This window comes from Solanum dulcamara, chromosome 2 (assembly GCF_947179165.1).
Source record: "Solanum dulcamara chromosome 2, daSolDulc1.2, whole genome shotgun sequence".
In the NCBI taxonomy this organism is placed as follows: domain Eukaryota; kingdom Viridiplantae; phylum Streptophyta; class Magnoliopsida; order Solanales; family Solanaceae; genus Solanum; species Solanum dulcamara.
Window position 1 is genome coordinate 17,697,354 of NC_077238.1, and position 72,089 is coordinate 17,769,442.

Below are 72,089 nucleotides of genomic sequence, written 5' to 3' on the forward strand. Positions count from 1 at the left end.
GTCTAGGGTGATACATATATAATTTGGGGCAATTCCCAAATTGCCCCTTCTCAAAAGTTTTGAAAAATAAGCAAAAATGCTCCTGGCGCGATAGTGGCGCGTCGCGCCATTGCAGCGCCAGGCCGATTACGCCTAAAACATGCACACCTCGTAGTGGCGTGCCTCGCCAGAGACCAAACTACTGAGGCATGTTTCTGGCGCGATAGTGGCGCGTCGCGCCCTTACAGCGCCAAGTCCATATTTTCTTGGTTCTGGAAATTGGCTTGAAAAACCCTATACACCTCGTAGTGGCGCGTCGCGCCAAGGACCAAACTACTGAGGCATGTTCTTGGTGCGATAGTGGCGCATCGCGCCCTTACAGCGCCAAGGCCATTTCTCGAGCAGTTGCAACCCAGGCCAAAAAATGAAATTCCTGCCGTGCTAGTTCGTCTTAGGATCGTCATATCGTTTGACTCCAAACTCCAAAATGTATATCCTTGGTGGCATTGGAAAGAAGAATCGATGACCTTTAATTTAATAGGTCATGGGACACCCATATCATTATATTTCAAAAGATAGGGTCGTTAGAAGTCGATCCCTTATACGAACTCATCCTAAAACTTAGCCACGACAGATCCTTTTGGACTTAGCTTGGTCCCAGGGGTCCTCCACGACCCCACATCACCTATAACACTGCTCAATTCCTCAGAAACTCATCTTAACTCACGCAAATGCTCCACAATACTCGAGTTCGACCCTACCCGAATACAACAAGGGTCCAAATCTTAGGAGAAATTTTGAGGGGTGTTACATTATCTCCCCCTTAGGATCATTCGTCCTCGAATGATGAATGACCAAGAATGGACTCAGGGTACAAATCACAATCAAAATTCAACCATTCAATCAATCAAATTCCCAAACAATTATCAATCAAGACTCAAAATGTACAAATGAATTCAAGTCTAGGAAATGGACATTACCTTCAACATTCTCATCGGTATGCACGAATAGATGTGGATATTTAGATTTCATAGATTCCTCCGTTTACCATGTGTCTTCCTCAACAAATTAGTTTCTTCATAGGACCTTGACTGAGGCAACCTCTTTGTTCCTCAATTTGTGGATTTGGCGATCAAGAATTTGGACTAGAACCTCTTCATAGGATAAGCTATCCTTAAGTCCGATACTATCAATGGAGACTACCAACGAGGGATTGCCTAAGCACTTCTTCAACATCAAAATGTGGAATACCGGATGAATAGAGGCTAGCTCTGAAGGTAACTCTAACTCATAGGCAACCCTCCCCATCCGCCTCGAATTCTGGTAAGGACCGATATATCGAGGACTAAGCTTTCCCTTTCTTACAAACCTCATGAAGCCCTTCATGGGTGACACTTTCAAGTATACCCAATCACCCACCTCAAACTCCAAGTCTCTCCTCCTTACATCGGTGTAAGATTTTTGGCGGCTTTGGGCTATCTTTAGCCTATCTTGGATAACTCTCACCTTCTCCATGGCTTGGTGAACAAAGTCAGGCCCAATTAACTCAACCTCACCAATGGAACCCCATGCAGTCTGACGATCTCTCGAATGTACAACTTTGCATAATCCTCTGCGGTGTTAGTAGTCTTAACCGCCAAGAAGTGAGCTGATTTCGTTATCTTATCCATAATTACCCAAATCGAATCGTGTTGCTTTCGGGACTTTAGCAAACCCGTGATAAAGTCCATGTTGATCATCTCCCACTTTCATTCTAGAATTTCTATGTTTTGGGCTAAACCACATGGCCTTTGATGTTCAACCTTCACCTGTTGGCAATTCGGGCACTTGGAAACAAATTCCGCAATATCCCTCTTTATCCCACTCCACCAATAGATTTCCCTCAAGTCATGATACATTTTTGTGGAGCCTGGATGAATAGAGTATCTGGAATTATGCGTTTCATCCATAATCCTCTCTCGAACATCATCGACATCAGGTACACATAATCTACTTTGGTACTTTAACACACCATCTCCCCCTTTGGTAAAAACCATCACCCCTTGTTTGTGAACAACTTCCTTCAATTGAAGGAGGACGGGATCTCGGTCTTGTTTCCCCTTTACCTCTGCCACAAGCGAGGATGTAGACCCATCCTGAACAGTAACTCCACCTTCGTTGTTCTCTTCCAGACGAACTCCCAATCGGGCTAATCTATGTACCTTCTTCGCCAATTCCCTTCGTCCCTCCTTTACATGGGTAGTGCTACCCATAGACAACCTGCTAAGAGCATCAGCGACAACATTAGCTTTATCTGGATGGTAGAGGATGCTCATGTCATAGTCCTTGAGTAGCTCGAGCCATCTCCTTTTCTTCAGGTTAAGTTCCTTCTGGCTGAAAACATATTGTAAGCTCTTGTGATCGGTGAATACATCAACATGCACTCCATACAAGTAGTGGCGCCAAATTTTAAGCGCAAACACCATAGCTGCCAGCTCAAGGTCATGAGTTGGGTAATTCCTCTCATGAATCTTAAGCTGGCTTGAAGCATAGGCTATCACCTTCCCCCTTTGCATCAACACACAACCCAAACCAATCCTGGATGCATCATAATAGACCACAAATCCCTCTGTTCCATCGGGTAAAGTCAAGATAAGAGCAGTGGTTATCTTGGTTTTAATTTCTAGAAACTCTCCTCACAAGCATCGGACCATTGGAACTTAGCCTTCTTTTGGGTCAGCTTAGTCAATGGTGATGATATGGATGAGAATCCCTCTACAAACCTCCGATAGTAGCCAGTCAAACCCAAGAAGCTTCTTATCTCTGTCGGGGATGTAGGTCTGGGCCAATTCTTCACTGCCTCAATCTTCTGAGCATCAACCTGAATACCATCTTCAGATACAATATGGCCTAGGAAAGCCACTGATGTAAGCCAAAATTCACATTTAGAAAACTTTGCATACAATACATGCTGTTTCAAAGTTTGCAAGACGACTCTAAGATGATAGGCATACTCCTCTTCATTTTTAGAGTAGACCAAGATATCATCTATTAATACAATCACAAACATATCAAGATATAATTTGAATACTCGGTTCATGAGATCCATAAAAGCTGTGGGAGCATTAGTCAACCCAAAGGACATGAACAAAAATTCAAAGTGGCCATAAAGAGTCCGAAAAGCGGTCTTTGGAATATCACACTCCCTCACCTTCAACTGGTGATAGCCGGATCATAAGTCTATCTTTGAAAAACAAGTGGCACCCTGAAGTTGATCAAATAAGTCATCTATTTTGGGGAGAGGGTACTTATTCTTTATGGTGACCTTGTTCAGCTGCCTGTAATCAATGCACATCCTAAGGGACCCATCTTTCTTCCGCACAAATAGGACGGGAGCACCCCATGGTTAGACACTCGGCCTAATGAATCCCTTATCTAACAAGTCCTTCAACTGCTATTTCAACTCTTTTAACTCAGCCGGAGCCATTCTATATGGAGGGATTAAGATCGACTGGGTATCAGGAAGAACATCAATCCCAAAGTCGATCTCCCTATCAGGACGAACTCCAGGTAGATCCTCGGGAAAGACTTTAGGAAACGCATTGACAATTGGGACCGACTCAATAGATAGGGGCTCAATATTGTCATCTTTCACTCAGACAATGTGATAGATACACCCCTTTGAGATTAGCTTCCTGGCCCTAAGGTAAGAAATAAACCTACCCTTTGGCACAACAGGACTCCCCTTCCACTCTATGACTGCCTCATTCAGGAATTTAAACTTAATAATTCGAGTCCTACAATCAATAAAGGCATAACAGACATAAAGTCAGTCCATGCCAAGGATCACATCGAAATCGACCATATCCAACTTAATTAAGTCGGCCAAGGTGTCCTTGTGATGGATTGATACAGTGCAATTTCTATAGACTCTCTCAGCTAAGACAGAATCACCAACATGAGTAGCTACACTGAAGGTCTCAAGAAGACATTCAGGAATTTTATCGAATTTACTAGCCACGTAAGGAGTCACAAAGGATAGGGTGGCACCCGGATCCATCAATGCATAACAATCAAGAGAAGAGACTCGAATCATACCTGTCACGATATTTGGAGAGTTCTCTTGATCTTGGCGACTACCCATGGCATATAAATGGTTTATACCTCCGCTGGTGGTGGAAGTAGTGCCCCTCTGATTACCTCTAGCCGGCGGTGCAGTGGCAAAATGTTGGACTCTATTTCCCCCTATTGGGAACTTCCTTTGGAAATGGTCCATTTGGATGCATTTATAACAACCAACCCTTCCTGCTCTGCATTCTCCCAAGTGGATCCTACCACACTTTCCGCATGGTGGCTTCCCCTCGAACCTTGGCTTACACTGGCCTGGGATTGAAAACCCTGGGGTCTGAAATTTTGGCGACTCTGTCCCTGCCGATCATTCCTATTCTGTGGCATAGGTGCACTAGCGGTGGATGAGGCATAGTTGGAAGGCCTCTTCTGGAAGGACCTGTTGCCCTTGTTTTGCCTATGTTCATTCTCATGGCCCGCTGATCTTGCCTTCTTGCTCATATGCTCCTCTCTGTCTTTTCTCTTCTCATCCTTCACCTGTTGAGCATACACCATTAATCTTGAAATATCCATGTCCGAGATCAACAATGCGGCTTTGCATTCTTTCTTCACATGCCTCTCTAATTCGAAGACAAATTTCCTCATCTTTGACCTCATATCTGTGATCATTTCTGAAGCATACCTGGACAGCTGGATGAACTTCAGGCCATACTCCTTAACCTTCATACCCTCCTATTTTAGATTCACAAATTCCTCCACTTTCTCTTCCCTCAACTCTCGGAGGAAGAAGTGGTCAAGAAAGGCTCCCTCAAATTCATCCCACCTAGCAGGTTCAGCATCATCACCTCTACCTTGTTCCCATTGGTTATACCAAATGTTTGCCATATCCTTGAGCTGGTAAGACACCAACTCAACCCCCTCAACCCTCGTAGTATGTATAGCTTTCAAAATTTTCCATATCTCATCGATAAAATTTTGGGGATCTTCATCAACATTAGAACCTGTGAATACCGGCGGATTCATTCTCAGAAAGTCTCTAATTTTAGTGGCAGCAGATGGCTCTTGGTAACTAGAGCTAAGAGTGGGCGAACTCTGGTTACCATTCTGGGCAGCCATTAATTGCGTGAGCATTGTAATCGCCCCACGAAATTCTGCCTCTAATATGGGTGCAGGCGGAGTAGCAGGCACTTGAGGTACCTCCTCATATCTCACAGGTCGGCCTCTAGCCCTTGATGGGCGTGCCTCTGATTGGGGCATCTCGGCATTGTCAACATTTCTGTGGCTAGCCATACGGTTATGAGGCATCATCTGTAACATACAAATGCACGAATTAGAAAAGAGTTTTATAGAGTTTAACTCTATCGCACGAATTCTAGAGTATGAAAGAAGTGAAACAATTCCTAATACCTTATAGCCTCCTGCTTATAAGTGTGGTACACAACACACCTATAAGCAAGAATCTACTAGACACGACTTTATAGACTCTCTAGGACTCTTGAACTCTGGGCTCTGATACCATGTTCGTCACGCCCCGAGAGGGTACCCTAGATGTGACCGACACTTGAAAGCCATTTCTGACCTACAAGCGAACCACCTAACTCAATCATTCTGTCATTCAATCATATACGCTCAAAGGAAGGCTCAATTATAACATGTTATTTACAATATGGGGACCGAAGGCTAAACATGTTTAACTCAACAAAATAAGTATAATAGGACTCCTCAAAATAACAGTCCAACCTCCCCACACTCTAGTCTATGAAGCCTCTATCAAAGTCTGGAAGGTGCCAATGACAAGCCCATGGCTACCAACAATCAAATATAGAGACAAAGTGAAACTATGCAAGGAGCTCAAGATCCTCCGAAAACTAGAAGGACTCACCAACTTGCTGGGAGTGTATGTGGATCTTTAACAGAGCGCCAGTCGATGATCTCTAGTACCTGTCTCTGCATCATGAAATGATACAGGCCAAATGGCGTCAGTACATGGAATGTACGAGTATGTAAAATGGCCGGATAAAACAAACATCAAGAAGACAGCAATATCAACTCAGGACCTTAACTCATATATATATATATATATATATACGTGACAACTCACTCAAATGTCCTAAGTCTAACAAGAATAGTTTAGACGGGACTAACTCATAAACCACTCAACTCAACTGACTCAGAGAACTACTAAGACCTAAATGAGAGTTTCTCTTATCCGACAACCATCACCTATGAGCCAGTGATAGTACAACAATCAGATATTGTTGCCACATCCGTCCATACCTTGCCAGGGCATGAACGCCTCCCTAATCATGGATACCATCGATTAGTCAAATCCTATCATTTCAGGACAATAAAATGGGAAGCATCCGACTTTAATGTTTCGATCCCATGGAAAGCATCCGACTTTAACAGTTACATCCCTACCTACGTTGGCGGCGTAGTTTCTGGGGTTCGAGTACAGACTATACTCTTACCCGCTTTGGTGCTCGATACTCCTCCCATGACTCTATGCTCATAAGACTCCCTCCAATCATTTCAAACAAGCCCTTATGGCTAGTTTCATGTGGAACATTGCCCACTCATCAACTCTATCCTCATTTCAACTCAATTAAGTCATAATGGCAAGTTCCATTTAGGACCTCGTCCACTCATCAATTCTATCCTCCAATTAACTCAATCAAGCCTCATTTAGATAAGCATTTATGTCATCTCCTCAAGACTCATCACAACTCTATGACTTTAGCTCAACAATTCAAGTAGGATAACACTTTTAAGGATATTGACTTAAGCAACATAATCACATGGATAAAGAGATCAATAAAACATAATAACAAGTCATCTCCATCAATTCATACTAACATCAATTAAGTAGGGGACAAACCTCATTCAAACATAAACCATACCAAGAAACTCAATTTTTATGGACATCTAACCTCAAAGCAAGAGTAGGTCACATGGGTGGACTCAACCCATATTTTGGATAGCCTTACATACCTTAGTGAAGACTTGAAGAAAACCTTGGTGTTGGGTCTTCAATGGAGAACTCAAATCTTGAAGCTCTTGGAACTCTTCTTGTTGGAAATGAAGAAGAAGAAGAAGAAGAAGAGAGATAGAGGAACTACTAGGGATTTTTAGAGAGAGAGAGTGGCTGCAAAATATGATCCCAAAATGGTCTAGGGTGATACATATATAATTTGGTATAATTCCCAAATTGCCCCTTCTCAAAAGTTCTGAAAAATAAGCAAAAATGCTCCTGGCGCGACAGTGGCGCGTCGCGCCATTATAGTGCTAGGCCGATTATGCCTAAAACTTGCACACCTCATAGTGGCTCGCCGCGCTAGAGACCAAACTACTGAGGCATGTTTCTGGCACGATAGTGGCGCATCGCGCCCTTACAGCGCCAAGGTCATATTTTCTGGGTTCTGGAAATTAGCTTGAAAAACCCTGCACACCTTGTAGTGGCGCGTCGCGCCAAGGAACAAACTACTGAGGCATATTCTTGGCACGATAGTGGTGCGTCGCGCCCTTACAGCGCCAAGTCCATTTCCCCAGCAGTTGCAACCCAGGCCAAAAAATGAAATTCCTGTCGTGCTAGTTCGTCTTAGGATCGTCATATCTTTTGACTCCAAACTCGAAAATGTACATCTTTGGTGGAGTTGGAAAGAAGACTCGACGCCTTTAATTTAATAGGTCATGGTCCATCCAAATTGTCATATTTCAAAAGATAGGGTCGTTAGAAGTCGACCCTTTATACGAACTCATCCTAAAACTTAGCCACGACGAATCCTTTTGGACTTAGCTTGGTCCCAGTGGTCCTCCACGACCCCACATCACCTCTAACGCTGCTCAATTCCTCAAAAACTCATCTTAACTCACGCAAATGCTCCACAATACCCGAGTTCGACCCTACCCGAATACAAGAAGGGTCCGAATCTTAGGGGAAATTTTGAGGGGTGTTACACTCCTAATAGTATTCGAGTAATGTTGTGACTTCTACCATAGTTTTAATGGTTGTGGTTGAGTGATTGAGATGTGGTTGTAATCGGTCTACAAGTTCAAGACCATAAAATCTATAATCTTGAACTTGCTCTACTAAAAGTGATGCCTTAAATAAAGAAGGCTTGAAGTATTGTAAATGAAGGGAAAGATAGAACGAAGCTAATGAAATGACTAATTGTGAACAACTGCATGCAATGAACCTATTACTTGATTGTTCAAGTATGTGATAATGGTTGTGATTGTGATATTAGATTGGGTATCACATTTCAACATATATATTAGAGCAGATATCACGTTTCGACACGTATATTGGATCAGATATCATATTTCGACACATATATAGGACCGGATATCATATTTCGATACATATATTGTATCGGGTTTCATGTTCCAACACATATATAGCTTGTGTATGGATTCTATGAGAGAACCATTGTGTGGCTATCATTTTTGAATTGATCTTGTCCATCTTGTTTAATAATTGATATGAAAGAACCAAAGGTCCAAGTATTGTCATGTTGACTATTGTAACTGAGATTTACCTTGTGAAACTGTTTATTGCTCTTGAAATGGTAAAATGATACTGTGTTAATGTATATGCATGTTCAGATTATCATATGGGTGCCATATGTATCCACATAGCAGATATGAGGTTTTGGGTAAATAAGTGGGAGTAGTCAATGCCTCTGTTAAGGGAGATTAATGACTTAAAGTCAAGTATTGTAGATGTCTTGTGGGCACATGAGTTAAAAAAGGGATTGGGAGATTATTTGGGGTTTCTGTCTCTAGGCAAATTGCCCTAGCAGAAGGAATCCCGCTGTGGCGAGGCCACCAGAGCGGGATAGGTCCTGCCATGAAAGGCCATTACGGTTATGGGAAGGGCCTTATTTAACCAAATATCTTTGTAACACCCCCTAAACTGTTGTATGTGGTATTTCAATTCTCGACGAAAATGATACTGCTTTTATATTTTGGGCATAACTTTTTATAGGATAGTCCAAATTCAGTGATTCAAATTTTTAAATAACTCCAACGTCATTATCTACAACCTTTGTAGACCATATCTTAAGATTTGGAGGAAACCTAAGTCAAATAAATTAATGTTTACAAGATATGGTGCTGTGATGAAATGGAGTATTTGTAGAAGAAAAATCATATCTCATGGTAGGATGTTCCAAATCAGTTGATTCTTGAACAACATGAACGTAGACTTCTAGAACTACAATTCATATTAGACACCAAATCCTAATTAGGAAGTATCTTGTTCAAATGTAGTTCCGAAAAAAGGTATTCCATTAAAAGAAGGTTCATCTCACCAACCATAGAATGATCTATATCCATTTGACATTGTCATGACATCAATAGTCCTCCATTTAACATCACCCATGACATCACAATCCTCCGTTGAATTTTCAAGATCATTCTTTGTAATTATTTTTATTTATTGTTGGGTTCCTTCTCCACACTTATAAATACCCACCTTATTTCCTCATTTTATTCATCAAGCTTTCTCAAGAAACTCTTCTCTCTATACACTTCTTTACCCATTATAAAATATAATTTTAGTTTTTAGTAGTGTACAAATACTATTCCGGTAATTCTTATTCTCCGGGTAGTACACCAAAATGCTTCGACGAGGAGAAAAGACTAGGGATTCAAGAGTGTTCATTGAGTTTTTCAATTCGGAGTAAAACTTTGGATTTCAGGCATTTAAGGCTATTCATAGCATTGAATTGAGTTCGTCCATACGCCAATATTTAACATCATCGTAATTGAGTTAAAGTTGAGTTTTACCGTAATATTGAATTCTAAATGAATTAATTCTTCTTCTATTGAGATAGATATATTTATACATTGAGATTATTATTATTTTTTATCTCTTATATTATTGGAATTATTGTTCGTGGCTGCTTTCCCATGAACCCTAGTTGATTTGATGTTCATGAATATTTTTATGTGTGTTTTGAGTAAAGATGTTGGCTTTTAATATTCATTGACAAAAAGAGCGATTTGTATTAGAGTTGGCAGCAGACCAACTAGAAGAGATGAGAGTAAGGCTTAAACGAATTTAATGAAGTTATCAAGAATGACAAGAGTTGTGCATAAAGGTTTGGCAGTGTATTTCCTTAAGAGCATATTTTTTTCTTGTTGAATTCTTTATATTATGTGATTGGTATCAGGTTGACCGATGATGCTTACCAGTACGTGTTGTTTGTACTGATTCTACTCTTGTCCATTTGAAATAGTCTGGTTGCAGGGTTAGTGATGTTTCATAGGTGAAGACAAAGATGAGTCTCCAATAGCTTCTACTCTTCAGTCCTTATGGTGGGAGCTGTGTCATATTTTTATTTATACTTTGTATCTTTAGAAGGTCTTGTACCTATTTAGGCTAGTATCCTTGGGGGTGTTAAAGTATTTTTATTGTAATCAAATTTGGAGTCAAAATTTTATTTATGATATTTTCACTACTCTTTTTGGCTTTTTGTCAAACTTCTGCATGTAATTTTGTAAGAATTCTCTTATGTAGATGTTAGAGTAGGTGCCCACACGACCCAGTGGATTAGGTTGTGACACTTTGATTAATCAAGTTGCTATAATGATTTTTTAAATCAAAATGCTATAAAGGCTAGAATAAGATTGACTAGACTTTGTATGCAAGAGGAAAACCATGAATTGAAAGGGGTGTAATGAAACTTGAATTTGATATGCCTTTGTTGACCTCTTGGACCCCCAAAAATTCTGGTAGAAGATATTGGATTGTACTTACTATGAGGTAAGTTAAATATTTTTTCAAAAGTTGATCTTCAAGAGTCATAAAATGATTGATTTTCTTGTTTTTATTCAGTATAGAATGCTAGATCATATGATTTTTGCCTTTGAAAGAATGACTATTGACCCAAGATTCAAATTTGTGATTCCTAAGTTGTTGGAAAGAATTAGTGTTGAACGAAGAGTTGAAGGATCTGAAAAAATTGAAGCTTCATAAAAGGTTGATAAAGCCAGCTAAATCGACCAACTATGTAAAAAGCAAAATAGATATAAACAAAATAGAGTCGAAACTGGACAATTTTGATGATGATATGACTAAGATAAAAATAAATTAGAAGAGATGAAAAAATAAGTTGACTAAGTCCAAAATCTTTATGTTACTCTCTTGTGCATTTGTATTTTAGATATAAATTTTGTATTTGAAAATATATTATACCTAAAAGGAGATTCAAGGAAGTTGCCAGATCTCTTGGTGTATTTGTATTTGCAAAGTTGTAAGGGGTTTCAAGGGAAGATTTTGTAAAAAAGTTGGTGGTGTTGTAATGGACCTTTATTTTATGTAATGAAATATTGAGATTTATGTCTCTTTTTTGTTTGTTTGTTTGTTGAGGAGTAGTTGATTTTGTAAAAAATTAAGGACATAAACTACATATGTCCTATAACTATCTGCTCAACTGTAAAAATAACAAATAATGCTTTAGATTTTGTGCATGATTTATAAATCTAAGTATTGTGTAGTCATTGTTTAAAAATTATTAGTATAGTCACAACTTGTCAATCATATACACAAAATAATTAACCATCAACTAAAAGAGAAATCATTGCTAAATAAAGGGACAATTATAACTGCATTATCATCAACCAAAAGAGAAGTATAATTATATTATAGGTGCCAAAGTTGTTACATAGAATCAATAAACACCAAAAAATTAAAATGCAGTTACTGTCAATTTATTGTCTTAAATATAGTTACAATTGCCTAAGAATAATGTTAAATATAGTCACAGCTGTCAAAAAGTACATATAGCTAATCAACACTAGCAATATATAATATTTACATTGCCGCCACAATTATCAAAAATATATCAAAATAAATTAGATTGTATTAGATGTTGTGTGATTGAGCATTGGAGCTCTCTTGGATCGAATGTGCAACATTAGACCTTGTATCAATTTACTTTTTTACCCTCATTTCTTCAAATTGACTTGAGGTCATAGCTTGTTTTCCCTTCTCTTTTACAACAGTTGTTGATTTATACCCAAAATTTTCAGTGACAAATATTGAATACTTCATATTTTTAAATCTTTCATTGGGCATTCCAAGCTTCTCAAATGAATATAAATAATCTTAGTTAGTGTTAATTTTTTTGTTAATAAAAATAGTAAATGATATTGAAGTATAGAAATATTTACATTAACAATAGTAACACTACTTTATGTGTGCAATATCCCTATTCCAACCATTCTTACTCTGCTAGCAGCACTATCCTAAAAAAGAAATAAAATTAGGTAAAGAAAGTAGTTTATAACTCATATATTAAGTAAGTAAAACTACATCATCTTTTCTATATATTGAAGCCTTTGGTCTACCCCTTCCTCTTCTAGTTGAAGCATTAGGTGTTGATCTTGGGCCAGCATTAGGTGTTAAACTTGATCCCGCAGTAGATGTTGAACTTGATCCTGTAGTAGGTGTTGAACTTGGAGTAGTAAAGCTTGCACTTGTGCCAAAAGTAGGAGCACCAATAGGAGACTTTCTTTTATTGTGACCTTTGTTATGACAAATGCTGCATGACATGTCAATTCCTTTTTTGAATAGTTTTTTATTTTTTTTGTTTTCATCTTTCTCTCTCATCCTATCCTTACTAGGCCTTCCTAGCATCTTCCTAACATGAAGTGATACAACAAAAATCTTTTATGATTCTGATCATATTTTATATTCACAAGTGACTGAATGAAGTAAATGTATGTCTTTATGTAAGTTTTTCTGTTTTACCAATGAGAAATGTAGTCAATTGGGTTTAACTTTTTATGGTGAACAACAACTATTGAATATGACATGGTATGCCTTTCAGAATCTATGCTTTGCAGTTATAAGTTTATCTATGAATATTTGTGATATGTTTGTATGCTTCATAAAGTATCTCGTACAAAATATTAGAATTTCATTCAATTCTGCATTTTAGACTTAGCTGTGTTATCTTGCAGAATAGTTATTTTCATTGGAGAAATATCACATATCCAACTATTACAAAACTCTCTCATCAACCTTTTTTTAATCATTTTCACCATAATTTTTTTCAGCATTGTAATTATAGTCTTGTGCCTTGCTACTAAAAATCATGCATTGAAATATTCAACGATGTTATTGTCTACAATGTCACATTCTGTAGTAAAGTTGAACTAAACCTTGCTCCATCATATTGGATTATGATACAACAAATCATCAACTATCTTATTTCCTAACTTTTTCATATAACTATTGTTATTTCTTAACTCAGCTTCAAAAGTAGATCTTGCACACCTTCAAAAATAATGTTTTTCTCTTAATACATCTCCAATTCTTGAACCAGTTAGCAAGGATGTGTCCACCACACATCCTATGCTCAATATTTGGCAAATGACCAATTATGCTTTCAAGGCCTTGAAAGAAATCAAGAAATATTAGATAAATATATATTTTAAGAACCGAAAGAAATGCAGAAACTAAAAAATATTAGATGAAGTGAAATCAACAATTAATTCTAACCTTTCGTGAATTTGTTATGATTTTTCATGTCTGTCCCATCTCCGAACTGAAGATCTTCCTTTATAAGCTTGACAGATCAACTCCAAGTATACTAATTTTCAATATAAACCACTTCCCATTCTAGTGACAACATCTGATTATTGTCATTTTTACAAACAATAATCAGCAGCAAACCTTTAAATACTCCTTTTAGAAAATTATGACGATCTAAAACAATCACCTAGTTGTAACGTGGTTGTCACGATTCAAAAATCGAGGTCATGATGGTACACACCCCAAATCTCAAAACCTGGTATGTAAGCAAAATAGTATAACTAATACGACACTCCCAAAGGAGAAGTCAGACCACAAAATAAACAAAAAGAAAGACACGAAAAAAATATCCCAGAATTTGGTGTCATAAGTGTAAAGAGAATCTCATACAAAGGTCGAATCTAATATACATCACAAGTCTCTGAATAATAATAAAGACTGAAAATAAAGATAGATCTAGTGGTGATCCGGATCTCAGGATCTCAGGATCTCACCACTAATTTGAATGATATAATATCCGCTAGAAAAATCAGTTGTCGCACAGGATACCTGACTAGGATCTGCATAAAAAAAAAGGCACACGGAAGTAGTGGTGAGTACAATTTGCATGCACTCAGTTAGTTTGACCGACTGAGTATAAAAAATTAATGGAGCTTATGCAATAATCTAAGGGACACTTCCACCTGCAGAAAAGTCTTATTCTGGTATCGGTGCCGCCAATTTATATAAAATGATGCAAATAAAGTAAACACATAGGGAAATTTCAATATCATAAATAATCAGATAAGTCAAGTAGTCCAAATAGCAATGCAATGCAATGAGACAATGCAATGATGTGGTGGTACGGTGAAATTAAGTCTGTACAATCTTTCGTATACATTTGTCGATCTAAGGCCTCCGGAAAAGGACTCATGGGGGACTCGCAGTCCATATACCAAATCACAATCTCAATATCTCATCAACTTGCCACCTAGTTCATGGTCAATGATATAAAATGGTGTCACATTTTCTTTCTCAAAAAGAATTTTCACATTTCTAAACTTTCCAAGATCAATGATATGATGAATGAGGATAAATGAATCACAACAAATATAACATGGAGGCAATATTCAACTCAACATGTAATATAGGGTTCAAAGTTCTCAAAACTCAACCTAAACATGATATACACCCTCAATAGATAGTAATGGAAAGGAAAAACATTGATATAAGATTTTACCTCTTTTGAAAATATTATTATTATCTTTACATATCTGGCAAAATGATGTTCTTGGCGAAAATTGAAAAACTTGATTAATATGCTTTAACCCTAGATTTTCTCCTCTCCAATCCTTGTTCTCAGTCTTCTAAGTGTTAATGAGAAAAAATACAGGTAGGGTATTGATATGTGATCTAAATTAGTCCCAAAATATCAGAATTTTGATTTGTAAAGGATGGAAAAAGACCAAACTATCCTTCATTAAAACTGTCTTCGGGGCATGTAAGGGTCGACCAACCATAGAAGACCCCTCGTTGATGTTGGTTGTCCAAAATTGGACCTACTAGATTTTTTATGATTGGGTGTACGAACCTCTTCTACGGGGTCGTATATCCTTCTACGATGCATACAAGGTGCTCGTGAAAGAGTATTGGGTCTCTGAGGTTTGGGGGTCTATAGACTCTTCTACGGGTCATAGACCGTGCTACGGGCCATAGACTCTAATCGTAGAACTTAGGTACACATTATAGTAGCCAATGGAATTGCAAGGCTAGGTCTATGAGTCCCTTCCATGGGTCGTCGGCCATTCTAAGGTTCATAAGGAGTGGCTCATGGAAAGTGTCTTATGCCTCAGGGCCTCCTCTATGGACAATTTTTACGGTCCGTAGAAACTTCTATGAATCGTAGAAGCCATTCATAGAAGGGTCTCAACAATTAAAGATTTCACAAATCTAGGAGGGGTCTACGAGTCCTTCCAACGATCCGTAGGTGGCATCCGTAAATACTTCTCTGATGTAGAAACTTAGTTCTTCTCTGGATTCTTTGGGACTGATCTAAGTTAGAATATTTCGGGGTGTTACAGGCATTCTCATATATAGTAGGTAATGTCCACGTTCATACCTAACTCTTTCACATAATTAATCGATTTAAAATAGTCTATCTATATAAACATCTAAAAACATAGTAATTTCTTCATCATCATATGATTATTTTTTTATTTTTTCCGTTCTTCATAACACCGCCGTAATAAAATCTCAAAGTAATCATATCAAAAGATATTTTAACAATCTAAAAATAGCATTGACAAGTAAATTTTACAATCTTTGATCATGATCACAGTGTAAATTTTGACCCTCGATCACGACAAACACCTACAACTACAAAGAAGACATACTAAGCTACTTTTTTTATTGCATATGAAATCATTTATCAAATTAAATATTGCAAATTTGAAAAAAAAAATTAAAGACTAAAAATACCCTAAGTTAAATTGTCTGAAAAACAGAAATAATGAGATATGTTGCTGAATTTTTAGCAATGGAGACGATGGCACAATAGATGCTCCACCAATATAGTAACCATCATTTTTCTTCCACCAAACGATGAACTCCTCGACTGTAACAATTGTCTTTCTTTCAATATGACAGTGAAACCTCAATTAAATGATTAAACCTAGAAGAATGACTCAAAAACACTATAAAATTGAAGAAATCACTAGCAATCTCTTTGATTTATGATCAAATTTGTCAATTAGGTCTTGATGTTCTTAGAGAAATTAAACAAGTAGGACGAAATAAAATGGGTTTGGATGAATAAAATGGGTTTGGGTGAAATGAATCGGGTTGGGATAATTAAAATGGTAATATATTCATTAATACAAGGCATCACTAGAGGGTGAGTGACTCTCACTCTATACATTGAATTTGGGTGTGGGTGTAGAAAGATGTAAACAAATTCATTTTTGAGTAGTATAGGTATATAATAGGTTGTCATAATAGTTTAAGTGTGTAATCAACTTTTTAGAACAAGTTTGGGGAAAATTTATTTCTAAAATTATAAAACATAGCGACGTATTTTTATAGTGAGAAAATATATAAAGTCTCCCCTAAACTTATGAGTTTAAATTTGGTGCACTGTTGGTATATTATTTTCTCTTTCTTGTTCATCTATCTACTTCACCCTCTCTTCCTCAGGATTAAATACCAAGGATTTATTAGTATTCTCCCATGAAACGTAACTGTCTTTTGAAGTGCCAATTTAATTTTTTTCATTGTTGTATCGAACATGATTTTTTTTGGATAATTTCCTTCATCTTCCATCTCTTTCAAATGTTCTTCCTGGTTACATATTATATTATAATTATTATAAATGTGAATTTCATGAATTAAGGTCTTTTGAAACTAAAAAATTGAAAGAAGAACGGAATAATTTAAGAAAAATGGAAGGAATAAAAAATAGAAAAAAGAAGAATTGCAACACAATGTTTCGTCGCTGCTTAACAGTAAAGAGAGAAAGTAGTGGACTAGGAAAGAAAATAGTCTAGAAACTACAAACTAGGAAGAAATTTGAATTACAATAGAGTTAGGATTCAAATTATTTTTAATGTTTTTCTGCTTATAATTATAATTTTCTTTAAAAGGTGGAAATATTACTTGGGATTGTATATAAGTTTAGTATTTTTGAATGAAAATAGGAAAAGGAAAAAGGAAAGTTTTTTAATCTCTAGACTGAACTTTAATTATCAGTCCCTATCTCTGTAAAATCTAGTCATAAGTGAGTATTATCTCTGTAACAACTATTCCTTGTCTCTGCTTAGAATTGACACATGTATTAACTGATTTTAGGATTCTCTAAGACATCCACATCACTTCTTAGTAGATGGTTACTGTTTTCCACATCTGATGCATAGTGGTAAAACAACTATTTATTGCCTTAGTAGCTGAACTATTATAACTTATATTGTTTTGTTAAATTGACAACTTCTCTTCATATTGTTCATCGTCACTTTTTCTGTGACTTGTATCATCTGGACACATTCTTGGAACTTCCCTCTCTTCAAAGGTAAGTTTGTGTTTTTATAACTATGAATTTGTTTGTGAAACTCCTCATTTTTCTCAACTCTGAATTTGTACTCTATGATTCCATCTCAGTTTCTTTTTGTTTTTTGGTGTCTGTACAGTTGAGTTTATTAGCTATTAGCATATGTGTTGTATGTACTAATGTGATCATTCCTGTTAGTATACTTGATTGGAAATAAAATGAGGTGAGATGATGATTGTTATTGTAGAGAACTGATTTGCCTCTCATTCTGTAAAGAATGGATAGCAACTGAAACTTGAAAGCAAGCTGATGTTTATTGACTTGAATAGCAATAGGAAATAGGAAGAAAAGTTCTTGTTCAATTGCATTTATACCACATATTGAATAACTACCAAGTGAATCAAGTATATTGCAAATAACAATACTCATTCTTTGTTCAGGTAGTTTGTTTTTTCCCATTCTATGATGCTGTCTTTTTGCTTGATGAAGACTGTTATTTCATATTTTTCATTTATCCTCAAATGTCTCCTATTGTCTTGAATGTATTTCCACATCAATGCAATGATCCTTCTCATACGACATTTCATATGTGTACCCACAAAATGTTGAGAACTAGTAGTATTAAGCTTATCCTTTTAACTCTCCTCCCTTAGGATTTGGATATGAAGATCTGCATTCCTTTCTCGTCTTCTCTTTATTTTCATCATCTGCTGCTTTTATTGAACCTACCGTAAGATTCTTTTCTATTTAATCGAACAGAAATATTCTATTAAACAAAATTGTTTGTTGCAATACCAAGAAAGGCTAATCCATTGCTTTTCAACAATTACTCAAAAAAAGTATAGGAAACTTAAGCTAAAAAAGAATCGATTCCTCCTATCTATGTATATATTAATCAAAGTGTTACTGGCTATAATATGAAATGTAATTGAGGGGTTGCAACATAGCTTGCCATCGGGCTATGAATCTACCCCTAATATGTATGTGCATTACTCTTTCTCGGCCAAACTCTATCTCTATTGAATATTTCTTTCTGGAAACTAATGGAGTTCCTTTCTCTCGAAATACAGAAGATATCACCATTGCAAACACACAACTGGTGATCAAATCCAGTCTGTTGTTCCTTTTTGCTAAACTGTAGGCCAATTCAATCTCTTCTGCCCTAGGATTTATGGGTCTGATATAGCCTAGCAATTGTGGCATTTTTTTTATAGAGTCCTCTCATGTGAGTACATTTAAATTTAACTACTGAAACGTTTCTATGTCTCCACCACAGTAAGCACATTCCATAGGTACATGAATTCCAATCCTTTGAAGTCTATCAACAGTTTGCAATCTCTACTGCCAACTAGCCTTAGGTTGAACTTGAACCAGGGGTAAATTTGGGGATGCAATGTAATACTTTTCCAAGGTAAGGTTCTGTAAATTTTTCATTATTCACTATCTTTTTGTACTGCATCTCCAACTACTGAAAAAAACTTTAGCCACTACTTTCTCCTTTCCAGAGCTAATTTAGCTACTTCCCGTGTCTTGTGATATTATTGAGGAAAAGAGTCTGTTTCAGTCACAATCCTATCTATCCATAGGTATATGAATTCCAATCCTTTGAAGTCTATTAACAATTCACAATCTCTATTGTCAACTAGCCTTAGGTTGAACTTGAACCTGGGATGAATTTGGGAACTTACTGTAATACTTTTACAAGGTAAGGTTTTCTTAATTTGTAATTATTCAGTATCTTTTTGTACTGCATCTCTAACTACTGAAAATTGTCAGCCACTACTTTCCCCTTTTCTAGAGATAAGTTAGCTACTTCCCATGTTCTTTGATACTCTTGAGCAATAAAGAGTCTGTTTTGGTCTGCTAGCTCTTGTACAATTATGCTAAAACTAAGCAGGCAACAAAATTCAAAAACTATCCAGGGAATCTATAGAGGACATATTGACCCTATTGTACAGACACATGAGGGATTTCGCGTAGAGAGAATGTAAAGTAGTTGATAGATCATCAAAACATCTTATATTCTTTTCTCTCCAAAAACTCCAAAAAACTGCTGCAAGTATCATCTTCCAAGTCTGTTGGATGGTGCTGTCAACTTTCCAGCAGCACCAACTCTCAAAATCTTCCTTAATACTATGTGGCATGACCCGACAAAGTCCAAAAAGAGAGTAAAACATGTTCCACGGATTTTTTGTTACAGTATAGTGCTTACAAGGTGTCTACTTCTCTATGCTACTTTCCGACATAAGTAGCATCCATTCACAATGTAGTGTTTCCTTCTATAGAGGGTCTTGAATTAGGCATGCTTCATATAGTGCAGTCCAGCTAAAACATATGATTTTGGGTGGCAGCTTGATTTTTTAAATTAGCTTCCATGTTCACTGGACAGTGACTTTATTAAGTGCTCTTGACTGCCTATAGACTGTATTCATTTTGTAATTCCATGCTCCTGCAATGTCCCATTTGAACTGATCTGTTGCTTAAGTATTAAAAGAGAAACTCTATACAGTCTAAAGTAGTTTGACCAGATCATTAAACTCCCAATCCTAGATATTTCTTTTAAACATAATGCTCCAGGTCATTCCATCTCTATTTTGAGAGATTGTTGAGTCTGGATCCCCCCCAAACATTGTATGTGACTATTAATTCCTAAATGATGAATGTATTTTTTCTTGCCTACTAGAATTACTTTAAACTATTTGAGGCAATTTTTGATATAATTTGAACTATGTGTGAGGGCTTAGAGAAAGTTTTGATTATGGCACGTGAAATAGGGGGCTTTCTTCTAGCTGGATTAATGTGCAACTGAGTGCCTATTGTTATGTCTCTTGCGATAGCTTTTGTCAATTGAATCTAATATGGAGTGTTTTAAGAGATGGAGGAGTATGAAAGTTCATTCTAAAAATTAAAATGAGAGATGTAAGATTTCTGAGAAAATGAATACAATGTGATCTTTTAGTATTAAAAGGTTTAGTGTGTGTGAATACATTATATACAAGACAAATTAGATAAACAAAGCATCATTTGAATCTGATTGGTCCAAGTTGTTTACTGTTTCATATATTGAGTTGATCTTATATATTTGAAGGTAAGTTTGGGGTACACATGTTAGATACAATGATTTCTTTAGGAGAAAACTAAGTCAGTTAGTACTATACTTGTTTTTCCTAGCTTCATGACTTAAACCTCAAAAGAAAATTACACCAGATACATACTGATTGAGTAATTGAACATCAGAACAAAAAGCGGGCAACATTTAATACATATGGTATTACATTTATTCAAGATAAATGGTTAGTTCTTACTCTTTTTGTTGTTATACTAATATGATTCTTATATATTTTGTGTGATTCAAGATTATGGCACCGAATAAAGAATGGATGTAACTTTTTGATGATCGACTTGATAATGCTTATGTACTTGGGGTGGAGAACTTTTTGAATTATGCCTTTACAAAGTTAGGCTAAACACAAGAAATACGTTGTCCGTGTATGAAATGTTGTAATGCATCTTCAAGAACTCGTGAGATGGTTAGGTCACATTTATTGGTACATGGAATTATTCGAAGTTATACTTTTTTTGTATCATCACGGAGAGAGGTGACATGAGACAGTCAGATTTTGAATTTGTAGACGATAATGACATTGAAAAGGATGATGAGGAAGATGAAATACATGAGGTTTTAAGGGACTTATTTCCTAATTTCAATGGAGATAATATGAACAATGGCGGTGATGATTTTGTTAGGGAGGAACCAAATTCCGAAGCAAAACGATTCTATAGTCGTTGCAAAGATTTTGTGCAATCAATTTATGAAGGTTCAAAAGCTTCTAAACTTTCTACTTTGGTTAAATTACTTCATATTAAAAGTATTGGTCAGTGGAGTAATGCATTATTTGCAATGTTGTTGAAGATGTTAAAGGAAGATTTATTGCCAGATGGATCAAATTTGCCAAGTTCATATTACAATGCAAAAACGATAATTCGAGACCTTGGATTTTTTTACCTAAAGATTGATTCATGTAAGAATAATTGCATGCTGTATTGGAAGGATGATGAGTTTATTGAATCCTTCAAAGTGTTTGGAACATCTAGATGAAAGGAAGATAAACGTAACGGAAAAACAAAATTTAAGCGTGGAAAAAAGGTACCATGCAAGATTTTACATTATTTTCCTCTAAAGCCAAGACTTCAAAGATTATTTATGTCCTCAAAAACATCTTCTTTGATGAGGTGGCATCATGATGAGAGAGCTGATGACGAAATAATGAGGCATCTTGCTGATTCAGTAGCTTGGAAGAAACTTGATGAACTTCACCCATCTTTTGCTACTGAGTCACGTAATGTTCGACTTGGACTTGCTAGTGATGCTTTTCAACCTTTTAGAAGTTCCAAAACTCCACATAGCATTTGGCCTATGGTATTAATTCCTTATAACTTACCACCTTGGTTATGCATGAAGCAAGAAAAAATATTTTATCGATGCTTATTCCAGGCCTTGAAAGTCCCAGAGATGCAATTGATGTTTATCTCCAACCTTTGATAGAAGAATTAAAGGAATTATGGGAAACTAGTGTGAAGACCTTTGATGCATCAGCCAGACAAAATTTTATGTTACATGCATCTTTGTTATGGACCATTAATGACTTTCCAGCATATGCAAATTTGTCAGGATGGAGTAGCAAAGAAAAATTGGCTTTCCCATGTTGTAATAAAGAAACTCTTTCAATTTGGTTGGAAAATGGAAAACAAACAGTGCTATATGCGCCATAGATGTTTTTTTCCTCGTAATCACAAATGGAGGAATGATAAAGATTCATTTGATGGAACTAAAGAGCAGGAATTACCACCAAAACTTCTAAATCTCAAACTTTCAGGCTTGAAAAGTCATGATTGCCATGTTATTCTACAATATTTACTCCCGCTTGCGATACGTGGTATGCTCTGCAAATCTGTACTTGAGCCACTTATTGAGTTGTCTATATTTTTCAACATGCTTGGAGAACATACTCCACAGATAAAACAAGTATAATTAACATATAATCAGGTAAATACTGCACAAGTAACTAACCAAAAATTATCACAATAATGACAGGAAATAAGTCAATGAGATTGGGGAGATAGATAAAGGAGTAGAGTCAAACAATGCACCTAAAAAGCAATCCAACAACCGGCTAATACAAAGAATGAATCATAGGAGCCTACTAATAAAAATACAGTGTTAACTGACAACTCTAAACACATAATCACCTAGGAACTATTCTGACCAAGCCTAGCAGAAAGGACCTACCACTATCCAACTCAAATACCACGTAGACCAACTACTAATACAACTGAAGGTATCAACTACAAGTACAAAAAAATATAAGAGTAAGCATAATCAGATAATAACTAATCGGACGCCTATATCCCCAGAAGTTACAAACAATGACAAACACACTCCCGACCCCATAAAATGGGGGACCAAACAACAAGCAAATATACTAGTGATAGGCAATGCTAATGGATGCAAGTTTGTAGTAAAAACCAGTAACATCATCAATGGCTCTCAGCAATCAACAACGACAACAAGTGTTACCCCGACCTCCGGCCTGTCAGGTGGGACCCATACGACTCCCTCACCCAGTTCAGTGGTGCACTGGCTAGAGGAGACCATCGGGGACGCAGAAAGTCCGTATACACTGCTTGGGTCCGAATCAGGTCTTACATAGACATAGAATCTCCATAGTGGTACTGAAGAGCAAGCAACCAAGCCGATGTAGAAAGGGCGACGCCGGCGCCGGATAATCAAGTACAGGCTATGGCATCCCGGATGCAGCAACGTATAAAAAGGCGACACCGCGTCGGATAATCAATAAAAATTAGCGCATCCTCAATGCATCTAAAACTGTCAGTATAAAGGAGCACGTCCTCGATGCCTCATAGATCTCAAAACTAGTATCCAATATCCCAGTGGTACGACTTCCTTTAAAATATTTTAAAAGTAGTAAAAGCATGCTTCTCAAAAGGAGCAATGAAAATTCCAATGTCAATACCGGAATCGTACCACAAAATGAGTGAATATTCTCAAACAATGCAAGCATGCCATCACCAGTACCCAAACAAGATACATGCAACCATAAAGGAAATGTCAAGTCCTAGCACATAAACAAGTCAATGAGACCTTAAATTCAAATTCTGATGGTTCCATCAGCTTCGAAATTGGCTCATCTCCAAATTCAATTATTTTAGCATCAAAAAGATCGTATTGATGAGGTGATTAACATTTTGTTAGCGTGGCGGTGATTTAGAGGACTGGAGCTTCATCGTGATGGATTCGAAGCGCGCATGATTGGCTTCGAGGTAGGAAATGGTCTCCCCCTTTTGAATGAACTCTAGATATCGTTTAGTATATTTTACATATGACTTAGGTGAGTATTTATCGAGATTAGCATTCTTCTCATCCGATTTCATTTTCTTATTCCCGAATTAACTTTATGCTAGATTAGTCCCATGAAATCCTTAGATTAGGTTGTGGGCCTTGGTTGTGGTGTTGACTTAGCATTATTATCTTGTTTAGGATTGATATTGATGGCCTTAATCTAGGTATGAGCCTTAGGTGCTTTAGCAGGTGGTTATTTGCCCTTATAGCTAGACGTAGTGGGCTTGTTATGGACATCACACCTTAGTTCTAGTGTCGGAGACCTCTGTGGCTCGTCGTAGCTGTAGGTTTGACTTAGTTGTGCTCGTTGGGAGCTGATATGACATATTTTGGGGTAAGGCGTCGATCCTAATTTATATATATATTAATTATGGATGATTATATATATATATATATATTTAATTTATACATGAATCATACATTTATTATATATCTGCTAACTATTTTTAGCTTAAACAGTCAAATGATCAGTTATTTATATTAATACTTCTTATTTCCTAAATGGTGTGTGGTATCCGTATTAAGGCGCGATTACTTTAGACTCACATCGGGTGGGATCCATTAATAGGGAATGCTCCCTTTCAAGATTTTTTTTATATTTCATAGCTCAAATCTAAAATCTCTAATTAAAATAAAGGGATCATATACACAATACACTCCACTAAAACGCAAAATGGTAGACATTTAAATTTAAATACACCTTGTTTCGACTCATAAAATTACAAAAAAATAATTTTGAAAATACATGATGTTGAACTTTGGAAATTCCAAACTTGTTACTCTTGAATTTTGCCCATAGGAAAAGTAAAGTCAAAAGCTCAAAGTCGTCACCTCAATGTCATTCTTTTAAATCATCCGTTGTATCGCTTATATTTTGTGGGCTACAAGCTTGCAGCACTTTTGGGTCAAGAACCATTTCGTCGGACCAGTTTGGCGGCTTTTATCTACTTTGTTTGTAATGGTCTTCAATGGAATCTAAGCATTAGCTTTTTTTATAATTATTCGTTAACGAATCTTCACTATTTCTCAATGTTTTTCACGTGAAAATTCTATCACTTGGTTCTTAAAAACCTAAAACGGAAATTCGAAGTGATCAAGGAATTTACCTCAAAAAGCTCTTTAATTACACCCAGCATTTAGCAAATAATTAATTTAGACAATTCGTTTTGAAAAGAATTGTCGCTTATTAATTTATTTTTAAACATAATTTTAACATATTTAAGATCACAATATACAAAAGAACATTTTAGTATATTATACACACATCTTAAATAATATAAAATTATAAAATTTAAAATTCTTCTTTATTTTTTCTTAAACTTCATCTCAAATAAAGCTAAAGGCTGGACATTTGATCATATGATATGAAATCATGATATGGAAATATATGAGATGAAGTAAAGTTTTATTTGGATATGCAATTTAAATTTTTTAAATTATATTTTTTGCTTATAAACATAAAAACAACATAAGTTGTGAAAACTATCAAAATTGCGCTAATTCTTTATACATTCTTACCAAAAAAGTAAAAGTTTATAACAAAAATATAATACACAATCACAAAGTTATTCTAAAAAAATATATAACTTTATTGATCGAACTTTAGTGTAATAAAAAAGTAAAATTAAAGATGAATTTTAGTGTACTACTCTTTAAATAATCCTCACACATAGTAGCATTGGTTTGAAGTAATAATAAATTTGGTTGGTGAGAGTAATATATATATATATATATATATATATATATATATATATATATATGTGTGTGTGTGTGTGTGTGTGTGTTTGAAAAATTTTAAATTATGATATGAAATTTCGAAATCAAGTTTATTGGAGAATTTGAGATTTAATCTCATGATTTTAAATCATGAAATAAAATCTCATGTCCAAATACCTACTACAATAAACAAATTAAAATGATGGAATTTAGTAACTATAGATAACAACTTCATCAATAAAATTGAGATTAATAACTTGAAAAATAAAATAAATTATCAATTATAACAAGTTAAGCTATGATGATATTGTCATTATATATAAGTTAACTAGTCCTTATCTAGAGCGGACATATGACATTAGAGTCAACATGTACCAAACGCTAAAAGCAAGGGGAATAAAGGAGTGGAGCCCAAAGAGCATTTTGGACCAAAAATTAGGACCAATCATCCAGTTGAAGAACAAATGGTATTTAGATTCTCCCTCATCTTTTCTACAAGAATTATACTATAAATATCCTATAGACAAAAATGGACAATATCATATCATCATTCACAAACAAATAACTTTCTTTAGCTAAAAAGAAAAAATGACTCACAGAGCCTCGAATCAATATCATGATTATCAACCATACACAACTATTTACAAACAAAAAAACCACCATATTGAGAAAGAGAATTCTTCAAAGAATAAGGAGGAAATGAAGATACATAAACTAATTGATGTTCCTCCATATCCAAGCATTCGTTACACATCGGATGGATTCGAGGCTTTTAGGCACGAAAAAGAAATCGATGTCAGCAAGGAAAGGCAAGAGTATCGATGGAATAGCAACGGATACGTTGATCGAGAAGAGAATAGCTATGGAAAATTAGTGTATGAGGAAGAGGAAGAAGATGTTGACGCTGAAGCAAATAATTTCATCAAATGGGAGCATGATAGATTTAATCATGCGAAATGGATGTCCATGAAGTCCTTTTACTGATTAATTAGCTAGAAGCTTATCTATTATAGGCCATGCTTGTTATATATCATGTATGAGCCCTACTTATATATAAACTAAGCTTAAATATTGATGCATTAGCTAAATAAATTGTAATCGATTGTATTTGTATTTGCTTTTATAGTACATTACTCGCGTTTCGTGCGATCAAGGAAGAAATAAAAATATGGCGAAATAGCTTGTCTTTTAATTTTGATAAAAGAAAATCAGGTTGTTGATATACCTCCCGTGCCCCCTAGCTCCAGTTAAATCAATACCTTCTTCATCACCTACATCTCCCATATTTCTCCTCAATCACTTCCTCTTCCTTGTGCTTAAGGAGCTCTGAAATCAATACCCCTTCCCTTTATTCCTCTTCATTGACAACTAATTCTCCATTCCCAAAATCAGCAGCATCACCACCTAAAATTGCACCTCTAGCAACACTGCAACTACAGTCTTATCTTCAAGAATGGTCAAATCTTCGAACGAATCACCACCAAAGTACCCTGTCAGTTTCGTTTACTCTCTCAAGAAGAAAACAAACTAATTAAATTTTACTACCTCAACTTGTTGGGGTAATAGTATTTCTTTCCGATGAGTTTGGGGCTTTCATGATTTCTTATCTATGCTTTTGGTGTAAGAATTTTGCTTCAGACAACATGAAATCTTGATCAATCATACTAAGGTAAATATCTGTCAAACTCCTATTACCAAAACACACTGCAACAAAGAAATACCAAATCGTGCACAACTCACAAAAACTCAGAATATAACAGTAAGCAAAGAAAATTTGGAATGTAATTAGAAAAATTTTGATCGAAAACCAAGAATTCATGGGCATAAATAAAAGGAAAAAAGTTGGCCAATCCTAAATATTCTTGGTTCAGGATGCTTGGATTCAACCACCACACAAGTTAAATTACAACAATTAATATTGGTAATCAATCCCGGACTAACTTGAATAGCTATAGCCTATATGAATGTAACACCCCAGAATTATTTTTCGCAAAGACTCGAACATTTCTTCACGTGTGTGTAGACTCGAACCGAAAGACTTGTAATTTTATATATGAGTTAGAATCAATTTTTTAGTAGTTGAAGAGTATTAGATGTGGTTTAGGCTAATGAGGGATCTCTAACACCAAGCCGAGTCCAAAGAACTCCAATCGATTAAGTTTTCGGATGAGTTAGTATAAGGGTCAACTTAAAATGACCATTTCTCCTAGAATAAGATGAATTGGGTATACCATGACCTACCAAATTAAAGGTATTTGAGTCTTCTTTCCAACTCCACCAAGATTGCATTTTTTGGAGTTCGGAGTCAAAAGTTATGACTATTTTACGACAGACTATCACTGCAGGAATTTCAAGCCTGGACTATCACTGCAGGAATTTCAGGCCTGCCGCTTCAGTGGCGCCCGACGCCACTATAGCGCCAGAAACTAGCCTCAGTAGTTTGTCCCTTGGCGAGACGTGCCACTAAAGCACCAACAGTGTTTTAGCCCATTTTTCTAGATTTTTGATGAAGGGCAATTTGAACATTTTTCCTAAACATATATACACAACTTGGTCACGTTTTGGGATCATTTTTTTCAGTCTTCTCACCTCCAAAGAACCCTAAACTTCATCCCCTCTTCTCTTCCAAATCATCTCAAACAAAATCCTCTCAACAGCTCAAGGATTCAAGATCTTCAAGTCATGCCTTTGATTTTCGGTGAGATGTTCTTCATTTTCAGGTATGTAAGGCTAACCTAAAATATAGATTGAGTTCTTCCATATGCCCCATAGATGTGTTGGATGAAGATGGTGAAAGACTTGAACCTTCTATGAAGGTTTTCTTGAAATTTTCCTAAACTCTAGAATATTTTTATATACTAGTAATTGATTGATGATTTTCATGACTTAAATTCTTGAATAATTATCTTTTATATTTATTTCACAAACCGTAGTTACATATTGACAACAATGAATTTTGTATATAAATTAATATGTAATGATGGTGTTCTTGAGTTGAGTTTTATTGGGAGTATGGATTCATGTATTCATTCACATGAATCCAAGATGAGATTTCTTTTTGTCATAATTTTTTCGAGGATGAGATTGATGGTTTTTGTGTGTATATTTATTGATTGGAATGAAAAGAATGAATTGAGATAGTTATGAAAGTAAATGGCATAAAAAAGAAATGAAACATTGGTAGAGCTAGAATGTCATTTTTGTTTTTATAAATGGAATATATAATTAAATAAGAATTTTGGAGCAAGATGTTTGATAATGATGTGAATGATGATGATGTGAATGATGATTATTTACCATATGTAGAATGATTGATGAAGAGGTATGTTGATGACGATATTTGAGGTGAAATGGATTGGAGTCTAATGTGACTACATGATAGATGATTTGCATAATTTGATTTGATTGGAGTCATATGAGTATAAATTATTATTTGAGAAGGAGTTTTAAATAAATAATTTGTGAACATTTTTGCATAAACTATTTATACACTATTTTGAGTTTAATGATTATTTCATCTTTGATTTAAAAAGAGTTTAAGTATGAGTTGAGTTTGAGAAGTCTCTAAATTATCATTTTTGAACATGAATATTTTGAGTATAAACGAGTTGAGTATTTTTACATTAAAATGTCTATTTTGAGTTTGAGTTTAGGAGTTGAAATTATGTTTTAAATGCATCTAATATTTTCTGCATTCATTGAGTTGAGATGGTATCTAATTCAAAAAGAAGAGTTTGATGATTGAGATGAGTTGATTGTGAAAGAAGGTCCAATGAGACCAGATTGATTGAGTTTTGAAAAGAGTCCAATGAGACTAAATGAGTTGATTTGAAACTAAATCCTAAGAGACTAAATGAGTATTTTGAGTATTTTACTCACTTGATAGATATGTGCATATTGAGTTTTGGGAGGAGTATTGAGCACCAAATTAGGTAAGAGTATAGTCCATACTCGAATTCCATAAACTACGCGGCCAACGTAGGAAGGGATTGAACCGTTAAAGTCGGATGTTTCCCATTTTATTATCCTGAAATGGTAGGACTTGATTGATTGATGGATCCATGATTGGTTGATTCATTCATGCCCTGGCAATGTATGGACAGATGTGGCAACGACGTGGCTCATTGTGCATCACCTACTTATAGGTGGTGGAATTGTTGTCGGTTAGAGAAACTCTCAAATTGAGTGGATTGGGCATGATATGATTGGTTTGATTATGATTGTAGATGATTGACTTGAATTGTAAAACATTGCTAAATTTTAATTTGCATATATATTGAGTTGAGTCCTTTGACTTGAGATTAGTTGATTGTATATGATTGGATTTGATTGGATGATATGTGATTGGATTAGATCAGATTTCATATGATTGAATTGGATTAGATGATATGTGATGGATTGGATTAGATAATATGTGATTGGATTGGATTAGATGATATCTGATTGAATTAGAGTTGATGGTATATGATTGAATTAAACCGATTGTATATGATTGAATTGAATCGGATGATATATGATTGGATTGGACCGGATTATATATGATTGGATGGGATCGAACTGTAAATGATTTGATTGAACTGTATTGTACATGATTGGATTGGATTGGATCGTATATGATTGGTCTTTGTCTAAAATGTATTCTTACTTTAGACTTATGACACCTTGATTGAGTCTTTCTTATCTTTCTGATTTGAGATATCTAAATGGATATTATTCTACCGTGATGTATGTTTCATTCAACCATATTACATACTCGTACATTCCATGTACTAACGTCCATTTGGACCTGCATCATTTCATGATGCAGAGATAGGTTTAAGAGATCGTCAATAGGAGCATCATTGAGGATCTATTTACACTCAGCTTATTGGTGAGTCCTCTCCTACATTCGGAGGACACCACTTATGTTATTCTTGCGTTGAGTCTAGTCTTTTCATTCTGATTTGAGGTAGCCATGAACATGTCATTGACACCAATTATATAGTAGTGATAGAGGCTTCATAGACTAGATAGTGATGGGTCAATTGAGTATTTTATTTTCTTGAATTATTCTTGTCAAACTATTTAACGACATAGATTGGAGTTCGATTTGTTGGCTCATGGCCTTTATTAGTTGAGTTAGATTGATGATGTGAGTTGCCCACTAAATTATTTCTTTATTTTAAACTTTCCGTTGATTGATTGATATGAATGGATGTGTGATTGGATCAAGTGGTTCGCTTGGGGACCAGCAATGGTCTTCGAGTGCCGGCCACGTCTAGGGTACCCTCCCGGGGTGTGACAATGAATCCACAAATATCAATTTAATTGCATTTGAACACACTTCTCTTTTGTATTAATTCAAATCAAACCAACTAAACTCCTAGTGGACATCATTGCTAATGTAATTGTGCCAACATTATTATGACCCATTTAACCATATAATACATGTGAGAGATACATGGAAAAAATATTATTGAATTGTGAATTTATATTATTAAGCCCTATTTATAAACACTTAATTATATTTCTTATCCAAATAAAGAGCGATTGTTAAGACCTGAGTAACTCTTTTTGGTCAAACCACAAAATAGTCAATAAAACTCACTGCTTGCTTCAGAGCGAATCAGATGTTCTTTTAAAAGTTTCCAAAGAAGCGAATTTGCATCCACGACAAAAAACACGGGTAACATTTTTTGGTAAACCGATCCTCTATTTTAGCCCCATTTGCACCAACTTCTGCTCCATATCTGCAACAAAGTAAACAAAGGTTCAAATAACTGGAAAAAAAATGAACCATCGAAAATGAATATAATTTCAAATAAAGAGACAACCATACCACAAATAATCTTCCATGACTAAATCACTTTGTTAGATTTTTGTCAGCCCAAAGCTTCAGATTTTGATTAAATTCTTTCTATATAGATTAGTTTTTGTTCATAATTATTGAATGGAAGAACCAAGACTTGACTGTAGAGAGCCATTGTTAAGATCTGCATAGAGAAATTTAACCCATGTAATTGCTAATAAGGTATAATATTTATAATATAATCACCAGCCATCTAAATTTCTGCATAAAATCTAAGTCTCAAAAAACAATAATATGGCAAAAACTAAATCTGTGAGGTTGGCGCGGGAAATATGGGAGTGGAATGATGCAGGAGATAAAAGAGCATATTGTTCATTGCCAACCTGTTGCGCTCATCCATGAAGAACAACGTTAGAAGTTTACATTGTTAAGACGGAAGGACGCAAATCCGAAAACAGAAAAAATAAATAACACCAAATTTAACGTGAAAACATTCTTCAAATCAAAGGTAACAACCACGGTATCTTCGAGATCCAAATTACTCCACTATAACAATAAGAGGGTTATAAATATTCTCCTAAATGGCTACACAACAATTGCAAAGCAAGGCGAAGCAATAGCTACACCAACAAAAGTAATAGGAAGAAAATTCACCCAAAATAGAGCTACAGTTCGGGAACTAAAACGGAATGTTTCAGAGCTCCGAATCCGACCTTCACCATTCAAAGAAAACTCAAAGATGTTGAAAATACCTAGTAAAACTTTCATTCCGATCCAACAGGTAATAAATCGGAAAATGCAATTTGAAGGTTGCTGGTCGGAGGGGCAAAACTCCTGCAAAAAATACCATTTTCTTCTCTCTTCTCTCTTGTTGAAAGCTCTCTCTAAAACCTCTCTTATGTTCTTAATGTCTCTCAAAGACACTACCAATGATAAATTGCATAATTCTCTTAAATCATCCTATTTATATAATGATACTTTTTCCTAAAGCCAAAACCAACTCCAAATAGGATTATAATGTAACACCCCTCCCCCCCAAATTTTTTGCTAAGATTCAAACATTTCTTCACGTGAGTGTAGACTCGGACCGGAGGACTTGTAATTTTACACATGAGTTAGGATCAATTCCTAAGTAATTGAAGTATTCTAGATGTGTTTAGGGGTCATAAGGGATCTCTAACACCAAGTCAAATCCAAAGAACTCCAATCGATTAAGTTTACAGATGAGTTAGTATTAGGGTCAACTTCAAATGACCATATCTCCTAAAATATATTGAAATGGGTGGACCACGAACTATCAAATTAAAGGTCTTTGAGTCGTCTTTCCAACGCCACTAATATTGCAATTTTTGGAGTTCAGAGTCAAAAGTTATGACCATTTGACTACGGACTAGTACTACAGGAATTTCAGGCCTGGGCGAAATTTAGGCTTGGCGCTCCAGTGGCGCAACGCGCCACTATAGCGCCAGAAAACAGCCTCAGTAGTTTGGTCCTTGGCGCGATGCACCACTATTAGATGTGCAGGGTTTTAAGCCTATTTTGGCTTGGCGCTGCAGTGGCGCGACGCGCCACTATAGCGCCAGCAAGATTTTTGCCCAATTTTCCAGATTTTTGAAGAGGGGCAACTTGGACTTTTTCCCTAATTATATATACCTATCCTTGGAAGTTTTGGAACCATATTTTTTCAGTCCCTCTCTCTCTAAAAGCCCTAATATTTTCCCCCTTCTTCTTCTTCTTCTTCTTCTTCTTCAAATCCTTCTCCAACAAAGATTGCCTTCAAGATGCTTCAAGAATTCAAGCCTTCCATTGAAGACCTAACATCAAGGTTTCTTCAAAGTCTTCAAACAAAGTATGTAAGGCTAACCTAAAATATGGATTGAGTTCTTCCATATGCCCATAGATGTGTTGGATAGGAGTTGTGAAAGAGTTGAACCTTCTAAGAAGGTTTTCTTGAAAGTTTTCCTAAACTATAGAATGTTTTTAGATACTATTGGTTGATTGATGCTTTTAATGACTTGAGTTAATAAATAGTTATCTTTCATATTATTGACTACAAATGGATCTTGGTATATAGATTTATAGATATTGACGATATTCTTGAGTTGAGTTTGTTGAGAGTATGGATTCATGTTTCATTCACATGAACCCGAGATGAGATTTCTTTATCGTAATTGTCTTGAGGTTGAGGTGGATGGTTTTGTGTATATATGTATTGATTGGAAGAAAAAGAATGAATTGGATAGTTAAGAATGTCCTTTTACTTTCATAAATTGAACATAGGACTAAAATAAGGATTTTGGAGTAGATGTTTGATGATTGATGTGATGATGACGTTTGACAATGATGTGATGATAATGTTTGATGATGATGATGATGTGATGATGATGTTTGATGACGATGTGAATAATGGTATTTGACGATGATGTGAATGAAGAGGTTATGTTGATGAGGATGTTGTGTGATGAAGTGGATTGGAGTCTAATGTAATTTTGTGGTATGTGATGTGCATAATTTGAGTTGATTGGAGTCTTAGGAATATTTTGAAAATAAATGATCTTTTGAGGAGGAGCTTTAAATAAATTATTTGTGAACTTTTTTGCATAAACTATTTACACACTATTTTGAGTCTAAAGAATTATTAGTTTCATCTTTGATTTAGAAAGGAGTTTAAGTATGAGATGAGTACGAGGAGCCTTAAAATGAGTTGAGTATTTTTTTTACATTAAAGTATCTATTTTGAGTTTGAGTTGAGGAGTTGGAATTATATTTCAAATGTACATAATATTTTCTACATCCATTGAGTTGAGATGGTATCAAATTTTAAGAGAAGAATTTGATGATTGAGATGAGTCGATTTGAAAAGAGTCCAATGAGACTAAATGAGTCGATTTGAAACTAAGTCCTAAGAGGCTAAATGAGTATTTTGAGTATCTTACTCACTTGATAAATATGAGCATATTGAGTCTTGGGAGGAGTATCGAGCACCAAATTGGGTAAGAGTATAGTCCATACTCGAACCAATAAACTACGTCGCCAAATGTAGGAGGGGATGGAACCGTTAAAGTCGGATGTTTCCCATTTTATTGTCCTGACATTATAGGACTTGGTTGGATTGGATCCATGATTGGTTGATTCGCTCATACCTTGGCAAGGTTTGAATGGATGTGGCAACAACGTCAGCTTATTGTACTATCACTCGCTCATATGGTGATGGTTGTTGGTTAGAGAAAGTCTCAATTGAATGGATTGTGCTTGATATGATTGGTTTGAATGTGATTGTAGATGATTGAGTTGATTGTTGAGTTGATTTTATATGATCAGATTAGGTGATATGTGATGGATTGGATTATATGATATGTGATTGGATAGTGTACGATGGAAGGGTATATGATTGGATTGGATCGGATCGTATATGACCAGATTGAACCGATTGTATACGATTGGATTGAATCGGATGATATATGATTTGATTGAACTATATTATGTATGATTGGATTGGATTGTATGATGTGTGATTAGTCTTTATCTAAAAATGTATTCTTACTTTAGACTTATGACGTCTTATTTGAGTCTCTCTTATCTTTCTGATTTGAGATATTTGGACCAATGATATTCTTCCTTGAGGTATGTTTCATTCTGCCATATTACATACTCGTACATTCCATGTACTTATATCCATTTGGACCTGCATCATTTCATGATGCAGAGACAGATTTAAGAGATCGTCAATAGGAGCATCATTGGGGATCTTTTCGCATTTAGCGTATTGGTGAGTCCTCCCCTACATTCGGAGGACACCGCTTATGTTATTCTTGCGTCGAGTTAGCCCTTTTCATTTGATTTGAGGTAGCCATAAACATGTCATCTGCACCAACTAGATAGTAGTGATAGATGTTTCATAGACTAGATAGTGAAGGGTCGATTGAGTATTTCTTTCCTTAAATTATTCTTGTCAAACTATTTTTAAATGATAAATATTAGAGTTGATTTGTTGGCCCATGACCTTTATTCTTTGAGTTAGATTGATGTTTTGAGTTGCCCACCGAATATTCTCTTTATTTTTTTGTCTTCCGCTGATTGAATGAATGAACAGATGTGTGATCAGGCTATGTGGTTCGCTTGGGAGCCAGAAATGGTTTCTGAGTGCTGGTTATGTCTAGGGTACCCTCCCAGGGCGTGACATATAATTCCAATCCTTTTCCAAATAGAATTTGGAACAAAATTAGAAGAATTATTCTAATCCTTTTACAAATAGGATTAGGCCATGTGCCTTTGGATGGAACATGGGTCATGGCCCAACAAACTCCCCCTCTAGCCAAGGGGTCAAATGGACTTCAAGTGGAGGAACTCTTGACAAGCTTCATGCCTGTCGCTCTTCTACAAAACTCTTATTTTTCTGCTATCATCACTTTTTTATGCATATATGAAGGATTTTCATTGGTGTGTGTCTTCTAAACCTCATATAATTTCTCTTCCATGGTCATTCTAATCCAATGATACTTTCTACTAATATGTTTAGACTTAGAATGAAAGGTGGAGTGCTTGGTAAGATAAATAGCACTTTGATAATCACAGAATTAGACGAACCTTGACTGCTCAAAGTCAAGATCTTTCATAAATTCCTTCATCCAAAGTAATTCTTTGGCACCTTTAGTGATAGCAATATATTCGGCTTCTGTGATGGATAGAGCTATGTATTTCTGTAGTCTAGATGGCCAGGAAATAACCCCGCTGCAAAAGTGATCAAATAACCGGAAGTGGCTTTTGAATTATCAAGATTGTCTCCCAAATTAGAGTCTGTGTAGCATGCAAGTTTAGGCTTGCCACTACCGAAGCACAACTTTGTATATGAAATGCCCTTCAAATATCTTAGTATCTATTTCACTGCATTCGAGTGTTCTTTTCCAGGATTAGAAAGAAATCTGCTAACAGTACCAACATCCTGTGCAATATCTGGTCTAGTACAAATCATGGCATACATCAACCTACCAACTACAAAAGAGTATGGAATACATGACATCTCCTTCTTCTCTTCATTAGTAGATAGGCTTTGCATCGTACTCAACTTAAAGTGTTTAGCAAGAGGAGTACTAACCACTTTTGCTTCTATCATATTGAATCTCTTGAGTACCTTCTCAATGTACTGCTTTTGGGATAATGATAGCTCTTTTTTCTTTCTGTCTCGATGAATTTGTGTGCCTAAAATTTTCTTTGTTAGCCCCAAGTACTTCATTGCAAATGATTTGCTCAACTCCTTCTTAAGGATTACAATTCTAGATTTATTTCTGCCAACAATCAGCATATCATCCACATAAAGTAGTGAGATAATAAAATCATCGTCAGAGAACTTCTGAAAGAATTCACAATGATCTGAAGAAGTTTTCTTGTATTCTTGATTTTCGATGATAGATTCAAACTTTAAGTACCACTACCTTGGAGCTTATTTCAAGCCATACAAGCTCTTTCTCAATTTGCAGACATAGTTTTCTTTTCCTTTAACCACGAAACCTTCAGGCTGCTCCATATAAATTTCTTCTTCTAAATCACCATGAAGAAAAATAGTTTTGACATCCATCTACTCAACCTCTAAATCTAGACTTGCGGCTAAGCCTATAACCATGTGAATAGAAGACATTTTCACAATAGGAGAGAAAATTTTATCAAAGTCAATTCCCTTTCTTTGGCCAAAACCTTTGAAAACTAACCTCGCTTTATATCTAGGTGCAGATGTATATTGCTCTTGCTTTACTCTAAAGATCCATTTATTTGTCAAAACCTTTTTTGCCTTTCAGTACCTCCACTAACTCATATGTGACATTCTCATAAAGTGACTTCATCTCATCTTCCATGACTTCTATCCACTTATCTTTATGAGTTTCTAGCCTGACTTTATCATAATCTTCAGGTTCTCCCATGTCAGTTAGAGTATATACTCATTAGGAGAATAAGGTGTTGAATTTAGCTTCTCCCTAGTGGATCTTCTATAAGAGGTTTCTGGAGCATATGGAGTAGTGATTTGAACATGAGTTGGTGGATGATCAACCATAATATCATTACTAGGAGCATCTTCAAGTTCTACACTCTAATGATCATTTTGATCTTGATCCTCATTGATATTAGTATCTTGGATTCCTTCATGTTCAAAAGATGTGTCAGTACTAGTAACTGGATCAATATCAACCAAGCTCTTATCAATCTGAGAATCTTTTTTCTCAGTCTTGTTAATATCTTTAATTGTTTGGTCTTCAAAGAACACATAATCACAACTTCTGATAAGCTTCTTATCAATTGGATCATAAAAATGATATTTAAACTCATCTTGACCATAACCAATGAAGATGCATTGCTTAGTTGTAACATCCAGTTTTGATCTCTTATCTTTTGGAACATGCATATAAGCTTTACACCTAAAGACTTTGAAGTGATCATAGGAGACATCCTTTACAAACCAAAATTTGTTTGGAACATCACCATCCAATACAACAGTGGAAGACAAATTGATAACATAAGCAATAGTGTTAAGTGTTTTCGCCCAAAAGAAATTTGGAAGTTTAGCCTCTGAAAGCACGCATCTAACTCTCTCAACAAGAGTTCTATCCATCCTCTCTACCAAGCCATTCAATTAAGGCGTCTTGAGAGAAGTCTTCTGATGACGAATTCCTTGCACTTTGAAGTAGTTATCAAATGGACCAATATACTCACCACCATTGTTAGTGAAAATACATTTTAATTTATGTTCAGTTTGTCTCTCAGATAAGGCTTGAACTCCTTAAACATATCAAGTACATGATCTTTGGATTTTAAAGGATATACCCATAACTTGCGAGAATGATCATCAATGAAAGTTGTAAAGTAAAGTGCACCACCTTTTGACTTCACTTTAAAAGGACCACACAAGTCATAGTGTACTAGCTCCAGTAGTTCAGACTTTCTTGAAGGAGGATGACTGTGAAAAGAAACTCTTTTCTATTTCCTAGCCAAGTAATGAACACATCTTTTCACCTTTGCTTGTTTCACACCAGCAAGCAAATTCTTCTTAGACAAACATGTGATCCCCCTCTCGCTCATATGGCTGAGTCTCTTGTGCCATAATTCTGACAAAGTCTCACTTTCTACCAAATTTGTAGAGTCCCCAAGAATTGATCCTTGTGTCACATATAAATTTGAATGTTTTCATCCTTGAGCTACAATCAATGAACCTTTGGTGAGATTTTATTGGACATCGTACAAGTCATTATGGTAGCCATCATCATTTAGTTTTCCTACAGAGATTAAATTCAAAGAAATGTCTGGAGCGTGCTTGACATTCTAAAGGACTAACATTGTATCAAGATTGGTCTTCAAACAAACCGTGCCAACACCAAGCACCTTAACCTCATCAGCATTACCCATCTTTAACACGCCAAAATTAGCAGGAGTATAAGATGAAAAGAAGTCTTTCCTCGGTGTGACATGCAATGTAGCTCTAGAATCTACTATCCAACTTGTATCTTGAGATACAAAATTAGTTTTTATCAGAAGCAAAGAGAAGGTCATCTCGGACAACAGCAACAACATTGTCTCCATTAATTTCTTCTTTATTTCCTTCTCTAAGGTCTTGCTTCAACTTATTGCAAAATCTTTTAATATGTCCTTTCTTTCCACAATGATGACATGAAACATTTTGATACTTGGATCTTGACTTGCTTATACTTTTACCTCTACTTCTCGAACCTCTTATTTTACCTCTCCCTTGATCTTCTGTAAAGAGAACTTCTGAATGTGAGGATGTGTCTTGAGTTCATCTTCTGACTTCTTCATTCAACAAACCAATTTTTGCATATTCTATAGTAACCTTACCACTGAAAGCAGAATTTGTTAAAGAAACTCAAAGAGTTTTCCAAGAATCTAGTAGAGTATTAAGAAGTCAAAGTCCTTGTATTTCATCATCAAAATTGATACTCATTCCTGACAGCTAATCAAGAACACCTTGAAAATTATTTATGTGATCAAGAATATAACTTCCCTCCTTGAATTTAAAGGTCATCAATTGCTTTAGCAAAAACAACTTATTATTGCTAGTTTTTGAAGCGTAAGGGGTCTCCAACTTTTCTCACAATGTTCTACCATGTGTCTCATTCACAATATGGTTGCGAACATTTTCTTTAAACCATTGCCTTATATATCCACATACTTATTGGTGCTCAAAATTCCAATTTTCATCTGTCAAATTCTCGAGTTTATGAGAAGCAAAAATGGAAAGATGCATCTTTTTTACGTATAGTAAATCTTTCAGTTTCTCTTCCATATGTTGTAGTTACTCTCATTTAAATACACCATCTTTCTCATATTTCCCCCATCAAAAAATACTTGATAGACAACCAATGCTCTAATATCACTTGTTAAGACGGAAGGACGTAAACCCAAAAATAGAGAAAATAAATAATACCAAATTTAACGTGAAAAAATCCTTCACATCGTAGGTAACAACCACAGGATCTTAAAGATCCGAATTGCTCCATTATAAGAATAAGAGGGTTAAAAATTTTCTCCTAAATGGCTGCACAATAATATCCAAGCAAGAAAAATTAATAGCTACACCAACAAAAGTAATAGGAAGAAAATCTACCTAAAATAGAGCTATTGTTCGGGAACTAAAATGAAATTTTTCAGAGTTCCAAATCCGATCTTCACCATTCAAAGCATAGTTTAAGATGTTAAAAATACCCAGTAAAAAGTTTAGTCCAATCCAACGGTTAATAAATTGGCAAATGCAATTTGAAGGTTGCTGGTCAGACAGGCAAAACTCCTGCGGAAAACACCATTTTCTTCTCTCTTCTCTCTTGTTGAAAGCTCTCTCAAAAACTTCTCTTATGTGCCTAATATATCTCAAAGACACTACCAATGAGCAATTGAATAATTTTCTCAAATCATCCTATTTATAGAATGATACTTTTGACTAAAGTCAAAACCAACTCCAAATAGAATTATAATTCTAATCCTTTTTCAAATAGAATTGGGAACCAAATTAGGAGAATTATTCAAATCCTTTTACAAATAGAATTAGGCCATGAGTCTTTGGTTGGAACATGGGTCACATTCCAACATACATAGTAACAAGATTTTATTCCATGAGAAGAAACAATAAACTGCTATGGAGAGAGACAAAGAATACACACACATAGAGAGAGAGAGACGGGGAGTGATTGAAATGGAAAACTGAAAACGTTCTGGAGAGATAGAGAAAAGGCAAGGAATAAAGAGAGTTACAAGTTATGGATTGCCAAAGAGGTGCCTTTTCTTTTGTTGATTTTGTTGGAAAAAAATATATATAATTGCTTCTATAAGAATGCGTCACGTCACTGACTAAAGATTCTCTTTTATATATATATACGATTCTACTCAAGTTTGATAGTTATTGGCATATGATTTTATGTTTGTGTGGATCAAGATTAAATCTATGTTTTTCTAATTTGTTGAGTAACTAGATGTGAATATTGTTTTTCACTTTTAGGGTGTATTTGGTATGAAAGGAAAATGTTTTCCATTTCTTTGAAAAAGGAATAATTGTTGTAAAGTGATGGTGGTTGCCCATGTGTCTGGGACCCACCCCTACTTTTTCCATATGCAAAAGTAAGGAAATTTGGATATAAAAGGTCATTTCCTTCGAGAAATGAAATAAATAGATTCTCTCAAATCTCTCTTTCTCTTACTGTCTCTTTCTTAATTTACTAAGTTAGTTTGTTTTTATAATATGTTATCAACACGAGACTCCATCAGTTTGAGCTATTTTAAATAGTTTACAAAAGGGCAAATTTTTTATTTTTCTTAAAATATCTAATATCTCTAAACTTGAATTTGTTGCTTTTGATATATCTGAAAAATTCTACTCATCATGGATACAAGATATAGAAATACACCTAGAATCGATGGGTCTGACAGACACCATCAAAGATGACAATAAGGCATCTAGTCAAGACCGTCCCAAAGCTATGATATTTCTCCTCCACCATCTTGACGAGGGGTTAAAATTACATTATCTCACATTAAAAGACCCCCTTAAACTGTGGAAGAATCTAAAAGAAAGATATGACCACCTGAAGTTGGTCATTCTTCCACAGGCATTTTACGATGGACTCAATTTGAGATTAATGGATTTTAAAACTATAACTGAATATAATTCTACCTTGTTTAAAATTATAGCATAGTTAAATATATGCAAAGAAGAAATCACTGAGCAAGACAAACTTAAAAAAAACATAATCCACATTTTCACTCGCGAATATGCTCTTGTAGGAGAAATATGACAAAAAAGGTTTTAAAAAATATTTTGAATTATTTTCTCACCTTCTTATTGCTGAACGACATAACAAACTATTAATAAAAAATTGTGATAGTCGGTCCGTTGGTTCTTTGCCACTCCCTGAAGTGAATCACGCAAACTATAAAAAATGAGAAAGAGGTCATGACCCCAGTAGTGGTCGTGGTCGAAGAAGAAATTACCATCATGATGCTCGTTTGGCACCGAGAAAAAATCAGTAATACAAAAAGAAGAGTGAAAAGCAAGAAGTTATACCAAAGAAAAATTCAGAAAGTATATGACATAGATGTGGAGGTATGGGGCACTAGCACGGACCTACCGGTCATCAAAACATTTGTTTCAGCTATATCAGGCATTCTTGAAGAAAGTAGAAAATAATCCAGAAATAAACTTTATCTCTGAAGATAATATTGAGCTTATACATCTAGATGTAACTGATTTCTTCAATTTCTTAGAAGGAAATATAAATATTGATAAGCCTGATAATATTTAAATAATTTTCTTTTCATTTTTTTGTACTAAATAATGTATTTATACTTTTCTAATCCATGTAAATAAATAAAATTTATATAATGAGCCATATTTTAATTATAATATTTACTTTATTTCTTTTTGAAGAAAATATAGATATGCCTCAAATTTTATTTGAATCAATAATCAATCACGAGAATATTTATGTAATTGACAGTGGAAGGACTCATGCCATTTTTAAAGACGAAAAATATTTTTTCTACTTGCTTAGAAGAAAAGCAAATGTTACTACAATTTCTGATAATTCGAAAATGATTGAAGACTTCGGAAGAGCTACTATATTTCTGCCTAAGGGGACAAAGATTGTTATAGAAGATGCACTATTCTCCTCTAAATCTCCAAAAAACTTGTTAAGTTTTAACGATATCCGCAAAAATGGATATCATATTGAGACACTAAATAAAATGAATATTGAATACCTTCGTATAACCAAGAATGTCTCAGGATAAAAATATATCTTAAAAAAATTACCAACTTTGTCGTCTGGCTTATATTATGCAGAAATTAGTGCAATTGAAACACATTTGATTATAAACCAGAAGTTTACTGATCTAAATATATTTGTGCTATGGCATGATCGAATAGTTCATCCTGAATCAATAATGATGAGATGAATTTTTGAAAATTCAACTGGACATCCATTAAAGAACCTGAAGATTCTTACGAATGATGAATTTTCATGTGCTGCTTGTTATCAAGACAAATTAATTGCCAAATCATCAACCCTGAAGGTTGACATCAAATATCTTGGCTTTTTAGAGCGTATACATGGGAATATATGTGGACATATTCATCCACCTAGTGGATTATTTAGATATTTTATGGTCCTAATAGATGCATCATCAAGATGGTCTCATGTGTTCCTCTTATCATCTCGCAACTTGGTATTTGCGAAGTTATTAGCACAAATAATACGATTAAGGTCACAATTTCTAGATTATCCAATTAAAGCTATTCACCTTGATAATAATGGAGAATTACATCCTAAGTTTTTGATGATTATTGCTTATCAATTGGGATAAAAATTGAATATCCTATTGCTCATATTCATACTCAAAATGGCCTTGTAGAGTCATTTATTAAGCACCTAAAATTGATAGCAAGACATCTACTTATGAGAACAAAATTATCGATTACTATTTGGGGTCATTGCTATCTTACATGCAGCAGAACTTATACGTCTCAGATCGATAAATTATAACAAATACTCTCCGTCACAATTAGTATTTGGTCATGAGCCAAATATAACCCATCAATGAATTTTTGGTTGGGTGGTATACGTGCATGTAGCACTACTACAACGTACAAAGATGGACCCTCAATGAAGGTTGGGCATATATGTTGGGTTTGACTCACCCTCCATAATTCGCTACCTTGAACCATTGACAGGAGACTTATTTACTACTTGATTTGCAGATTGTCAGTTTGATGAAATAAATTTTTTGCAATTAGGGGTAGAGAAAAAGGAACTCGAAAGAGAATCTGCGTGGAAATTTTCATCACTATCTTATTTTTTATCCACATACCCTCACATGTAAGCAGGAGGTCTAGAAGATCATTCACTTACAGAAAATAACAAATCAAATTCCAGATGCATTTACTGATTTGAAATGGATAATTAAGTCACATATCCCTACAGTGAATGTGCATATATGGATTGATGTCCCAAAAGGATCATCTACTAGTATCATAGCTTCTGAATCTCCAAAACGCCTGAAGCGTGGTAGACCATTGTGTTCAAAGGATAAAAATTCTAAAAGAGAAGCGTGAGAAATAATAAGATGATACTATAAAAGTACCTCTTGAAGAAGGTCAAGATTTGAAAAATCCTGATATTCCTAAAGAAATCAGTGAACCCGAGACTTAAATGAATGAAGAACTTTCAATAAGTTCTACCGGTGATGAGATAAATTTAGACTAATTGAAAATTACAATAGATAATATTTTTGCATATAATATTGCACTTAACCTCATACAAGATAGTGAAAGTCTTGAGCCTAAATCCGTCAAAGAATGTCGACGTAGATGTGATTGGCCAGAATGGCAAATGAAAATTCAATCAAAATTAGACTCACTTGCTAAGCATGAGGGTTTTGGACCTATAGTCCAAACCCCTGAAGGTTTAAAACCAATTGGCCATAAATGGGTTTTTGTGCTAAAATAAAATGAGAGAAATGAAATTTGAAGATACAAAGCATGCCTTTTTGTACAAAAATTCTCTTAAAGACTCGGGGTCAACTATGAAGAAATATATTTACTTGTTATGGATGTAATAACTTTTCGATATCTCATTAGCTTAGCTATACATAAAAATCTTAAAATACATCTAATGTATGTAGCTACAACTTACCTTTTATGGTTCACTAGATATTGAAATTTACATGAAAATCCTAGAAGGATTAAAATTATCTGAATCATGTACTAAGTCTCGAGAAATATACTTAATCAAATTGCAAAGATCATTATATGGGCTGAAATAATCAAGGCGTATGTGGTATAATCGCCTTAGTGAGTACTTAATAAATGAAGGTTATATAAATGTCATTTGTCCATGTGTTGTTATTAAGAAAACTAATCACAGTTTATTATGCTTGCCATTTATGTTGTGACATAAATCTCATTGGAACCCTTGAAGAGGTTCAAAAGACGATTGAATATCTAAAGAAAGAATTTGGGATAAAAGATCTTGGAAAGACAAAACTTTGTCTGGGTTTGTAAATTAAATATTTAGCATATGGGGTCTTTGTCCATCAATCTGCCTACACTGAATAAATCTTAAAATGATTTTACATGGCAAAGCACATTCATTAAGTACTCCAATGGTTGTTCGATCACTTGAAGTGGATAAAGATCCATTTTGACCTCTAGAAAAAAATGAAGAACTTCTTGGTCCTGAAGTACCATATCTCAATGATATTGGTGTACTTATGTATCGTGTTAATGCAACTACGCCTGATATAACATTTTCTGTTAATTTGCTGACAAGGTATAGTTCATCCCCAACGCGAAGATATTAGAATCGTATCAAGTATATTTTGCGATACCTTAAGGGTACCATTGATATGAGTTTGTTTTATACTAACAAAGGTTGTGCAGACTTTATTGGTTATGCACATGCAGATTATTTATCAGACCCACATAAAGATTGATCTCAAACAGGCTATCTATTTACATACAGAGAAACTATTATATCATGGCGATCAAAAAAGTAGTCTATTGTTACTACTTCTTCAAACCATGCTGAAATAATAGAAATTCACGAAGAAAGTAGAGAATGTGTGTGGTTGAGATCAATGATATAGTTCATCAAAGAAAGATGCGCCCTAAAAATGATGTCAAAGTACCCATAGTTATATTCGAAGACAATGTTGTGTGCAAGTTCAATTGAAAGGTGGATTCATAAAAGGAGACAGAACGAAACATATTTCATCAAAATTATTCTTCACACATGATCTTCAAAAGAATGGTGATATTGATGTACAACAAGTTTGTTCGAGTGATAATCTTGCAAATTTATTCATAAAGGCATTACCAACATTAACTTTTGAGAAGCTAAGATATAAGATTAGAATGCGTCGCCTCCAAAATATCAAATGAAGTTTTCATCAACGGAAGTAAAATATGCATTGTTCTCTTTTTCCCTTAACCAAGATTTTGTCCCACTGGATTTTCCTGGTAAGTTTTTTTAATGAGGCAGCACTTAAGGCGTATTACCTGATGTGTGTACTTTTTTTCCTTCACTAGGCTTTTTTCTTATAAGATTTTAATGAGGCACAACATCTATGGGTGTTCAGGATAACTATATATATTATTTCTTGTAAAGTTTTTAATGAGACAACAATCAATAGGTATTGAGAATAACTATAAATATTTTTTCTTTCATTAGAATTTTTCTTTTGCATGGACATCCAAGGGGGAGTGTTGTAAAGTGATGGTGGCTGCCCATGTGCCTGAGACCCACCCCTTTTTATTCATGTGCAAAAGTAAGGAAATTTGGCCATAAAAGGTCATTTCCTTAGAGAAATGAAATACACAGATTCTCTCAACTCTCTCTTCCTCTTATTGTCTCTGTATCTTAATTTGCTAAGTTAGTTTGTATTATAACAATAATTTCTTTTTTATTTTTTAGTATTTGGTAAGTAAGAAAATATTGTCCTAAGAGCATCTATATGTGAAGTTTTTGTTTTGAAAAAAACACAATAATGATAGGTTGAGTTGGTCAAGAGGTGGGGGTTGGTGAATGAGACAATGAGTTTAGAATACCATTTATAAAATTTATTTTTCCAACTCCTTTAATTATTTTCCTAACTAAAAAAACACACAAAACTTATTTCCAGTAAAAAAATAACCAACCAAACATAAAAAAAAGTCAAAAGATATATTATGAAACTCGCCCCTTAATGGTATTACATCATAATCCCTTCCCAGACATATTTATCCTAGTATAGTAGTGTATATTGTACAAAGGATAAAGAAAATAAGATAAAGCACATTATTAGAATCTTTTTTTGTAAGGTTCAAGATAATTGTAACGACCTATTCGAAATAAGATAAAGTACATTATTAGAATCTCTTTTTTAGGTAAGGTTCAAGATAATAGTAATGATTTTTTCCCATCGTTATGGATAAACTAAACCAATGAGAGAGAAAATTAGGCCAGAAAACTTCTAAATAATGACTTGGACAAAATCTGAGTCAGGTGAGATCTATAGTAATCTGGTAATTGATGAGGGATTTTAATTTTTCGTTTAATCATTTGAGTTGAAAGACAAGACGATAAGGAGCCTGTAAGGATTTACGAAATCGAATTCAGGTGGGTAGAACTCCCATAATTGATCTTGGCATGAAGGATTGAATTTAGAACGTAATGGTTTGAGGGTGTGTTGCAAAATAGGAGCTTGAGACTCAAATCTAGACTTTGCTTCTCCTTACAACCCGCCAGGGCGAAGATGCTGTGGTGGGATGAGGCTGCCTTGGCGGACCAGTTGCAAGTAAAAAAGAGAAAAGTCCTAAAAATGTTATTTTTATTCAAACCTTATTCTTGGAGATAAAAGGGTGACCTAGGGCTATTTATTTGAGTTCTCCATGAATTCTTGCACTAAAGGTAAGTCAATTACTTCCCTAATCTGTATTTTGATTCTTAAAATCTAGAATCATGGTTAATTATCCTCGGGGAAAGTTTTGGCTTGAAATTAATGGTGGAAAAAACCCTAGTTGGGCATTAGGATCATGAACTTGGCTAAGGGTTAGTATTATGATATAATCCGGATAAATAAGGTCATTTTATCGATCTTTGTGTATGTGTAAATATTTTAGACCAAGAACAAGCTAAAAGACTCCAGAAAGGGAAGACTCAAGTCTTGTAAAAGCATTCAGGCTTAGTTTCGAGGTAAGTGATATTTTATTTTCCTATTTGCATCATATATGCTTGTTAACTGCTCCATTGTATACATGTATGTATATATGTTAATATGTAAAGATGAAATGAACCTAATGGAATGATTGTTTGTGATCAATTGCATGCAATGCACCTATTAATTGATGGTTGTAACTGCGTGAGACTATTTATTATGATTATGATTGTGGTTGATTGGATTGGGTGTCACGTTCCGACAAAAAATTTGTTCGGATGTCACATTCCGACCCATAATTGGATCGGGTGTCACATTCCAACATAATATTGGATTCGGTGTCACATTCAAATATATTATTAGATCGGGTATCATATTTTGACACACTAACAATTTAAGTGTAGGTTCCATGACAGAACTATTATTGATTGTTGCATTGAAATGAGAATGTTAACATGTGTATATGTATATGTAATGATCATGAGATGATAAGTAGTAAAGTATTATGTATATGTGTGTTTACTGTGTTGTAGTTACTTATTTATATTTGTCACGACCCCAATCCGCCATTACTGGTATCCACACTAATCTTACGGTGGGAGAATCATTTTTACAGCCTAAGTTAACAACACTTGTAAGATATAAATAATTTAAAGATGCGGAAGTAGGTTTAAATCAATAGAAAATACTAAGCTCCCATACACTCAGAAATACAATCTAGTCAAACATCTCAACATGCGGAATTATCCTACGAACTGAAAGTCATCGTACCAAAATTCGAAATCTAACAAGTCTAGAAAGGGAGTGAAACTCCCAACAAAAAATATTTAACAAATAAACTATTGTCTGAATGTTTAAGTCTTGGAATAATGGCTCACCCTTGAACTCGAACCAAATCACTCTTCTAGGCGAGGTCTCTCCGCAGCTGGCTGAATATGCTCTATACTCAACAAAAGACAGAGTAAGTGTAGTATCAGAATACAAAATCAATAGTGTACTGGTAGGATTATGCGGCTAGCCAGTAAGAGAATCATGGGTAAGTAAACCCAACATAATAAGCTCGCGCGCGTGCGCACACACACATACATATATATATATATATATATATATATATATATATATATATATATGTATAGACATAGCAAGTATAGTATCAATACCCAAAATCAACAGTATACTGGTAGGATCATACGGCTAGCTAGTAAGCGAGTCATGGATAAGTAAACCCAACATAATAAGAGCGCAAGCGCGCGCACACACATATATAGACAAAGAAAGTGTAGTATCAGTACAAAAAATAAACAGTGTACTGATAGGATCATGCGGCTAGCCAATAAGCGAGTCATGGATAAGTAAATCTAACATAATAAGCGTGCACACATACACACACATATATATACACATACACACACAATAACTTAACCGTGACACCCGATCTAAATATGTGTTGGAATATTACACCTGATCTAATTTATGTGTCAAAACGTGACACTCAATTTCAACATACAACCGATCACAATTTCATATCCATAATCAACATTATTTCACCAAGAACAGGTTCATCATAACACAGGCCAGCAAGTGATCATTTCACATAAAATATAGCATATTTCTTATTCATATACACATATGCATACCATAAAGTAATTTAATAAGTACATGAAACACATACGGGAACAAAACCATCACCTACCTTGAATTCGAGCTTCAACAACTCTAAAGTTCAAAAGCTTTCCCTTTTCGGATTCATTCCACTTGTTTTTGGTCTAAAACAAGTCACATATATATAAATGATCAATACAGTCACATGAATTATAAAAGAATTCCCTTCCTGGACTAAACCCAGGATCCTAACCCAACCTTAGGGCTATTTTCCACCCTTACCATATGCCAAAACCCTTCCACAATGATCACACATCCTAGTTTATGATTATTAGGAATCGAATGATGGGTTTAGAGAGTAGAATTCTTACCTTAAGCATAGAAATCTATGGAAAAATGATGAGAATTGACCTGGGTCTCCTCCTATCATTTTAGGAACAGTATTTGTATAATAAAACCGTTTTTGGGGTTTTTTATCTTTCTTTTGTCACGACTGTCCTGCTCTGGTGGCCCCACTCTGGTGAGACAAATCCCACTCTAGATGGTTGCATAGAAATAGAGAGTTCAAAACTTGAGTTCCAAAACCCCATTTAACAACACAACCCCTCCCCAAGATGTATTAAATTATACCCTTCACGCTAAATCTAATTTCAGGAGTTTTACTCGCCCGAATGCGATTTCACGAAGCTGTAGATGCTCTATATTATCTTGGATATCATCTTACCCAACCAAATTAGAGATTTAATCTCCCACCATTCATAAGGTCATCCTATACTTCACCTAACTTAGAATTCATCCATGTTTGGCCTACACTAAATTTTTCTAAAGTTACTACCCGATGATTTTTGGCCCAAAATCCTTCCCATTGACCTATCCATAAAGAAGAAGACAGATCATTATAATAGTTACCAATTTACCCATCATTCGTCCCCGAGTGACTAACTAGGGAACACAGGGCTAAAGTAGAGATAAAGTAGTACCTATTTCGACGAACAACTGAGGATAGTTGTCTCGCATGTCCTTCTCAGTCTCCCTCCAAAGTATCTTCCTCCACCGAATGATATTTCCATTGCACTTTAACAATGTTGATCTCTTTAGTCCTCAACTTCTGGATATCACGATCAAGAACTGCAATTGGCTCTTTCTCATGTTGAAGATCCTTGTTTAACAACACCGAGTCCTATTTAATGATATATTCCCCATATCCATGATACTTTTTCAGCATTGACACATAGAATACCAAATGCATCCCTGACAATTTTCTAAGGCCAATATGTACGCCACTAGCCCTACACAATTAAGAATCTCAAAAGGGCCAATATAGCGAGGATTGAATTTACCCTTTTTACCAAACCTCATTACCTCTTTAGTGGGTGACACCTTTAGAAGCACCTTCTCACCATCTTCTAATGTAATGTCCCTTAACTTATGATCAGCACACTCTTTTTGAGAACTTTGAGCTGCTAGAAGTTTGTCTTGGATGCTCCTTATCTTATCCTAAGCACCTCTTACTAAGTCCACCCGCAATGGCTCTGCTTCTCCAGCTTCATGTTATACCCCGCACTATTATACATTAGAGCATATCTTTTTTAAACAATTTTCATGTGATGCAGGTTATTTATGAAGTTCTACATGAGTAGTGACGGTTGGAAATAGGTTTAGAAGGCTTTAGAAGGATTTGGAGGCCACATAAGGATTCGTGGTACTCAACCTACTCGCGTAAGATACCAACTTAGATGTACTACATACCTAAGATACTTGAGTACACGCCGAGCTTACGTAAAAAAGATTACATAGGTTCTTAAAGTAAGATGAGATTATGAACCTATGGAAAAAAAGATGACATGTGGCGGCCTAAAGAGATGACACATGGAAGCATAAGGGAGTAACACATGGAAGCAGGTGATGCACCTACTTAGGGTCAATTTGGTGACCCACCTGCTTGGGGGTGGGCCCCACCCTGCCATGTGGCAGCCTAAGAGGCCTTGATTAGATGCGGTGGCCTAATAAGGGCTGGACACGTGTCACCCTTAGGGGATGACACATGTCACCTCCCAAGGAGGTGTATACATGTGTTATATGCTGGAGTATATCTCATTTTCAGCATCTTAGTCTTAAGTAATTGAGAGAAAATGTGAAAGAAAATGAAAGACAGCCACGGCTTGGCCAAATTTAAGGTAAGCCCTCGACTTTTGCTCCATGAATTAATTATCTAAGTTATTCTTTGGTTAAATAACAGTGATTAACAACGTAGATGAATAGTTGGGGCAATAAGGGGGTTCAACGTAAACCTACACCTTTTGGCAAGTTTCGGAAGCTAGTTTGTTAAGGTATGGCTTGATTATCTTCTCCCACAATTTGTTAAGGGTCGCATGTTATGGCTGTATAAATATGGATCGAAAATGTGAAAATATGCATGTTACGGCTGAAGGATGTTGCAGGCCGTGTAGGGGTTGTTTTGAAGCTATTTTAGCGGGTTAAAGTTTGTCTAGTGTTGTCGTTAGTGTGGTGTCGTGTTTGAAGGTGATTTATCTATGTTGTAGGGATGGAAAGTGGATAAAAATGGCTATATATGCTGCTGGGTTCATCCAAGTAATACTCCATTTTGATGTGGTTAAGATTTTGCGAAATAAAGATTGAAAACCATATTTTAAAGTCGTTATTTTGGTTGGGCGAGTTGTTTGGAACTTGTATTGCGTAGTATTGTAGTAATTCAATTGTGTATGGATACTAGTTGTGGTTGTTGGTATGTCTTAAATGATTAGAGGTTAAATCGGAAGTTTGGATAGGGCAAGGTACAGGGGTGATGCTGCTCGATTTCTGCTAACTTCTTAACTAATTAATCAACTAGTCGAGAAAAGTGAATAAGGAAATGATTCCTTGATGCTTGGTTTAGAATTGAAAGCTGGAAAGTCGAAGGTCACTAACCATAGAGTTACTTTCGTGTTAAATAGGTTGAAGGAGTAACGAAGCGGGCTAGAATGTGATTAACCCATAACAGGTATGTAAAGCTTATCTGTTCTTTTCTCTTGGTATGTGTTAGCCATAAGTGGTTGGTATATATACTTTGGGGATAATTCCATTCATAGAACCCTGAGTATGGTTCATAAATCTTATTCACTTCTTGATGTTAGAACTTCTGCGATAGTTGAGTTATTGTCTTGTAAGCCTTTCATGTGATGAAAAGTAGTATACGTGATGCCTATCTATTTCTTCTCTTGAAATGGCTTAATGTAAGTGGAATGATGTATGATATGAGTTAGAGGTAATTCCATTTTTAGTTTATGGGTATAACTCATGACTTGTACTCACTTTTGAATGGTAAGGGTCTTAAAATAGTTGGACTATGACCCTCGAGCCTTCTATATGCTCAATAGTGATTGAATACGTAAGCTCCTATACCTAAAGGCTCTTAAACATACTTTATGATGATATTTGAGGGATGTTTGATATGTTACCAAGTTTTACATGCACGTATGTGCATTATTATACGATATGCGAATTGGGCCGTCGTACCTCAGCATTATTATATGATATATGGATTAGGCCGTCGTTCCTCAGCATGTACTTGCTATATACATGGATCGAGTTTTACGTTCCAAAATGCTAATGGTACATATATGATTGTGATGACAGAGTGATGTAGTTGTTACACCAAGTCCCCGAATGGGCCGGTTATAGTACGTGATGATAATATGTATGACTTTAGTTTATAAGATGTAGGTACGGTAGATGGCTAAATTTTATACTTGCCCCCTGCATCCCTATTTTATTTGTTGTCTCAGTTATGATGTTTTATGATTTATATACTCAGTACATATATCGTACTGACCTCCTTTCTTTGGGGGGCTGCATTTCATGTCCGCAGGTACAGGTACGCATTTTGGTGATCCGTCAGCTTAGGATTTCCACTCAGCTATGTTGGGAGTGCTCCACTGTTCTAGAGCCTAGCTTGTTGGTACCGGTCCTCTTATGTATACATTTATTTATTTAGGGGTACGGCAGAGGCCCTGTCCCGCCGTATATTACCATTGATATTCTTAGAGGTCTGTAGACTTATGTATGTGGGTTGTTTATAGGTTTGCTTCAATTGTGCCTATATGGCATGTAATAAATGTTATTATGTTATGGAAGCCTTGTCGTCTTGCATGCCCTTTTATGTTATGATACAAATAAAAGAGGCTACGTGTATATGAAAATGTTATGACCCATTGGGGTTCTTATGTATAGTTCTTATATCTGATAGGTATGTATACGGGGGTTCATGTTGGTACCCAATCGCGGCCTACGGGGTTGGGTCATGACAGAAGTGGTATCAAAGCAGTTCGTTCTTGGAGTGTCTATATATCATGTCTAGTAGAGTCTTCTTTATCGGTGTGTTGTGCACCAAATCTATAAACCAGAGGATACAGGACATTTACGATGTTACTTTCCTTCATATCTAAGATTATACGATAGAGCTAAGTCATAGAGAATGAAATTCCTTATACTAACCTTTGACTAAAGCAAGTGACTGACGATTGTTGAAGTTACCAAGCATGCAGGTAAGCAAAAACATGAAAGATATATATCAGATAAAGTATTGAAGTATGCTTGAAATGTAATGTTGAAATTGAAAGGAAAGATAGATAGGAAAGTATAACAGGTGCAATTCGAGTGGACATACGAGGTAAGTCTATTTTTACATTATTGATATTGGACGCCTTGTGTGGCTGCGATATGATATTATATGAGTATATATGTCTGCCCTATGAGGCATTGTTGGTATTTTCTGCGTTCAGGTGTTGAGATAGTAAGAAATACAGAGGAAACTTTGCCCAAATTTTCCTAGAAATAACAGGAGAATGAGATACAGGGTTGTAGTATGCCTTGCCCATCATAAGAAAGGTATTTGACTAGACTACGAGTATGGATGACCTCGAGGAATAAGTTAATTACTGAAGTGATAGTAATGGTAACGAGGAGGTCAATATTGGTATGGAAAAAAAATCTAGAAATGAATGGTGAGACTAAGAGATGATTTAGAAAATGAATAAAAAAGACTTACATAGATTTATAGCAAAGGTTCCGAATAAAAGGTCAAGTGGTAACGAAAGTAAAGGCGAGCAACAAGATAGGATGAATGCCAGAAATGACTAGTATGCTAAGAAAAAATAGAGGTAAACAGAAGATGTTTTGAAAATGAGAGATGAAAGGACTACTGAAGAAAGCACTCAAGATAGACGTAATTATTTAAGTGTGAGTATCAGACACAAAGGGAAATAGACAGTTACGAACTCAAGGTATAGTACGATGAAAAGGTAATAAGACAAGACCGCTATTAAAACCAAGTTACTATGATTCTGAATGAGATTAGAAGATAGCATCGGGTACACGACAAGGATGAAAGCTCATGAGGCATAAAGAAGTATGGTGTATATGTGACTCCACCGTGGAAAATAGTAAGATCCTTAGCGGATAGGGGATGTAGATTTACACAACAACTGATGTGTTGCAAATTTATTAGGGGGACAAGTGGTACCTACTGGAATAAGGACAATATTATGACAAAGCTTGAGACATGGATCATCAAAGTATAAGTGCTCCCGAGTGGAGAATTTGAAACGGTCATAAGCACGAGCTAATTACTGATTGGGATAAATAGAATATGGCTTTGAATGCACTGCTATGTTAAGGATATTACTCGAGTACCAGTGCTCAGACTGGATTTAGTACTGTATATCGAGGATTCTAAGCACCTCATGATTGTATTAAGGGTTCATATATGGGTACACCCTAAAATCCAGCAATAGACGGATAAAAGCCAAGATGATATCTGAGACAGTGCAGAGGATTATTAGGAAGGACCTTAAATAGTATGACGTCAAAGGATGGGCACATACAAAAAGGGATGGATATGACAAAGGGATGATAATGAGAAACTTAAAGATATTGTAAAGGATAACAAGGCTATACTTGACTAAAGGTCAAGATGTTGGCAACCGAGTTACTGACTACTAATATTGTGATGCACAAGTAGAAAAAGGGGAAGGATAAGAAATCTCTCCTATGATAGAATATGAGAGAACTTTAAGGGTACACAAAGGAAGAAAAACAAGGGTGACCCAAAAGAGACTGCAAGTACATGTTAGTACAATAACACATGTAGAGCAGAGTAAGCCAAGAGCAGGAAAGACTAGGATTAGAATTGCATGCACTTTCTACAAATGGTACAAGAATAGTATGCAACCTATGAATATTGGTATTCTAAGAATGAGACCAAGTGGTTACTCGATAAAAAAAAGTCGGTAATAGCAATATGACTGCAATATGATGGGTGGTAAGAGAACTAGAAGGAAGATCTGAGTAAGAGCACAGAAGGACATGCCTAGAGTGTTACAGGTTGAATTAAGAGAAATTGTGCAATAGCTTAAACAAAATAGAGCATCAGAAGCTTGATAGCCTACTATAGGGGATGGAAATTCTAACTCAGAATTGAAAAGTAGTTAATATGGATTATAGTACATGCTGACCTCGTATTCTATGGAAGTATGAGTTCATAGGGGTTATGGTAGATAGGCTGACAAAAATAACCCATTTTCTTCTAGTTAGGAAGACATATTTAGCTAAAGATTATGAAAGGTTATATGACAAGGAAATAGTAAGCCTTCATGGAGTTCCCATATCTGTTATCTTAGATAGGGAAGTTCAATTTATGGCTAACTTCTAGAGATCATTCCAGCAGGGATTGGGAACATAGGTGAGTCTTGGTACAATATTTTACCCCAAATTAATAGATAGGACGAGCGTACTATCAAGACACTAGAAGGTATATTATGGGCATGCATTACTGACTATAGGAGTAGCTGGTTACTAACAGATGGCACACTTGTATGCCAAATCCCTTCAACATTATACCAGTTAATAATAGATAAAACATAGAGCGACTATGAAGTTCATTGTGTGAGGGAACTTCAGCACCACTCAGTAGCCAACTCTGAGGGGAAAAAAGCAAAACCAAAAGGGTAATGGTACCAGTTGATGTCCTCTAAATAAGGCAAGAAGTAATACACAAGGTTGAAGATTCCACAATACGACCTTGGTTATAAGACTCACTTTGCCCTCCATGGATAGATGATTCTATATGAAATATTATCCGTCAATTACCAACATTTGCCCATGTTCCTTCAATCAAGGACTACCTGTTCAGCCAAGACTACGGGAAGTTATAGGTCAAGAGGGTAGTGAGGCTGTGTGGAGTTTCCATAGCTATTATCTCAGACGAAGGAGCCTAAGTTACAGTTAACTACTGAAGATCAATCCATGAAGAGATTGGAAAGACAAATAGGTCTTCATACCCTATGTTACCCTCAGGCCGATGGACAGACTAAGTTGCTAGCTAAATTCTAGACGATATGTTACGGGCCTATACGGTTGACTTCAAAGGTAGCTAGGACAATTGTCTACTACCTATCGAGATTACCTATGATAATAACTATCATTCTATTATCTAGATGGCCCTGTACAAGGCTTTGAATGATAAAAAATACAGGTCACCCATTGGTTGGTTGGGTATTGGTAAAACAGAACTAATAGGCTCAGACATAGTTCAACAAGCTGTGGAGAAAGGCTTGTACATAGCAACCATTATAGAGAATTCCTAAAATCCTTTTTGGACCTTATGAGAATTAACATTCGAGGAAGAGTGTTCTAAAGAAGGGAATGATGTTATACCCCACACCTTTGTACATTGGAGCATATTTTTTTTTAAAAATGATTTCCATGTGATGCAGGTTATCTATGAAGTTCTACATGAGTAGTGACGGTTGAAAATAGGTCTAGAAGGCTTTAGAAGGAGTTGGAGGCCAAATAAGGAGTCATGGTACTCAATCTACTCGTGTAAGCTACCAACTTGGATGTCTTACATACCTAAGCTACTTGAGTACACGCCGAGCTTATGTAGCAAAGATTACATAGGTTCTTAAAGTAAGACGAGATTATGAACCTACAGAAAAGAAAATGACACATGGCAGCGTGAGGGAGTGACACGTGGCAACAGGTGATACACCTACTTAGGGTCAAGTAGGTGACCCACCTGCTTGGGAGTGGGCCCCACCCTGCCACGTGTGCGGTGGCCCAATAAGGGCTGGACACATGTCACCCTTAGGTGATGACACATGTCACCTCCTAAGGAGGTGTATACATATGTTATATACTGGAGTATATCTTATTTTTAGCATCTTAGCCTTAAGTAATTGAGAGAAAACATGAGAGAAAATGAAAGACAGCCATGGCTTGGCCAAATTTAAGGTAAGCCCTCGACTTTTGCTCTGTGAATTAATTATCTAAGTTATTTTTTGATTAAATAATAGTGTTTAACAATGTAGATGAATAGTTGGGGCAGCAAGGAGGTTCGACGTAAATCTACACCTTTTGGCAAGTTTCAGAAGCTAGTTTGTTAAGGTATGGATTGATTATCTTCTCCCATAATTTGTTAAGGGTCGCATGTTATGGCTGTATAAATATGGATTGGAAATGTGAAAATATGCATGTTATGGCTGAAGGATGTTGCAGGCCGTGTAGGGGTTGTTTTAAAGCTATTTTAGCGGGTTAAAGTTTTTCTAGTATTGTCGTTAGTGTGGTGTCATCTTTGGAGGTGATTTATCTATGTTGCAGGGCTGGAACGTGGCTAAAAATGGCTATATATGCTGCTGGTTGCAGTCAGGTAATACTCTGTTTTGATGTGGTCAAGATTTTGCGAAATAAAGATTGAAAACCATATTTTAAAGTCATGATTTTGGTTGGGCGAGTTATTTGGAACTTGTATTGCGAAGTATTGTAGTAATTCAATTGTGTATGGCTGCTGGTTGTGGTTGTTGGTATGGCTAAAATGATTGAAGGTTAAATCAGAATTTTGGATAGGGCAAGGTATAGGGGAGATGCTGCCCGATTTCCGCTAACTTCTTAACTAATTAATCAACTAGTCGAGAAAAGTGAATAAGGAAATGATTCCTTGGATTCTTGGATGTAGAATTGAAAGATGAAAAGTCAAAGGTTACTAACCTTAGAGTTACTTTCATATTAAATAAGGTTAAAGGAGTAACGAAGCAGGCCGGGATGCGATTAACCCATAACAGGTATGTAAAGCTTATCTGTTCTTTTCTCTTGACATGTCTTAGCCATAAGTGGTTGGTATATGTACTGTGAGGATAATTCCATTCATAGAACCCCGAGTATGGTTCATAAATCTTATTCACTTCTTGATGTTAGAACTTCTGTGATAGTTGAGTTATTATCTTGTAAGCCTTTTACGTGATAAAAAATAATATACGTGAAGCCTATCCCTTCCTTATCTTGAAATGGCTTAATGTAAGTGGAACGATGTATGATATGGTTAGAGGTAATTCCATTTATAGGTTTTGGGTATAACTCATGAATTATACTCACTTTTAAATGGTAAGGGTATTAAAGTAGTTGGACTACGACCCTCGAGCCTTCTATATGTTGAATAGTGATTGAATGTGTAAGCTCTTACACCTAGAGGCTCTTGGACATATTTTATGATGATATTTGAGGGATGTTTGATATGTTACCAAGTTTTACATGCACGTATGTGCATTATTATATGATATACAGATTGGGCCATTGTACCTCGGCATTATTATATGATATATAGATTGGGCCATCGTACCTCAGCATTATTATATGATATATAGATCGGGCCATCGTTCCTCGGCATGTACTTGCTATATACATAGACCGGATTGTATGTTCCACAGCGCTAATGGTACATATATGCTTATGATGACAGAATGATGTAGTTACACCGAGTCCCCGAACGGACCGATTTCAGTACGTGATGATAGTATGTATGACTTTAGTTTATAACATGCAGGCACGATAGATGGCTAAATGTTATATTTTCCCATGCATCCCTATTTCAGCTGTTGTCTCAGTTATGATGTTTTATGCTTTATATACTTAGTACATGTATCGTACTGACCCCCTTTCTTCGGGGGGCTGCGTTTCATGCCCGTAGATAGAGGTACGCATTTTGGAGATCCGTCAACTAAGGATTTCTACTCAGCTATGTTGGGAGTGATCCACTGTTCTAGAGCCTAGATTATTGGTACCGGTCCTCTTATGTATACATTTATTTGTTCAAGGGTACGACAGAGGCTCTGTCCTGCCGTATATTACCATTGATATTCTTAGAGGTCTGTAGACTTATGTGTGTGGGTTGTTTGTAAGTTTACTTCAATTTTGCCTATATGGCCTGTAGTAAGTTTGTTATGTTATGGCAGCCTTATCGGCTTGCAATCTCTTTCATGTTATGATACAAATGAAAGAGGCTACTTGTATAAGAAGATGTTATTACCCATTGGGTTTCTTATGTATAGTTTGTATATCTGATAGGTATGTATATGGGGGTCCAGGTCGGAACCCGCTCGTGGCCTATGGGGTTGGGTCGTGACACTTCAAACCACCCTATGGGAGACCTACACCCCCTCCCATAAAGGACTTCGAATGGTGCTATCTTAATGCTGGAGTGGTAGCTATTGTTGTAGGATAACTCACACAAAGGCAAGAACTTGTCCTAATGTCCCCCAAAGTCGATCACACATGCCATCAACATATCTTCCAGCACTTGGATAGTCCTTTCTGACTGTCCATTTGTATATAGATGGAAAGTTGTGTTGAAAGTGAGTTGAGTACCTAACTCTTCATGCAACTTTCCCAAAATTTAGAAGTGGACTACATACTGTGGTCTAAAATGATAAAGAGGGTCACCCCTCGCTCGTCGAGCGGTATACCGAAAAAAAGTAACTAATTCATGGGGTGGTTGGAGTATCACAGGGGGGGACTTTAATGAATCCAGGTATTTGGAGTTACGAAGGTGTAGCGGGAGCACATATTGTGTCAATCTTACTATCTCTTTCACATAATTCTTTATCAACAATTGTGCATTGTAGTCCACTCTAACCGGGATGAAGTGTGCTGACTTTGTCAACCTATCAACCACCACCCAAATGGATTCATACCTTCCCAAGGTCTTGGAAAGTCCCATCATGAAGTCCATGACTATTCTCTCCTATTTCCATTCACGAATGGGCATTCTTTGAAGTAAACCTGCAGGTCTATGATATTTGTATTTTGACCTGCTGGCAGTTCTAACACTTGGCTACATATTCAGCTATGTCTTTTTTCATACTTGGCTACCAGTATAGACGTTTTAAGTCTTGATATATCTTAGTTACGCCAGGGCGAATAGAGTATCGCAAACCATGAGATTCAGTCAGAATTTTTAGTATTAAGCCATCTAATCAGGGAGCACAAATCCTTTCCCTAAAGTAGAGCACCCCACCTTCATCAAGTGTTGAATCTTGGGCCTTGTCCATCAACATTTTTCTTCTAATTTAATTTAAATTACCATCTTCAAACTGCTTGGCCTTGATATCCTCTATAAAATTGGGCCTTAGATCAACACTAAACATCACCCCACCCTTCTCTGAGATGCCTAGCCTCATGAACCTGGCCTCCAATGCCTAAATTTCTCTAGCCAGGGGCTGCTTGCGGGCTTCCAAACAGGCTAGACTGCCCATGCTAACTGGTTTTTGGCTTAATTCATCTACTACCACATTAGCCTTACTTGGATGATACTGGATATTGACATCATAGTCTTTGAGCAATTCTATCCACCTTTGTTGTCTCAAATTCAAGTCCTTCTGTGTGAACACTTGTTGTAAGCTATGGTGATAAGTAAACACCTTGCACTTGACTCTATACAGATAATGCCTCCAAATTTTTAGTGCAAACACTATCACTGTCAACTCCATCATGAGTCGGGTAGTTCCTCTCATGCACCTTCAATTGCCGCGAAACAGAATCTATAATGTTCTTATCCTTCATTAATACAGTACCTAACCTAAATGTGAAGTATCACAATAAATAATGAAGTCTTTATCTTCGAAAGGTAGGGTCAAAATTGGTGTTGTGGTCAAATGAGTCTTAATCTTCTGTAAGCTCTCTTCGCACTTATCAGTCCACTCGAATGGTACCTCCTCTTTAGTCAGCCTAGTCAAGTGAGTAGAGATAAAAACAAAGTTCTTCACAAACTGGTGATACTAACTAGCCAGTCCCACAAAACTTCTAACCTTAGTCACGGAACTATACCAAGCCCAGTTCTTAACTGCTTCAATCTTTTGTGGGTTTACCATTACCCCTTTCTTTGAAACAACATGTCCTAAAAAGGCAACTGATGGAAACCAAAATTCACACTTAGATAATTTTGCATACAATCTTTGTCTTCCCAAAATACCTAACACAATTAGAGGATGGTTTGCATGTTCATGTTCACTCTTTGAATATACCAAAATATCATCTATAAACACGATCACAAATGAATTTGGGAATGGCTTGAACATCTTATTCATCAAACTCATGAAGGCTATAGGTGTATTGATCAGCCCAAAACATATCACCAAAAATCTATAGTGTCCATACCTGGTTCTGAAAGCTAGTTTGGGCACATCCTCAGGCCTAATTTTTCAATTGATGATACCCAGACCTGAGATCAATCTTTAAGAAGACTGATACACCTTGCAACTTATCAAAAAGGTCATTAATACGTGGCAAGGGATATTTATTCCTAATGTTTATGTTATTCAATTATCGATAGTCAATGCATATTCTCATACTACTATTATTTTTCTTAACAAATAACACTAGAGCACCCCATAGAGAAGCACTGGGACGAATAAATCCCTTATCAAGAAGCTCCTGGATCTGAGCCTTAAGCTACCTTAACTTTGTCAGAGCTATATGGTAGGGAGGAATAGAAATTGGACTAGTGACACGACCCGACCTAGGACCTAGTCGTAATACGACGATTGAAATCCCAGAGGACTCCAACCAAGCCTCTTGTACATATCATAAGCATACATAAGGTAAAATATAAAAGCGGAAACATCATAAGTGAGTCTAAGACATGAATAGAAATCTAAAAAATATATTTTATGACAACATAGACTCAAACATATGTCTAACTAGATGCCTCAAAACATGAGTATGGGCAGGGGCTAAGACATGTCCCTAGCTCATCCTCAATATATATCATAAGCAAACGTCTTTTGAAAAGAAAGTAGTAAGTAACTTGAAACTAGTCCTCGGTCAATGAGGACTTACCACAACGCCTTCGATTAGAGGATACCTACTAGTTATGTGAATGATAAGGATCTTCAACCTCAACCCCTATATTATGAGACAATGTAGGCAAAAAGTATGCATTAGTACGTTAGAATGTACTAAGTATGAGGGTGTGACTTGCAAAGTAAATCATGGAAATGCAAGGGTCAAGTAAATCACATGATAAGATGGAATACGTAAAGTCATGAGAAAATCATATTGACCAAAGTATTTAATACATAAGTTCAAGTCGTATCGTACTTAAGAAATCATACATATGTGGGATAGGAACCATAACTGGCAATAAGACCATGCGAGCTATAATATGGAATCCGAGGATACCCACATCAAGAAGGAGGAGGCTACTTTACCAAGGTAGACTCCTAATCATGAACATGTGCTATTTGTGGATCCACTAGCTAGGCCATCAAGGCAACCTATGGTGGCACGTAGTTTATGGGACATAAGGCTACTAGTAAGGCTTTTGGTAGGGCCTCCACCTCAAGTCCACTCGGTGCTAAGTAAAATCCCACAGAATACATACATAATATAAGATCATAATATCATATATCATAGTCATGTTCATAGTTATAGAGTAGCTCATTTTCATAACATACTTGTAATGTGATAATTGTCCTTTCATCATTACAATCATTTTTGCATAATTCATATCAATAGGACTTAGGTCACTACATAGGATCCTAAGTCACCTTACTTCATAACTTGCATGAAATTCATACCTTGAAACATACTTAGAATTCATGATCATCATGGGAACACATAGTCATAATTCATACTTTGAAAATTCATAACCATAGCTTGAACTTGAAATTAGGGCATGACTATAATGCATATTCAATTGACTTGAAAATCATGAAATTTACTTGAAAACATGCACAATCATAAACTTTATATCATCCCATACATAATTATATAGATAATATCCTTTAGAAGTATGAATCAAAATACTCATAATTTACATCATGAACCCTACAAATCAAACTAGGAGAATTCATGAAAACACTCTTCAATTTAATTCAATAACCATCAAATTATATCAAAATAGACTAATGATCATACTTTAAATCAGCATTCATGCAATTGGAATAGAGATCACAAAACCCATAAAATATCATACTTTAATTTGATAGAAAACTTGAGAAATTGATTGGGCTTCATGGAAGAAAGGATCCATGAATCAATACCCACATACCTTGAGTGAGAACACAAATTAATTGGGAAGAACTTGAGAGTTTTTGATGGAGAAATTGAGTGAATTTGCTTAAAGTCTTCAATGGAAACCCTTGAGATCCTTTTTGTAGAGACAAAAATATTTGATAGATGAATTGTAGAAAAATGAATTAAATTAGAGGTTTAGGTAGATTTATAGAGTTGAATTAGGTCCTAAAACCGTTTAGGTTCATTAACTAATAATTTTGGAAAGTCTAAAATACCCTTAAAAAAATTTAATTTCAGCCAGGAAACCCTCGCAAGTCCGCGACACGGACCTGTCGCAACCAACTTGGCCAGAAGACTGTCCCCAGGTCTTCAATGCGGTTTTGTCGCAGACTACTCTGCCTTATGTGGCTTTCCAGGTCCACGACGTGGTCCTGTCGTGGTCCACACTATTTTGTGGTTTCTTCGAAAATCTTTTTTCCATTCTACGGTCCTAAAAATCCACCAAGACTATTTTTCCGTAGGTTTTGACCCCCGGTATATATTACAAACTCAGATATTTTCAAAAAAGATTAAGGATAATACGTTATATATATATATATATATATATATTATTTATTTATTTATTTATTTATTAATTTCTGAGAGATGTTACAACTAGTATGCTTCTCTAAGTCAATGTAGAAATCTATATCTCGGTTAGGAGGCATACCAAGCAAGTCTGAAGGGAACACTTCTGGAAATTCAAACACTACCAGGATAGACTCAATAGAAGGAGGCTCTACATCCACATTCTAAATATGGGCTAAATAGGCCAAACAACCCTTCCCCACCATTTTTCTAGCCTGGAGAAAAGATATGACCTTAGCTGTCTTAGGCTTGCATAACCCTACCCACTCTAACTTTTCCTTCCCCGAGATCTCTATAGCCACAGTTGTTGCATTATAATTAAGCACTGCAAAATAGGGGGACAACCAGGTCATGCCTAAGATCATAATAAAATCGGTCATGTTGAAATCACTAAGTCAACCCAAGTCTGGTATCCCATAAATACCACAGAACAAGCAAGATAAATATGGGTGACTATAACTAACTCTCCAACAGGGGTAGAAAAATGAACAGGGGCATCTAGTATATCACAGAGTTCATTAAAATCCAAGGCATATTTCACAAACACATAAGAATAAGTAGAACCTGGATCAAACAAAATAGTAGCTATCCGATCACAGATAAAAATAGTACTTGTGATCATAGCATCAAAAGCCTCTACCTCGGTCTTGCCCGAAAATACATAATATTGAGCCTGGTCATCCTGGCGGGCCACCTCCCTGCCTGGCTAGGCTGTTCCTCGACCTGCACTACCATTTCCTCATCCGCACGACCTCTTGGATCTCCTCCTCGCGCACCCTGTGGACGTCCTCTACCATTGCCTCCCCTGGCCGTGGGTACTACTTCTCTGGCCTGCTGGAGTGCTAAAACTGTCTCGGGGGATGAGGAAATTCCCTCTATATATGCCTTGACTCTCCATAATTGAAACACCCACAACCAAAATATGGTCTACTACCTAGAAATAATGTTCTCTGACCCTCATGGGCCAAGTACTGCTATGGAGTACCTGAAAAAACTTTCAATGGAAGTGTGCAAAGCTGACTGAATTAGACGAGCTACAATTACTGGCCTGCTTGACCCTCTAGAATAAGATCCTTGGAAATTACCTATGCTCTTGGGCTTCTTAGCCAAAGCTTTGGCCTGCCCATCTCTCCTTACACCTTCTACCTTTTTCACAAAGTCAGTACTTCGTTGAAACTCCTCCCTGATGAAGTAATGTGAACTGCCAACACCTGCAACTCAGGGTTTAACCCCTTTACAAATAACCGGATCCTCTCTTCCTCTGTAGTGACCAGTTGAGTAGCATACCTGGACAATGCATGAAATTTGGCCTCATAATCAGCTATTGACAAACCTCCCTGGTCCAATGCCATGAGCTCGTCCTTCTTGCGGTCTTTCAAGTATGGGGCACATATTTTTCTAGGAACAGAGCATTAAACTAAACCCAATTAAGTGGGGGAAATACTGGTGAACTGCACTCTATATAATCCCTCCACCACTACTTGGCCTCTCCCTGCAACTAAAATGTCATAAACTCCACTCCGTGCTTGTTCACTATCCCCAACCTCTACAACCTCTCATAGCAGTCTAGAATAAATTCATAGGCATCCTCATTCTCAGTACTATGGAAGATTGGAGGCTTGAGCTTTAGAAACTTAGTGAGCATGTCATGCTCACTGCCGGTCATAACAGGACCAATAAGTGGTCAAAAGAAGGCATTGGTGCCTACTACCTCATATGTTAGTGGAGCTACAATAGCAAAATGAAGAGCAACAAGGGCAGGTGCTGCAGGTATGGTAGGAATAGTGCCAGTGCCAACCAACCCACTCAAAAAATCCATAATCTGTTGTGCCAAAATAGGGTCTAAAGGGGGAAGACCAGCAGCCCCAGTTTGGATTTCTTCCTCCTGTTCAACAACTCCTTCCTCTTCTCCAGCCTCTGGGTTCTCCTTTAGCTCATTCTGGGGAGCGGGAGGGTCCTCACTTACTGGCACCTCTTTAACTAGAACTTCCACCCTGGATGGTGCTATTCTCCCTCACCCTCTGCCGCATCTCCCTCTCCTGCCTCTACCTTTGCCACACCCTCGAACGACTAGCTCTTCCTTTGGCTTCACTAGAGCTACGGGTCGTACACCGTTATAGCGAGTATTAACCATCTATGGATAAGAGAGTGAAAGAAGTTAGATACCAATTTGGTTCAATAGATACCAATTTGGTTCAATAGATACCAATTGAAATTAAGTTATAGCACGAAGGAAAGAAGATAACGAAACTTTTCCTAAAGTCTTGTAGCCTCTCAAAGAAAAATACAGACGTCTCCATACCATTCTGCAAAACTCTACTAGACTTGTTTTGTTATGATGAGATCAACAAACCTAGCGATCTAATATCAACTTTGTCACAACCCTGACCCGTCATGACTGGCACCCATACTAATTCTCCGGTGGAAAAACCATTTTTACAGCCCAAGCTAACAACACTTGTGAGATATAAATAATTTAAAGATACGGAAGCAGGTTTAAATCAATAGAAAATATTGCGTTCCTATATACTTAGAAAAATAATCTACTCAATGATCTCAACATGTGGAAATATCCTAGGAACTGAAAGTCATCGTACCAAAACTCCAAAACTAACAAATCTATAAAGGGAGTGCAACTCCCAATAGAAAATCTTTAACAAATAAACTATTGTCCGAACGTCTATATCTTGGAAAAAGGACTAGAACAAAAGAGAGAGAGTTTCCAGCAGTCTGAAAGAATAACTCACCCTTGAAATCGAACCAAATCAATCCTCTAGGAGAGGTTTCTCCGCAGCCGGCTGAATATGACCTATACTCAATAAAAGATGGAGCAAATGTAGCATCAGTACACAAAATCAATAGTGTACTGGTAGGATCACGCAACTAGCCAGTAAATGAGTCATATATAAGTAAACTCAACATAATAAGTATATATATATATATAACTTAACCAGTTTCATCTCAAACAGTATTTAGGAAGATCACCGTTCAACAACCTTAATATCATATATTTTCACATAAGGATCTTCTCATGGACCTACAAACACTTAGCTTGTGTCAGAATGTGACACTCTATACAAGGTTTGTGTCGAAACACGACACCTGATTCAAATATGTGTTGGAATGTGACACCTGATCAAATTTATGTGTCAAAACATGACACCATATCCCAACATACAAGCAATCACAATTTCACATTCATAGTCAATATTATTTCACCAAGAACAAGTTCATCACAACACAGGTCAGGATGTGATCATTTCACATAAAATCTAGCATGTTCCCTATTAATATACACATATGTATACCATGAAATAATTTAACAAGTATATAAAATACATACGGGAAATAAAACCATTACCTACCTCGAATTCGAGCTTCAATAACTCTAAAATGCAAGAGCTTTCCCTTTTTGGGTTCATTCCACTTTTCTTGGTCTATAACAAACCACATATATACAAATGATTAATATAATAGCCTAATTCACATGAATTATAACATAATTCCCTTCCTAGACCAAAACCATGATTCTAAACCCACCCTAGGGCTATTTTCCACCTTACCAAAAGGTTAAAACCCTCCCACAATGATCACCCATCCTATTTTATGAGTATTAGGAATCAAATGATGGGTTTAGGGAGTAGAATCCTTACCTTAAGCATGGAAATCCATGAAAAAATGATGAAAATCGCCATGGGTCGCCTCTTGTCATTTTAGGAACAGTATCTGTAGAATAAGACCATTTTTAGGGTTTTTTGCCAATTCTTATGTCGTGACTGTCCCGTTCTGGCGGGACTATCCTGCTTTGGCTGGACAAATCCCGCTATGGCAGGTTGCACAAAAATAAAGAGTTTGGAACTTGAGTTTCAAACCCCTATTTCACAACATAATCTCTCCCCAAGACGTATTAAATTATACCCTTTATGCCAATCCAATTTTGGAAGTTTTACTCGCCCGAATGCGATTCCGCAAATCGGTAAATGCTTTATATCATCTTAACTATCAGCTTACCCAAACAAATCATTGATTCGATCTCCCACCATTCACAAGGTCACCCTAGACTTTACCTGACTTAGAATTCATCCAAGTCTGGCCTAGGCTAAAAAATTTTGAAGTTACTACCCGAAGTTCTCTAGCGCAAAGTTCTTTCCCATTGGTCTATCCATAACGATGGAGACAGGTCGTTACAATATTTTACTTATTAGAATAGCAGTGTGATCTTATCAGTACACCATTGTTTTGAGTACTGATACTGCACTTTCTCTTTGTTTGTTGAGTATAAGTCATCTTCAGGCGGCTTTTGAGAGACCTCAAATAGGAGATCGTTGATTTTAGAGTTCAAGGGTAAGCCAGTTCTTTCAGGCTTCCATAAATTCTTCTCAGTCTTGGTCCTTCCTTCCATGACTTAGACTTTTTAGGCTCTTGTTTTATGTTATGGTTTTTCGGGGTTGCTTCCCCTTTTGTTTGGACTTGTTGGTTAGTAGAGCTTTGGTATAATGACTTTCAGGTTCTAGGGGTTGAACTTCCATTGTTATGTTTGTTTTGTTACATTATTGAGTTTGTGGGGACTCAATTTTTTAAATTGATATTTAAACTTGTTTCTACATCTTTAAATACCCGTCCCTTGCTAATATTGCTTAGTTGAGTTGTGGTAATGGTTCTCCCACCGAAGGGTTAGCGTGGATGACAATCACGACGGATCAGGATCGTGACAATAACTAACAAAACATCGAGCTAGGTTCGTTGTATTAAAAGTGATACACTGACTTTGTTTTGACGTGAGATTGCGGATAATAATTTGATGCATGTAACTTATTATCAAATCGGATCGGACATCCATTGGAGTGAGAAACATGAAGTATATTTGTTTGATAAAGTACTCTCCATAAGATATGAGGTTGTCAACCCACAACCATTTCCTCATAAATATATATATTCCAGTATCCGGTGAAATCATGAGTAAGCACTCATCAGCTTCTTTTCTTAGATTATAAATTAGTGAATTTGTCTGCTCTTCACGGTTGTATAAAATCTTATTGAAGTCACGAACTAACTTTTTTTAGTTAAAATAAATAAAAATCATTAATATAGATAATTTTTACATCATCAAGTTATTTTTACCTGTTATAACAACAATATATCATTTATTCAAGATTTTAAAATCCACACATAATTATACTTTTCAATTGCCTCTCTTTTTATTGTAAATAATGAAAAAATAACTAAAGCCTAGTGAAAATAAACATAATCATTCCTGGATTTCAAATTATAAAATAGGCATTTTACACTTAACAAAAGAGAAGGTTATTACATTTAAATTAGCACTATAACTATAAGTCTGGAACTAAATAAAAGAGTAATTGATACCACATGTGTACATCCTTTTCTTACAAAAAAAATAATATATGTAAATCCTTTTCCTTATTCTATTTCTTTTTGAACTTTTCCAGAGTTAAATCCCTTTTCGATTGATGTTGTAGTCGCCTATCAGAAATTCAAAGTTATTTTTAAAGCAAAATATAATAAAAATAAATAAAAGAGAATCTATTGTAATATAAATCACAAAATACTATTTGTGATCCTTGAAATGTCGAGGGGAATAGGACTGAAGCTTATAAAGTGAGGTAGTATAGTTGATACCCTTTTGTAGTAAAAAATAAAGTCGTATGAGCCCTCAATATACAGTACACTTCTTATTTCTATGGTGTTTGGTAGTGTTTAATAAGATTGAGCTTTTTTCTCTTAATGATTTCATACCCTTAAATTGGTCTATTTTTGGGATAAACCTGATGGAATTACCTACTTAAGTGTAAATGTGTGGTCTTCTTTGATGAAAGATTTGAGCTGTTACTCGATAGCACTTATGAGACCTAGGTGTGTGCATGACCATAAAAACCCTCTAATAGTATCGCGGAGTTTGCACAATTTTAAGGATATTACTGTGGGGGTTTCAACTTATAATGTCCGTTCAGTTCAAGAGTGCTTCACTTTGTGGATACTAGTTGCTGCCTCATTTCACTGTGTTAATTCAAATCGAAAAATATTGAAACTTAAGTACGTATTTCTTCTTTTGCCCAGAATTGATCTTATTCTTTCTCTTTGCATTAGTTGAGAATCGTTGGAATTAGTCTTCTAATTCATATCTATTATTTTGTCTTGATAATGCAAACAACAACAACATACCTAGTAAAATTCCACAAGTGGGGTCAAGAGAGAGTAGAATGTACGCAGATCTTACCACTACCTCACTGAGATAGAAAGGTTGTTTTTGAAAGACTCTCGGCTCAAAAGTATCAGCCCCAAATAAGAGAGAAAAATAATATATATAGCATAATAGCTAAAGCGAAACGCGATGCAAATTTTACGAAATAAAAACAATATGATAGAAAAATAATTTGATAATGCAAAGAAGAAAGTAATTCATTTTTCACCCTTTATTCTTTATTCTTTATTCTTTATTCTTGTGTGTTCCTTTTCATTCATGCTTTCTTGTCTTATGTGAAAGACAAAATGTTTCAGCACAAATGTTGTAAAAAAAATTATTTCTCCTCCTTAGATTGAATTATATTTCTTTATAGTTGTAAAGAGCCAGTAAAAGAGAGTAATCTCAAACACATGATTTTGTAAAATATTATTTTAATTTTTTTGAGCCTATCAAAAAAGTGTCTAAATACAAGTCTACAAGAATATATCTAGATTTATTCATAATTAATCTCGTGTAACAATCATTAATTAATTTCTCTTTAATGTCTAATTTGTTTGCTGATTTAAATGGCCAGAGCTCATTAACTCCCTTTTAGCATCCAAGTTAATGTTTCATGAAGTATATTTCAAAAGAAAAGGTCAGTCATAAAAGAAAGAAGATAAATCACAACCAATCAAGAATGACAAAAGATCAATCTAGCCAATCAAGGATAATAGAAGGTTATGTTGGAAAAACACAGACTAATACAAAAATATATATGGTTAAAATAGTGGAAATAAAATAAAAAAACAATAACACTAAGAATTTTACGTAGAAATCTTTTTAAACACGGAAAAAACCACGGGCCAACAGGAGCAATTGATATCACTATAGTAAAGAATTTTACACTAGATAGTCACGAGTACATTACTCAAAGTGACCTCAACACACTAAAAAAGAATAACACTCTTTTGATCTCTCACCTTATTAAAACTATCAATCACACTCTTTTTTTTCACGAACAATTTTCTTATAATTTATGAAATACCTCATTTCAGTCTCTAATATGTTTCTCTCTTATCTTTGTGTGTTTAACAAATGAGTAAGAGTGCCCTATTTATAGTGAAAAATATGTTCCCTTTGATGTCATTTATGACATCAATTAGAAACCAAAATTCAAACTTTGTTAGGTTTCTTCATAGTCAAAAATGATGCAATTTGGTTATTGAGATTTTTTTTCAACTTTCAATCCACAATTTTTGACTCACCAATTTTTCAACATAAAAAAGAAGGAAAAATTGTGGCATGGAATGGATACCAACAAATCTCCCTCTCCAGTCCCATCACCATAAGGAGGTATCTTCATCTTTTCAGAGAGAGCTCATGGCAACAAATTCTTTGCACAAATCGAACTTGTCTCTTGTTACCACTTTGGTCGGCATACCTGTAGGATTCTCATTTGTAGAGATCTTTTCAACCGCATAGATTTATCTTCTATCTTTTTTCGAATCTAGTGATATATCACGTCTATGTGTTTCCTCCTTGCATGGTACATGGAGTTCTTGTTCAAGTCTATTGCACTTTGACTGTCACAATAGACAACATATTCCTTCTAATGCAAGCCAAGCTCTTGAATAA